General features: G+C 33.5%; 4 protein-coding genes across 5 annotated transcripts; 1 reads left to right on the top strand and 3 right to left on the bottom strand.

Annotated features, from left to right (window-relative positions):
• Positions 1 to 811: 811 nt before the first annotated feature.
• LOC114176459 lies at positions 812 to 4,826 on the bottom strand. 2 transcript variants are annotated; one of them, XM_028061505.1, is made up of 5 exons: positions 4,731 to 4,826; positions 3,409 to 3,549; positions 2,751 to 2,835; positions 2,510 to 2,590; positions 812 to 1,436 (listed from the first exon to the last, which is right to left on the bottom strand). In XM_028061505.1, exons 2-5 carry the CDS (start codon positions 3,532 to 3,534, stop codon positions 1,069 to 1,071), a joined length of 660 nt encoding a protein of 219 aa, XP_027917306.1. In that variant the 5' UTR covers positions 3,535 to 3,549; positions 4,731 to 4,826; the 3' UTR covers positions 812 to 1,068. The 2 variants fall into 2 exon arrangements, with proteins under 2 accessions (XP_027917306.1, XP_027917304.1); XM_028061503.1 differs by having other exon boundaries at positions 3,409 to 3,561.
• A 2,361-nt stretch (positions 4,827 to 7,187) lies between these two features.
• On the bottom strand, positions 7,188 to 9,853 carry LOC114178802 (polyubiquitin). The gene is made up of 2 exons (XM_028064901.1): positions 9,660 to 9,853; positions 7,188 to 9,039 (listed from the first exon to the last, which is right to left on the bottom strand). Exon 2 carries the CDS (start codon positions 9,037 to 9,039, stop codon positions 7,438 to 7,440), a length of 1,602 nt encoding a protein of 533 aa, XP_027920702.1. The 5' UTR covers positions 9,660 to 9,853; the 3' UTR covers positions 7,188 to 7,437.
• Positions 9,854 to 14,441: 4,588 nt separating this feature from the next.
• LOC114178573 (MACPF domain-containing protein NSL1) lies at positions 14,442 to 18,395 on the bottom strand. The gene is made up of 7 exons (XM_028064567.1): positions 17,875 to 18,395; positions 16,888 to 17,126; positions 16,573 to 16,777; positions 16,401 to 16,475; positions 16,119 to 16,302; positions 15,467 to 15,639; positions 14,442 to 15,333 (listed from the first exon to the last, which is right to left on the bottom strand). The coding sequence occupies exons 1-7, from the start codon at positions 18,139 to 18,141 to the stop codon at positions 14,647 to 14,649; spliced, it is 1,830 nt and encodes a 609-aa protein (XP_027920368.1). The 5' UTR covers positions 18,142 to 18,395; the 3' UTR covers positions 14,442 to 14,646.
• Positions 18,396 to 48,066: 29,671 nt separating this feature from the next.
• On the top strand, positions 48,067 to 52,384 carry LOC114179908 (protein yippee-like At5g53940). Its single transcript, XM_028066409.1, has 5 exons — positions 48,067 to 48,323; positions 50,777 to 50,820; positions 51,121 to 51,229; positions 51,884 to 51,939; positions 52,014 to 52,384. Exons 1-5 carry the CDS (start codon positions 48,228 to 48,230, stop codon positions 52,153 to 52,155), a joined length of 447 nt encoding a protein of 148 aa, XP_027922210.1. The 5' UTR covers positions 48,067 to 48,227; the 3' UTR covers positions 52,156 to 52,384.
• The last annotated feature ends 19,705 nt before the right edge of the window (positions 52,385 to 72,089 follow it).

Below are 72,089 nucleotides of genomic sequence, written 5' to 3' on the forward strand. Positions count from 1 at the left end.
AATATTTAATTAGTAACCCTTATATTTACATACCTAATTATTATAAATTATCCTTGTAGCATTAAAGAGTATTTATTTTTTCATTTAATATTAAAAACATAGAATTCTTTTTGTAATGTAAATTTATACTATACAAGAGTGACTCTACATCATTGATCCACACAAACTATAGGTTATATGAGACGAGCCAACATGCATCTTCTTTACTTTTTGTATGGGTTTGCAGACACACCTTCATTGCCTATCCATATTGTCATTCCTAATAATTAAAATCCATATGAATTGTACATATATATAACCATGATAATAACTACTATATATAAAAGATACAACAAATATTATAAATCATCTTGAACTTTTTCTTTCTATTAATAAGAATTCTAAAATTATTGATGAAAATTAATTTTAACTACTTTTAAGTTATATTTTTATGCTTCTTGTTAGAAGTCCTACGTAGAGTAAAACTAAGAATATTTTATAATATATACGTAAGTACAAATCTTATCTTCAAATCGATTTTGTAAGATTAAATTAAATTTAAAGTTCAATTCTTAATATAATAATCATATGTGAGATGTTTATCCTAACAATGTTGTTATAGGACGACTTATCATCTATTAATGTCTAGTACCCCACTTATGCTCCTTCATGGCTATTTTCTCTCCTATTTATTTCTTTTGTAAACATATAGAATTTCATCAAAAATTCATTCAGTCCAGTTTTGACAACTAAGGCCCTAACAATGTGGTGCCAGCAGGGTTTCAAAGACATTACTAGGATTAAAATAATCCAACCATAGAAAGAACACAACTAAATGAATATAGCTCTTTCAGTACACAAAAAGAGGCCAGAAAGATGAGAAAAGAAAGGGTCCTTAAATCAGTGAACATTGTGCAGCTGAAGCAAATGACAATTTGAAAAATACAAACAAAATGTTAGACACAGAGAATACAAAAATTTATCATTCTTTTGCAACATAAAAGTCTTGCCCTATTCTTTCCTACGTAGTTAGGCCAGGGAGAATGTTAATTTTAAAAATTACACTATTAAAGGCGGGTATAGGAAACATTATTCCGTATGTTTTCTTCTCTTTGGTTTTCCTTCATGAGAATTGTCTGCGGACATAGAGGAAATGCCAGTGCTGTGACCATGTGAGGCCTCAGACAAGTTGAATTTAGATTTCAATTTAGATTTAGACTCGTGTCCTTTTTTTGAAATACTTGATGGCTCAGAAAATTCAGACAAGGAGCTTTTCTGTCTGCTACCTTTTGATGAAGCTGCACGTCCACCACTTTGCATAGGAAAGTACCGTGATGAAGTTGTCCCTGTGATTCCAGAAGAATTTCGATGCGCATGTCTTACTTTGGTTGAATTGAGGGTCTCAAGTTCTTTAGGATCAGGGTAATGGACGGTTGAAACTCGCATTGAAATCTTTGCTGCAGTAAAGCAAAAGAAATAACTTCTCTCAATACTTGAATTCAAAGGATACAAATTAAAAACCTATAAAAAATTAAAAGTGCTATTAAACACTCGCAAGAACCAGATTCTAGCAAGACAAAGTGACAAGAAAAGTAGTCAAATACAGCAAGGGAAAATCCAATCCAATATAAAAAGGGTGTGGGAAAGGGGGATGGGAACAAAATCGGGAGTGAGATCCACGTTGATTCACAGTTTCTGAAAAACATAGCTGTTGAGAAAGCTGCTGGTCAAGTTCAAAATCGAAAGTAAATCATTCGGCACTGTACTTACAATAGAACTTCCTGTTACATGAACATTGGACTTATATTCACATGCTTTTTGTAAGAAAAACATCAATTGAACAAAACAATCAAACCTCATAGTAGAGGTTTCATGGTTTACAAAAGGATAGAAACCAGACTAGAAATTCATGAAAATTATTAGCAAATTGAGATCGAGAAACGAGCTGGTTGGCCAGTTTAGCAAAAGTGATAAGGGTTGAATCTAGAAGTTTTTCAAAAGTTATTCAATGCAGCTTGTAAAAAATAATGAGAATTTTCATACTGATTTTATTATTTTAGAAGGTTAAACAAACACACCAAAATTTTTTAAAAGTAATTTTTGAAAGAAAAAAATGTGAAGCAAATGAACTCTTACTATCATAACTCGTTATGAAAAAAAAAATATGAGGTACTAACTCATGGGCGTTGCACCAAGTACATTCAACACCATTGTAAAAGTTATTCACTCAAACAACTCTTGATGTAAAACCAGGTACTACCTTGTCTAACATTTTCTTATGACTTGAGATTTTACCTCAACTAACAATAAAGCTCTATTGGAAAGCTTGGATAGTTCTCAAATAATTCTTACATTGAAATGACCAAAGAACAGCTATGTTCCCATCTTACAGTTCTTATAACTTGAGATTCTACCTCAAATAATAATAACAATGAAGCTCTTGCTCTGTGTGAGCCAGAATAATTCTCAAAATTCTTGTTGATATCCTTCATATGACATTAAACAAAAAACAAAATCTATGGATGCTTACCAATTTTTGGTTCTGTAGAGGAAACAAAAACTGTTTCATCTGGCTCCTGAGCAAAATAGTTTACAAAATCATATACCTTACCTGCCAACATAACATGAAAATTAAGGCACTTGTAGAAAGCAATCGTATTCATTTCCCCACACACACAAAAAAAAAAAAAACACCATTTTAGATATGCAAAACTTGAAAGTTGGGAACACAGATTAATGGTGTCACAGCACAGATGATTAATTTTATTTACCTGATGAACCCTCAAAGCTGGCAAGCTTACCACCATTATTAAGTGTGAGAAACAATTTCTGTCCATGTATGTCAGATAAAAAATCCTGGACAAAAACATCATACACACATCAAGCAAGACAACAATGACAATAATTAACACAACACCAAGCAGGACTCTTCCACCATCTAACTCCTAGATGGAAGGAAACACCACCAATACAGACACCAGCTCATTTGAATAAAACGCAACCTTAAAAAAAAACTTGACCAGTCTCCTATGATAAAGTAAGGGGGAAAATGTCAGCAAATGAATAGAGGTAATACACAGAAATGTATTTTTCCACACTCTTGAATGAGATCTAGCACAACAAAAATTAACATGAAACATGTACAGCAATTTTTAATCTCTAAACAAAATATAACACAATAAAAACTACGTTTAGTAGAGAGGCTTGATAAAAAAAAAAAAAAAAAAAAGAAACCTAATCGTTTGGACACTAAAGTCAATGCACTAATTTATATTTTTAACTTTATTTGACACTACACTTGATTTTTCACTTTTGTAATAACAATGATATCAATGCTTAGTAATTTTTCTTTTTCATTTAGTTGGCATCAGCAGTTAAGATTCAGTTCAAAACAAATAAAGAAACCAAAGGCATAAAGGACAAACTTACATTGGAAGAAGGCAACTTAAGAAACAAAAGTTCAGTTGAGTCAGTCAAGTCAACAAGAGCTTCATTACTGTCTTCCACATATTCTGCAGAAGGCCTGTAACCTTCTGCGCCCTCCAAATCAGCCATTGACAATAGCAGAGCCTAAAATAAACCCTAACCATATTTAAAGGAAACACAGAAGAAAGGAAGATAGAAAATCAAACACCGGAAACAGTAAACACATCTTCAGTTCAAATGCAGATAAACATATTCTGATGCCAAAGTGGGTTGGATTGTGAACACTAGTTGAGTCCATCAATGGAAAATTTAGTTCCACTACTTCCCTAACACATGTAAAATGGTTAGCCCAGTCAATTCAAACCGTCCCAAAAAACAATAAAGTGGAATGGCTAGTAGTCCGAAAATTTATCTCCGGATTAAATAATTTATGCTATAAATGCATGAATGCTCAAAAAATTTAAAAACTAAAATAATGACATAATAATTAACAAAAGGAGGCCAAAAGAACACTGATCATGACATGACCATAAACAGAAATGCAGTGTGGTAGATGAGATGACAGAAGCTAAGATCTCAGTTGCCCACGAGGGTTGCAATAGCTGTGAAACTGCCAGAGAAGAGAAGGTTTCAGAGATGGAGGGTGGGTGGCCGTACTTCAAAGTACAGAGAGGGTGGCTGGGCTTCAAAACAGAGATTGCTCAATGCTGGAAAATTGAATAGCAGTAGAAGGGTGGCAAAAGAGAGTTTTTCGCCAAACCATTATAATGTTTTATTTGATATTAAAAGAAACACGGTGATAATTACTAATAACAAACCCACAATCTTATGAAGTTCGTTTCACCAAAATTAACACCATGTTTACCAGCATCGCCTAGCATTCAAATATAGCTGTCAAGAGCAACTACAATTTACCAATTGTCACCAGATCACACAATGTAAACTGTTTGATAAATAATTGATTTTTAGAAATAACCGCTTTTGTATCTCAAAAACTCTATCAGCAAAACAAGCCATATCTCTAAACTAAGCTGAATCAAAGACACAAATCACTCTGAACCCTAGAGAAGAGAGACAGCATCACTGAATGCAAAAACAATAAAATCCACATAAACACAGTTCAATTTGATTTAATTTGGCGAATCTGATGCAAAATTTTGTAATGAGTAACGTAGTATACGAGTACTTGGCTAAGCAGGTAGTTGTATTTACTTTTCAACAACATTGTCTTGAAAAATTGAACTCAAAATATGCAGCGGAAGGCAAAGGGAGAAAAAACACGTTGCGTGGACGAAATATGAAGAATACAGAGTAGAACGAGTTACCGGAACGGCGCAGTTGCAGGATTCGTCGTCAAACAAAGATGGATGAAGCACCAAACAATGAAAGAAGCTGCTTCCCTGATTTAAGGCACAAATTTAAAATAGATAAAAACATAATTAGGGTGTTTCCCTGCATTTTTTCATATATAAGAAAATCATTCTATAGAATATGATATTAAATCTGAATAAATAAAACCGGTTTTATTTTTAATTTATTTTAAGATTTGTTCAATATACATATAAACTAAAATTAAAATGTATTAAAACAAGTTAAAAGAAAATTTGATAATTTGTTTGATTATATTATGATTTACGATTTAATAACTAAATATTCTTCAATTAATATTAAAACACTTATTTGTATAAAGATATATTTGAATGAGTGTGTTTTTTCAATAATATTTGAAAAAAAAATGTATGGAAAAATTAAAATTAGACTATTTGTATAAGTTAGCCTATCAAAATCTTATTATATATACCTATCTATATTTTTATTGTGAAGAAATTTACTTTCGATTTTTTTACAGTAATTCATAAACAAGGTTCTCTAGCCCTAACCTCACCATCCATATTTGGTATGCAACTTTCTTTATCAAATTTCTTGAAGCTTAGGATTGTGTTGGGAAAATGTAACTAGATGAATGATATGGGGTTACTAAATGTTCTTAAACATATTACAAAGTATCAATTGTTAAACGTAAATAAAAAACAAAAAATTGTAAACATTTTAAGTCAAAAGTAATAATATTCAATTATTTTATTATTAACTAAGAAAATTATATACATTTCAAGTGGAAAATTGTATAATTATATCATTTGTAAAAACTTCGAAAATAATTAAGAAAAAAATAATAATATTCAATTATTTTATTATTAATTAAGAAAATTATATACATTGTATAATTATATTATTTGGAAAGACTTCGAAAATAATTAAGAAAATTGTAGTGATTTTAAAAAAGTAATACTCAATTATTTTATTATTAAAAATCAGTTTATAAATGAAAAAATTATTTAATAAAAATCATTTTAAGATTATTTAAAACTTTCATTTACTATCTTTATATATTTTTTACTTTATATTTTACTTTTTTAAGAGTGGAGTAGTCACAGAACTTCTTTATATATTTTTTACTTTATATTTTATTTTTTGAAGAGTGGTTTATATATTTTTTACTTTATATTCTCTTTTTTTTTAAGAATGGAGTAGTCACAGAACTCCTCGCAGGTGAGGGTATGGGAGTTTGCATTTAAAGTTAAAGGCTCAAGGTAAGGTAAATCTCGGTTCAATTAGATTGCAAATATGTGTTATGATGTATTATGATCGTTTATTAAATTTCTTTATCTGTAAGTAAAACATGTGAAAAATAAAGCTCTAAAAGATAATTGTGAGATAAGAAAATGGTTAATCAAGACTATGATCGTTTATTAAAATTCTCTGTTTATAAGTAAAATAACATGTGAAAAATAAAGCTCTAAAGGATAACTGTGAGATAAGAAAATGGTTAATTAAGACTATGATCGTTTATTAAAATTCTGTCTATAAGTAAAACAACATGTGAAAAATAAAACTCTAAAAGATAATTGTGAGATAGAAAAATTTATAACCAAGACGAGGAAAACTAATATTATTTTTATACAATTTAATTTAGGGTTAAATATGTTTTTAGTCCCTTAACTTTTAGTGAATTTTGGAATTAGTCCATTTTGAAACTTTTAACCAATTTAGTCTTTCATCTTTTGAAATACGTGGATTTAGTCCTTTTAATCAAATTTTGTTAAGTTTATTTGACATTTCAAAATACAATCTTAAAACAACTCAAATACAATCTTAAAATGTATACGAATGCGTACGAAACATCAAATAAACCTAATAAAATTTGATTAAAAAGACTAAATCCACGTATTCCGAAAGATGAAGGACTAAATTGGTCCAAAATTTCAAAATGGACTAATTCCAAAATTCACTGAAAGTTAAGGGACCAAAAACATATTTAACCCTTTAATTTATATGGTTGAAATTGAATGGCTAATAGTTAAATCATTATTATGTAATTTACTCTGTTACTTTAATAAATATATATATTCAAAATCTAAACAAATTCCAAAAAAAATAGTGCTAATAGTAGTAATATATCATTTTAATCTAATAATCTAATAATTAAACATATTTTAAAATATTAAATTACTAGGCCTTTTTTTTTAAATTCTGTTGTTTAAACCATATCGGTATGTTTGAAAAAGAGTTTTTCAATCCAACGAATAAAGAATTAAATTGCACTAGGCCTACTCAGATAGTCAAAAACATGATAAACCTCAGATATTTTTATTACATCCCAACATAAAATTCATTATTTGTTAGATTGAAGATTGAAGGATGAACTTATCTACATATAAAGTCAATTTTGTTTAGAAATAAAAAATAACACGTGAAATTTAATAGCAAGTAATAACAACGTATGCAGAGCTAAAACACAATCATTTAGCACAAGATAATGAAAGTACTACATTCATCAAACAGGATAGCAAATTGTCCAAATTCAAGGCAGCTATGACCCGAGTCGGCACAATTTCGGATAGTTCAGGAAATAAAAAAAGAAAAAAGAAAAAAGGGGATAGTTCAGGAACATAAAAAAAAAAAAAAAAAAGAGCGGCTACACGTCCACATAATTCACCAAATCAACAAGGGACCTTGATAACATAATCAAATTTAAAAGCCACCACGAAGACGCAATACGAGGTGAAGGGTGGACTCTTTCTGAATGTTGTAATCAGCAAGAGTCCTACCATCCTCCAATTGCTTCCCAGCAAAGATCAACCTCTGCTGATCTGGTGGGATTCCTTCCTTGTCCTGGATTTTTGCCTTGACGTTATCAATTGTATCTGAGCTTTCAACCTCCAAAGTTATAGTCTTTCCTGTTAAAGTCTTCACAAAGATCTGCATTCCTCCCCTCAGGCGAAGGACAAGATGAAGAGTGGACTCCTTCTGAATGTTGTAATCAGCCAGAGTACGTCCATCCTCAAGCTGCTTTCCAGCAAAAATCAACCTTTGCTGATCTGGAGGAATGCCCTCCTTGTCCTGTATCTTTGCCTTCACATTGTCAATCGTGTCTGAACTCTCGACCTCCAAAGTAATAGTTTTTCCAGTAAGAGTCTTGACAAAAATCTGCATTCCACCACGGAGTCGCAAGACAAGATGGAGAGTTGACTCTTTCTGAATGTTATAATCTGCCAAGGTTCGGCCATCTTCTAGTTGCTTTCCGGCAAATATGAGCCTCTGCTGGTCTGGTGGGATACCCTCCTTGTCTTGAATCTTGGCCTTCACATTGTCTATGGTGTCAGAGCTTTCCACCTCAAGGGTGATGGTCTTTCCAGTGAGGGTCTTGACAAAGATTTGCATACCACCACGAAGACGCAGCACCAAGTGTAGGGTAGACTCCTTTTGGATGTTGTAATCAGCCAAGGTTCGACCGTCTTCAAGTTGCTTTCCAGCAAAGATGAGCCTCTGTTGGTCTGGTGGAATTCCCTCCTTGTCTTGAATCTTAGCCTTGACATTGTCTATGGTGTCAGAGCTTTCCACCTCGAGGGTGATGGTCTTTCCGGTGAGGGTCTTGACAAAGATTTGCATACCACCACGCAGACGCAGCACCAAGTGTAGGGTAGACTCCTTTTGGATGTTGTAATCGGCCAAGGTTCGGCCATCTTCAAGTTGCTTTCCAGCAAAGATGAGCCTCTGTTGGTCTGGTGGAATACCCTCTTTGTCTTGAATCTTGGCCTTAACGTTGTCAATGGTGTCTGAGCTTTCTACCTCAAGTGTGATTGTCTTTCCAGTGAGGGTCTTCACAAAAATTTGCATACCACCACGGAGACGAAGCACCAAATGCAGGGTAGACTCTTTCTGAATGTTGTAATCGGCAAGGGTTCGGCCATCCTCAAGCTGTTTTCCAGCAAAAATGAGCCTTTGCTGGTCTGGTGGGATACCCTCTTTGTCCTGAATCTTAGCCTTGACATTGTCAATGGTGTCAGAGCTTTCCACTTCAAGAGTGATTGTCTTTCCCGTCAATGTCTTCACAAAGATTTGCATTCCACCACGGAGACGGAGCACAAGGTGGAGAGTGGACTCCTTTTGAATGTTGTAATCAGCAAGGGTTCGACCATCCTCAAGCTGTTTGCCAGCAAAAATGAGACGTTGCTGGTCCGGTGGGATTCCTTCCTTGTCTTGAATCTTAGCTTTTACGTTATCAATGGTATCTGAGCTCTCTACTTCGAGAGTGATGGTCTTACCGGTGAGAGTCTTAACGAAGATTTGCATCTAGACGATACAATAAGATCAAGATAACAAAATAATCAGCCACCAATTTCTTAACCACAACAATTACAATGAGTAAACACGAGAGAGTAAAAAGACAGCACAAAGCAAAAGATCGAAACGTGAAATTAGACACGTCTAACATATATGAAAACTGAAAAAGTAGTTCAAGAAACCCTCTTAAGGAATCAATAAACCCTAGTAAGAAAAAAAACACATGGACCGGTCTACAACATACACGAACTAAAACCAGCACAAAAAAGAAGGTAAAGCAATGAAAACACGAGACCCAGATAACTGTATTTCAATCAATAAATCAATCAAATAGATATCCCAAACGGAAGAGAAAACACCTCTGAACAAATCTAAATTACAAGAGACTTCTCAGGATTACACAGTACAGAATACTTATCGCAGATCTAATAAATTAAATATGTAATTTCATAAAATCACCTCACGATCGCTTCAACGAACCAATAATTTGAAACAAATCAAAGTAATAATAAAGAAAAGATTCAAAGAACAAAAAACCAGATCAAAATCAAAGGGCAATCGTTTATAAGAAAGAATAAAAACCCTACAATCCGAAATTTAATCGAAAATAGAAGAGTTGGAAAAGGTACCTTGAAACGGTGAGCTAGGGTTTTCTTCTTCTGCTACAATTCGAACGAGAGTTGTGTTGGGATGGGAATAGGATAATTCAAGCGTGGTGTGGGCTTGGCTTTTTATAACAAAATGAAGCATTCGTTTCGTCACGCAACGGTATCTTGTTCAATCACATTGTGACACGTGGAAGAATTGAGACCGCGAATTGAAGCAACCCGTGTTGACACGGCAACGTTTGGCATGAATCTATTTCGGCAACTAATGAGATTTCCAACAACTTCCAAAATCTGTTGGCTATCACCGCCTCCGATTTTAGAAAAGGTATATTGAATTTAATCTAAAAATAAATTAAAAATCAGTTAATATTTTTTGTCAAACATATCACGATTTGTTTTTATATATCTCATTTTCTCTCAATTACAGTTATCTAAATTGATATTTTATATATTACATCATAAATATTGACTAAATAATTCATTTATTTTCTCTCTGGGTTCACCATTTTGCAAGTTTAGAGATGGATCCCTTGCCTGAGCTCGGCTTTGGAAAAGTTATCTTGCAAGAAAAGAAATTAAATTACTTGTATTCCGTGCTATACTTTTTAAGGTAAATGCTGAATTGAATTAGAAAGGAGAGATTTTTTTTACTCCTTTTTTTTTTAATTCATAATAGACATAATTATCAATTTGACATTTTAGATAATTTTCAAAGGCCATCTATTATTTTTTATTGGTATGAACATTTTTTGTTTCACCCCTCTTTTCACTTTTTTTTCCTCTGTTTAAAGAAAAAGGCTCGTAAATATTATTATTATAACTGGATGTAGAGGACTTTGACATCAAGAATAAAATAAAGTAAACAATATCCATTCTAGAAAAACTTTCATACAAAAATTTGTTTCTAAAACAATACATATACCCTTACACTTTTCTTTCCTACGAGAACATCATACTTTGCAAAATAATTATTCAAATAATACAGTTTATTATAGAAATTCAGGATTTAGTTTCTCAATAATTAAGTTCTAAATGATTAATGTAATTTTTCAAAAAAAAAAAATAGGAAAATCTAATTATCAAAATAGATTTTAATTTTGCTTATTTAAAAATGAAAGGTAAAGAATTGTAAAATTAAAAAAAAAAGTTATTTGAAAAATAAAATTGTAAAAAAAAAATATATTTCAAGAAATAAAATTTCAGAAATATAAATGTACTGAGGAAATAATATTTAGAAAAATAAATATATTAAAAAAAAATAATTGATGAAACTAATTATTTAAAAAATAATTATCTAAAATATATTATAATTTAAAAAATAATTATTTAGAGAAGTAATTATTCTAAGAAGTAATTGATTGAAAAATACAAATGTGATAATTCAATTTGTTAGATAAATAAATATTTAAAGAGGTGATTATTTAATTTAATGTTGAATTAAAAAATGTAATATTAATAGATATTTATTCATAAATAAAATACAGATTAAGTAAATGTAAAAATAAAATTTTAAATAAAAATAATCTTCTAAGTTAATTTCCAAATTTTGTATTTATATAATTACAAAATTTATTTTTTATTATACACATATTTATTAAAACAATTATAATTATAATAATATTATTATTATTATAGAAAAATAATAAGTTAATTGTACTAGAATGTTGATTTCACACCTAGCTAAAAGATAGGTTAAGAGTTTTGTGCTGCTACTGCAACGATCAATCTACTTATGTCTTATTTTGAATTTTGAGAGAATTTCTTGTATAATTGGTCTGTGTTCTTTTTTGTATTCTTTATTATCAAAGGAGTCTTGTATTTATTGAAAATTGAAATTTTCTTTAGACTTTGATCAGAGGCTCGCTCTAGTATTCTTAGTAGTCTCAACTTCATATAAGGTATTGTCTTTTTTGAGGTGTGAAACTTTTGTGATAGCCTATGAGTAGGTATTTGAAAAAAATGGTATTTTGACACTTTTGATCGTGCCTATGTGTCACTTATGAACTTGATTTTCCATTTTTGTTTTGCATTGCTCACATGTATGATTGGGGCTAAAGGATTTCGTCTTTGGCAAAGAAAACACTTTTAAAAATGGTGAAAAGTTGGGCATTCCTTCATCTTCTCTAAGGCGTTCCTTCGTCTTCTCCAGCACAGTCCTTCGTTCACTTTTTGCACCCAGGTGGTTTGTGTATCGTCTTTGTCTTCCTTCATAAATGGGTAGGGCATTTGCGCATTTTTGACTGTGGCGCGTTACAGGGTATTAAGTTCCTCACGAAATTGGAAGCATTGCTTGTTGTTTAAGTGCGGGTTTCATCTCCTTCACATTTCTCGTTTGATTTTTTCGTGGATGTGTCATGTGTGCACTGTATCGTGGGTTCATATTTCTCGTCCGATTTTTTGTGCGTGTGTCTTGCCTTCTGTCCCAAAAAAAGTCACAACCCCAACTTAAATTACTTTGTTATTGACAATAATAATTAAATTGAAGTGTTTATGAATCCTAAGTATGAAGTGTCTTCACTGTTATGTCAAAAAGAAATTCCACTACAGCTACTGTCAAACATATGTGGAGAGTCCGATGCAAATAAGTGAAGAGTTGCGAATGACTTTTTGAATAAGATTTCAAAAACTTAGAAATGGGCCATAGTAATTAGTTTCAAGTGTTCATGAAGCCCGACTAATGAAGTGTCTTCACCATTGTCCAAAAAAAAAATTCCACTATAGCTTTCAAATATATGTGGGAAGCCTGATGCAAATAACTGGGAGCTACGAAGGACTTTTTGAACAAGATTTCAAAGATTTGGAAAATTACACATTAGTGAAGGCACTTCATTAGTCGGGACAAAAGTGAAGGCACATCATTACTTGATGTTCATAAACACTTGAAACTAATTATTATGGTCCATTTGAATTACATCTAATATGATTTGTGTAATTTTTCATGTTTTTGAAAACTTGTTCCAAAATGTCATTCACAGCTCCCCACATATTTGCACTGGACTTCCCACATATGTTTGACAACTACAATGAATTTTTTTTTGGGACAACAATGAAGGCACTTCATTGTTAGGGTTCATAAACACTTGAAACTAATTAATATAATTCATTTGAAGTACATCTAAGATGGTGTGTGTAATTTTTTAAATTTTTGAAATATTGTTCAAAAAGTCATTTGCGGCTCCCGCTTATTTGCACTAGGCTTCTTACATATGTTTGACAGCAAGTGCAGTAGAATTTTTTTTTGCATAGTAGTGCAGGCACTTCATACTTAAGGTTTATAAACACTTTAATTTAATTATTATTGTCAATAACAAAGTAATTTAAGTTGGTGTTGTGGTATTTTTTGGGATAGAAGGCAAGGCAGACCCATAAAAAAATCGAACGAGAAATATGAACCACCGATACAATGCACGCACAACACACCCATGGAAAATCAAATAAAAAATGTGAAGGAGATGAAACCTACACTTAAACAGCATATAATCCTTTTAATTTCGCAAGAAGGAACTCAATGCCCTATAATACCCTATACTAAAAAATGTGCAAATGTCCTACCAATTTACGAAGGAAAAGAAAGACGAAGACAACACAAACCACTAATAAAAGAAGCATCAATAAATGCACAGAGTAAACAAAGGAATGTCCTGAAAAAATAAGGAATACCCAGCTTTTCACCGTTTTTAAACATGTTTTCTTAGCCAAAGACAAAAACCTTTGGCCTCATCACATATGTGAGTATTGCAAAAAAATTGAAAAATCAAATTGATAAATAACACGTAGGTGCGATCAAAAGTGTGTGAAAAATATCATTTTCCATTCTTATATCACTCACCGGCTCACATCTCCCTCGTCATTAGTAATCACCGCCTCACCTTTACCCTACCTTACTTTTTCACCGCCGGCACCGAATGCCCACTCATATATTAACTCCGGAACTGAGGTCCAAGCCTTTCTCATTCCACACACAATCAATATTAAACTATTGATCATGGAAAGATTGAGGCTTATGAATTCGAACAATTTTCTCCAAGCGAATCTTTAATCCAGACAACAAAAAAGAAGAAAACTTAAGGCCATGGATTCAGATACACTCACCCAGCCAACAGAGAATAAAAAACCTCCAAATAATCTTCCAATTGTTCTTCTTGTGTTAATCTTGATAACTCCGTTATTGGATCATCATACACACTATCATCAAATCGGCATGCTACATCTTGTAAAATTTGTTGCGAAGACTTATTCTTGAGTTCAGGTTGGTGTATGTAACGTCGCTGCCAAGAGACTGCTTTTCCAACCATGGACAACAACAACAATTTTTCTCGTTGATCCACCAGAGTAGATTTCAATTCCTTAACCCTCCAGTCATGAAAGTTTGTTCCATCAAAAGATGGAAAATTGAAGGTGTACACGTTCAAGAATTGAAGAAAAAACGTCTGAAGATTCTTGGATATACAATGACGAGACGACCCAAATTCAATACAACTAAAGAAGGTACTAAACCTTCAACTGATTGCTGAAACATTATTAATTTTTGTTGAGTAACATCTTGAGATGCCAACATATCTGACGATGTCTGTTGCGAACATCGGAGGAACTCGACAGTGAACACGTTTCCCCATGGAAATCGTCCAGTAACAGTGCTCCCTTTCTCATGTTAACATGAATATAACAAAGTTATCTTTGACTAGAAAAAACAGAACCTTTTCATTTTCAAAAACTTTCTCAAAAGAAACTGAGTCAAACACGCAGATTCCTTGTCTAGAATTCACTAGCCTGCTACGGTAAGCAAGAGTTGACAGCATAAAATGATTCCCCATTCCAAATACTATTATTTATTATTGAAGGCATTTTGCACCAAAACAAAGTCAGAAAACCATAATCCACCAACAAACAATCAACTAACATTGCCATACTCAGGCCACTTAGCACGAGATGACACTCCCCCCATATATATCTATTTTTTTCTTCAAATAAATGGTATAAGATATTTACAAGAAAACAATAACTTGTGCTAGAGAAGAGATTCTTCCGACAATATAGTCAACAACGAATACTTTGCCTTGATTGAGATTCTACCACCCTCTACACACAACTTTGCCCCAGTGACCACCCAGTACCCTGGTTGATCCTCAGGGCCCCTAACCATTTCCTTTGTGTCCACTAAACTCAGCATTTTTGGAGCTCTTGCTGGCACAGGTGGTCCAGCATGATATATTGCTGAGTTTATTTCAACTTTAGTAGGCTTCTCTGCTGACTGCAATTCCTTGCTAAGCCTAGTACTCATCAATGCTGAGAAGAATCCTGACTTTCTAGACGATGTTGAAGGTCCATCCCATTCTGATCTGCGAATTGTCGCAGATGCTACTGTGGAGAATCCAAGTCTCAAGAAAAGAACTTTCTTCATTCCCATAACCTTAACTTCAAACCACGCTTTTGTCACAATGGCTGTGGACTCGTCCATCCGGGAGCTACTGTACTTCACAGGTGCTGTGTGGACATGGGAAAACATGCTCCATTTCACAGGCTCATAGTACCCTCGGTCATCTGCTTCATCAACGGGATCATAACCATGATCATCTGAAATTTCAAGGGCTCCTGGAACCTCTGAAAGATGCTGCAGATGGATTGCCAGATGGTCATTTTTCTTGCCTTCCAAGTATAAACGGATACCTGTCACAGGCCGGTTTCCAGAATCAACCTGCTTAATCAAAATGCGTTAGTTACTTTTGTTTTTCGCTAATTTACAACTTATTTGGACACATAAGCACAGATCTTTAGATTAATTTATAGAAACAACTTGCTCTTGTTATACTTATGAACAAATTAATTACCTTCATGATGTTAACGTAAAGCTTTGGTCCCATGAGAGTGAACTGAAGTGATGGAGACATGCTCTTCTTATACTTATGGCCGAATCCAAGAGGTAGATCACCATACATTGGTGCCCATTGCCGAGGCAACTGAAATTCTAGAAATTGATGAAGCTCTTCTATTTCAGGTTTATCTGTTCGAAACAGGAAACTGTTAAAACACGTGTACCAGATAAGGCATAAAATTAGGTACTTGCGGTTTATGGAACAAAGACACAAAGCATAGGTTAGTTCTTCTCGTGAGAGAAAACTTTCTTTTGATACACTCCATGCATACATTTGAGTATATGAATGCATCTCAAAATTAGGTAAGCTTGATCTGGTTTTATGTGTATTTATGTCATGAATCCAACAGTCATTTAAATAACCCTGAAACCACTGTTTTGTGTCTTCTTATTCTCATGCCATAGGCCACATCTTCTTCGGATTTACATGATAATGATAGAGTTTTACTTCCATGAGATATCTTGATGAAGAAATTTAGAAATCAAGTGAAATGTTGATTTAAACAAAAGTTTCCTCAAAAGTGGCAAGTAACAACCGAAATTTCTAAGGAAAAACGTCCAAGATAATAACAGGTTGCAAAGAAACCAAAGTTGCTGGTGTCACTCACATCTAAGATACAAATTCACAGCGTGACTTAAAAATCCATTGCCTGGAACAGAATTGAGAAGGGAAGTGATAGGCACCAAAGACATTGATATGACATTAGGACACTTTGATATGGTTGAAAGCCACTTGTTGTAAGATTGACCATTATCAATACCCCCTCTTCGAACAGAAATGCTCACAACATCCTGCAAAGTCATTTATATGACAAGTTCAACTTTGTCAGATACAGCTGAAATGATGAAAATTTCAACGTTCTCGTAACACAGAACAGAAATATACTAACATCATTCTTGGAGTGACTTCTCACGACTGGCCTGCCAGCAGTAGGGTTAGGTTTGTTCTTGTGCCCTTGATTACCCTGTAGACATGATTACAGATATATTTAGACAACTTTTAGATTTCCATTTCCATTCACATTTTCCAAGGACAAGCATATTTATTGTTTTCATCTTTACCTTTGATTTTCTTGATTTGTCAACAGGATTGACATTAGAACTTTGATTTGAAACCTCAGAAAACCTCTCGTCAGCTAATTGCTTTAGCAACTTCTGCACTTCAGTCGACGTTAAATCTGAGTTTTTTGTCTGTTTGATATGTACCACATCCTTGCCTCCCATCTGCACCCCAACTATTACATGGGTACCATATTTTTCGATGAACCTGAAGAATCACAAATTATATGTTCATGGCCGTCAAAAAAACAAAGCTCTTTAATATTGAATACTGTTAACGAGAAGAAAATGAAGAACAACAATAATGATAACACTTACTCGGCAAGTGCTGCGGGGTTCCATGAACAAGGCACTTCTTTTTTCACATTTTCAGAAAGGGTTATGTTGGTTCTATCTAATTCGACATTATATAATGTTATGAACCATCCATCGTAGGCAAGGTTTTCAGTAGAAGCTGCGTCTGTAGCCCAGCATTTTTTCATGTTGAACATAGCATTGAATTGGCCACTTGGAATCTTACCGGACAAGGATAACTGTTTGTTGAAATGCTCAGACATCTGCATCGAAGCAAATTAATGGAAATTCAGACTTTCTCGTTTTACAACATCTAGTCATAGGAATGAACCCAAGATTCCACAAACACAAAAGTCAACTTTGCTCTTAGAAGTACAACTGAGTAGAAGTAAAAAAATAGCTTTTCGTTAGGTAAAGAAGTCCATACAAACTTGCTTCTGAGATAATTTGTAAATGCTAAGTCAGCTCTCTTCAACTCCAATTTTAACCCAAATCAAATTTTTAAATCAAAAGACTGATCTAATTCATGTTTGTAAAAGTCCAAACACGGCACCAAAAAATGTTTAGTTCTCAAAAGTCAAAAGAATACCGATGAATCAAGTTTTCGATTAAAAAACAAAATTTCAGTAACCCAATTTCAAAATGCACACATCCATCCACCCCTTATGAAGCAAGAATCCCAAACAATTATCAGTAGCAGCTACTAATGAACATCAAGATTTCGAGTTATTTCATGGTCATTATGCCAGGCAAATGTGTGGCGATATTGCAAGACAGTCAAAATAGTGGCTGTGGACCGTGTCTTTCAAAACCTTGATCAAAATTCAGTTCTGGCAACAGCATAATTAAAAACATGGAAGAGAGCTTCTTCATGAAAAACAAAAACTCAACCAGAGATGGAGAACAACGACCAAATTACAACTGGTCAAACATTAAATACAGTATCATAGTTACTCTTGACACTGCAGAATATATCGATGGATGTTGTCGGTGATGTTATGATGTAAATACCTGATTGAATGGGAGCACATCAGAGTGAAACCTGGTGCGTTCACCCTTGTCACACTTGATGGAGTTGGGAACATCGTCCACAACAACCCCACCGGGAAAAACAAGGTCTCTAGTGTGTGATGAATCAATCTCGATCAATCTAGATTTACAAACGGAGAATCTTATATCTCTGCAAAGATCGTACCCTTGACCAATCACCTTCACTGCTTTCTCTGCGGCCATCTGGGGATCCAAGACCGCAATGCTCACGTTGATCATGCCCATCATTCCTCACCAGGTGTAGAGTGATGATTCAACTGTGTGGTTGTTTGTCTTGCCTCACTCTTTGGTCATGGATCACAATAAGAAGAGTTAAGGAGAAGAAGAACGAGTCTTTTAAGTGATTGTTGACTTGACTACGCTGTTCTTGTTCCTGCAATACGCAACGTTTCAAAGGGTGTTGTTGTTCTACGCGGGGCATTTTTTTTTTTTCTCTTTGGGTGGTTCTGGGAGCGTAAAAGGGACAGGTTGGTTCGTGTTCAAAGATTGGACCATCGAGGAAGGTGACAAGCGAGTGGGAACGAGGAATGAGAGAAAGCATAAAATGGCGGCTCCGTGTCTCTCCGTCCTCCACGTGGCACCTTTTTTCATGGTAAATAACGATGCAAACCACGTTGTGTTTTGTTAAGTGGAACTGGTCGTTGCATATGGGTTTGTTGACTTGACTTGACAACTAAATATGTTTTAACAAATGAAAAAGAATTAATTACACTCATTTGGCAATTCCTAGAAATTCAATCATTTTGTCGTAACCTGAGATAAAGGTGTCTTCGTTTTTTCACTTATTGAATAAATTGTAGTTTTTTTGCACGTTTGTTTACATTTTAAAAAATAAAGTAGAAAGTCGTAAACAAGCTAAAAATTGCCTATTTTTAATAGGTATCTAAGCTGTTTATCGATGAGAAAGTGACAATTGAAGAAAAATGCAAAGATGGTTTTTGACGAAAAACACTTTTTCATAATTGGATCCAAATACAAAATAGTTTCTGCTTTATATATATGATTTTATAAATAAATCACTTTTTTCTAAGACACTTATTTCAGCTTAAACAAAGTCGCACTAAATTAATTTTGAATTGTTATGCTCTTACTTAACAAATAAGTAGATCAATTTGTTGTTGCATTTTATAGCTTTCACTATACATTTCTATTTTTTGTTTAAATTGTTCATATTTAATCTTCTTAATATTCTAAATATTAAATTCATTTTAAATTCTATCTAACAAAGAAGGGGAGTGTGACATTTTAAAAACAACGTGTATGCTTCAGTGGTGTTTATTGTTGGATGTGAATAAAATTAGTGTTTATACTGTTAGAATTTTCTTATTTTCAAATTGTCTCCTATATGAACTATGATATCGTGTTTTCCACTTTTGGTTAAATTGACTATATAGGAATGAAGTGAAAGTGGCTTGCATAAATGGTTACAGACGCAGGACAAAGTTTCTGGGAAGCTTTGCCAACAACAAAATTGTCTTAGGTTGGATAAAGGTAGATTCCATTTTTATCCATCATGACCAAGATGTGAAGACTTGGGACTAGACTTTGATATACGCGTCTCCACAATCTTTTCATGCTATCATTCTCAAATCTCAATTCCTCCTTTATGACATTTTACATCAGTCTTTCTCTGTGGCTCCTTTTCATTTGCTTTAAATTTAATGAGGTACACAAAATTCATTTGCTTTTATGACACTATTTTGGAGATATTCAAATCTGTTCGGTCATGATGTTATTTTTTAACCAAATTAAAATTATTACTTAAATGTTTATTTATAAATTTTCAATTTTCTTCTAAGAATAAACATGGATAACAATTTTAATTGTGCTTATATGTTTTTATTCATATCACAAAAAAGACACGTATTCCATTAAAAAAAATGAATCAAAAGGCAATCTCTATTCTTGTATTAATATAACCTTTTTTTTAATTATTATATAGGTTAATTAGCATGCATGCAATTCTCATGTATGAGAAACACAATGTAGCCTCTCTTTTGACCTAGTCCATATAGATTTTTAGGTAGTCCAAACACAATGTAAACACCCACTTCTCCCAATAATTACATCACCTCTTCTTTAATATTGTCCCTTAGTACTACCCTACCCTACCCTACCCATTTATTTTACGACAAACCCAACTTATATTATGTCCTACCCCCTTCATGATCACTCCAACAACCATTTTGTTATCACCACAACCATTTTGTTGAACTTGAAGATGAGTATTAAAGACTTAATTGAAGATGAAGATGTTTTTGATGAAGAGGATATTGATGTTGAAGATGTGTCTTATAGTTTAATTTTCTTTGAATTTGGTTTTTGTCATTCATAAAAGCTATGTTGAGCATATACCTTAATATTGTGTTTGGATAAGAAACTTTTTTCACTTTCAAGAAATCAAAATGCATTATATTTGAATTATTTATAATTAAATTATCTTCTTTTTTTTACATATTTTGTTTGGATAGAGTAATTAAAATATTGTATATTTCAAATGTTTTTTGTTGGATAAAGTAATTGAACTTATCTTCCTTTTAAAAGAAATTAAATTATTTAAAATTAAACTTTGCAAAAAAAAAATATATGTGTGTATGAAGAAAAAAAAATTAGTCATAAAATTTAATTTATTTTTATTTTTTTGAGTAAATTTCAAATTCAATAACTTTATATATTTGAAATATCCTCTAAAAATTTATAAATTTCAACGTTATTCATCCAAACCACTCATTTTATTCGAAAAAATTTTGAATTTACTAAATGAATTATTCTCTTAAATCATTTTATCTAAACAAATTATAAAAGAAATGAAAAGAAGATAGTTTTAAAACATAAAAAGTTTTTCAACTTTTTTGACTAAATCTATCTGTAATCAATTAAATTATTCTGGAGAGTATCTTGTACAAGATAATTGATTATATAGATTAATAATTGATTAAACCAAAGAGCATTTTAAGTGTTTTCAAACTCTTATAATTATAATTGATTATAGTCTTTTTATAATTGATTCAACTTGTGAGCAATTAATGTGGAGCGTGTTCATCAATTAGGACATACAAATGTAGTAATTATTTTTTAAAGTTTTGTTAGGATAATTTGTTGCCAGTTTGATTTAACCGATTAAAAGCGACAAAAATGGTTTTAAATAAGTGTTTTACTTTTGATGATCCAATAGAAAAAAATCACTTTAAAAAGTAGTCAGATAATTGAGTATTTTTCATTAAGAACATTGGTACAATAAGGATTTTTCTTTTCTAACATACTAATGGCTCACAAAAGAGATATTCACTACCAAACCTTAATGATGTCTAATATGTATCAAATATTTTCAAGTTTGGTCTATGAATATCCTAGTTCAAGGTATTATTCTCAAGTATCCCCACATTCTCTTGGTAAATATTTCCTTAGACTTAGGGATGACAATGTGGGATGGACTATAAGCCAGCTTGCAGGCCAACAAGAAAATTGTGAGATGGACTGAGTATTTTATCTTGTTGGCTTGCTTAGGCCTACCATGCATAATCCGGAGTCTGCACAGACCAACCATGGGCTGACCCACATTTAGCTCGCATAACTAGCATTAACTTAAATTCCTAACATGCGTCAACACCAACACAACATGTTGTGTGTGTTTCTTCTGAGCAAAATGTTCATTCATGTTTCTTCTCTAGTTCATCCATCCAAAAATAGTTCACTCATTCGTGTCCGGTCCATTCAAAAGTAGTTTCATCATTCACTTTTCTCCTTATTTCAATCCAGTTCAAAGTCATTTCTATTTTTAATAGACGTTTATTTAAAAGTTATAAATTATATTTAATCATTTTTACTTCTTTTTAGAATACTATTTTGATATTTTCAATATAATTATTTTTATTTTCTAACTCATTATCATACGTTTAATTTTATCACTGTAATTGTATAAAAAAATTCATCTATTATAATATAATAATTTAATGTCATTGTCATGAATCTTATTTATAGCATTCAACATATATTGAAGTTTAAAAGATTAAATATTTATTCTAAATTTCAATTATTATTTGTTTAATCTTTATTATATGTGAAAATTTGTTCAAGTAGTGTATTATAATTTTTATTAGTATTTTAAAAAAAATCATTAGAGTTGAAGAATGGAAGTAAAGATACATTTCAAATACTTTTAAATTTGAATATCTCTTTTTTTATAATTTTTTAAAAATATTTTAAAATTTTATCAATGTTATTTCATTAAAGTTTTTGAATTTAATAAATGTTTTGGTTCTTATGAAGATTTATTTGATAGTCTAATTTAAAATGTATATGATTATAATTTTTTTTCAAATATTTAAGAATAGAGACACAATAATATGTCCTTTTAATATTAAATCTTTTATAATATTATCTTTCGTTTATCGTATTTTTTTATTTTATAAAAAATAATTATTTAATATTAAAATGGTAAATATATATATATATATATATATATATATATATATATATATATATATATATATATAAGTATACTCATTTACTCGATCAAAATTAAATTGTGACAAAAATTCTACGTTCATTAAATTTGGATATGAATGTGAATTTTTTTTTTAAGATGAATATGAGACGGTGAAATCCATCTCCAAGCCGTTGTTATCTTTTTCTCAGTCGACTCCATTACCAATCTTCAACCACTCGTCCAACTTTAAAGAGAAAAGTTGCCCACAAAACAGAGTATTTGTTAGTGAGCCTGTAAATTCAAGACTCATTTGAGTACCTCGATAAAAGAATTTATTATTTGTTAATTCTGTGGTTTTATTTTAGACATTTTAAGATGTAATCCCTTTCTATGAACTACACTTCGTTACTCCATCAATATTATCTTCTTATTAGTTGCTTTCTTAATTTTTTTACGATATATTTTCTTTCTAGAGTTTATAGTCGCAGCGGCCTATTAGATAATAACAAAAGGAAAAGAACAAGAAATAAACTCGCAGACAAAGTGTTAATCGTTTCTTAATGAGGGGAACGAAAAACGAAAAACAAATGACGACCAAGACTTAAAACAATACACCTTAATGGAGATTATCGTCTTCATCTTATTGTTAAATATTCATTCGTTATGATGATGGAGTGAAAGCAAAAGCAACTAAAGGCCAAACAGTTGAAGAGTTTATGATCGAACTATGAGTTCATTTTATCTTTCATATTAATGTGTTTTTATCAATAAAGAAGTACCAAATTCATATACATACCAAAAAACAGAAAACAACATAAAAGTGTTTCTTTCTAATGATATTTTCATGTTAATCGTATGTTATTTTAAGCGTGATGAACTGTACCATAATATTATTTATGATTACAGTTATATAACTTATTACATATTTTTTTAAGAGTACATGCTAACTAATCCCACAAAAAGAGAAAAAGAGACAAATAAACTTTTCCAAAGGTTGAAGACAAAATCCTAAAAATAAATAGCACACAAATTATGTACAGTGTATTTTATTGAAAATAGCATTTAAAGTGCAATGTTTTTATAAATTTGAGTGAATTTTAAAATGACCGATAATATTTTATATTAACTAATTTATAAACATGGATAAAAATTAAGAAAGTTCTTTTAATAGTTATTAATTTGTATGCTTTCAATATTTAATTTTAAAAGGCAACTACCTTGACATCACCTTATGGTCTTTTTTATAAACTTTATTAGTGTAGTAAAAGTATTTGACAGCGGTTATTTTTGTTATTCTGTTTCGGTTTCAAAACTGAAGCATATAAGGCCGAGTTGAAAAAGGGTCAGCTTTTGACCTCGGGTGTTAATCGAGGCAGAAACTCACTTTTTTGTCTTAGTTCCAATGAGAGACGAGGCCATATACTCTTCCTTTCTGTCTCAGTTCTAATGAGAACCGAGATCGTATGTCCTGTTAACTTTTTAAATAAAATCTTTGTTTTTGGTTATTCCCACATCTTTTAACTTGCATATTTTTTTAGAAAACCAGACCAGTCAAACCAGAAACAAAACTATACATTTTATGAAACATGACATCATCCACAATCTAAATATATAAAAGTTATTGTTAATTTCTATAATTTATGACCAATTTTATATATATATATATATATATTATGTCTTAGGTCCCTTCATTTTTAGTAAAAATTAGAATTAATTTCTCTTTGAAACTTTGGCCTAATTTAGTCCTCTAACTTTTGAAAATATATGAATGTAGTCCTTTTAACCACATTTTGTTAAGTTTTTTTTTTACGTTTTAAATTCTTTTCAGAATAACATTTGAGTTGTTTACATTGTTATAGAAGCTACTTAGGAGCTCTTATGGACGTATAAATTCCTACAAGAATTGAGATTATCACGAAAAATATGTTTTGCATTATGATATTCAAAGTGCAATTCATCTCAGTAAAAATTCAACTTTTCATTCAAGGTCAAAGCATATTAAAGTTCGATATCATTGAATACAAGATGCATTAGAGATGAAGCAAATTATCATTAGAGGAGATTCATACTGATGAGAATGGCTCAAATATGTTGACAAAGACCTTATTCATAGGGAAGTTTGCTATTTGCAAGGAGAAAGTCATTGGGCCCAATTAATTATGAGGGAGAGATTGTCACGTGGGTCACCAATTTATTAGATCCACACATTAGTTTAATTAAGAAAAAGAAAAAAATGTATTTTTCTTTATGGACTCCCAATTTATTATACAATTTAAAATTATGCAACCATTTACATAAGGTTTTTAGGAGGGAACAATTTATATTGTGCATAGAAACTAACTTGGAGAAAATGTTTTATTTTACATCTCATATATTGGGGTTCTCTTTATTATTTGTGAAGTACCAATTGGAGTTTTCTTGTAATTGTTATCCACATGTTGGTGAAGAGATATATAATTTCTTGTTGATTCTGGTCTCGTGAATTTTTCCTCCATTTTAAGGTTTCTTCACACTAACAAATTTGGTTACCTATTGATTTATCCCTCCTCTATTTTGAACATCTCATTATTTTGCATATTATTTAATATAGAAAAGAATTGATATGAGTTTTTGTTTTGCTTGTCATATGTTACTTTTTTTTAACTTCCCAACACATTTTAAATTATAGGACTCTTAAATAATTCAAACAATCAATCCTAATCATAATTCTCTTAAACATCATTCTTTACTAATCTTAAATCAATCTTGGTCCTTAACATGTTTATAATCATATCAATTTCATAAGCTATCTTAAAGAAAGATATAGAAATCATATTTAAATCATAAACTTACCTATTTAAATTATATTCAAAACTCAAGTCAAGACTCTATACTTAACATCCATAATTTAATCACTATATCAACATATCAAATCCAATCTAACATGTTAAATAATAATTTATCAAACAAAAATTCAACAATAACATTCAAATTCAAACATTCAAACAAATCCTCAACCAACCACATAACCACATGAACCGGATAGAAACATTCATATTCAAGACCAGTGGCGGAGCTACTTGGGGGCAGGGAGGGGCCCTGGCCCCCCCAAGATTTTCATTTATATATATATATATATATATATATATATATATATATATATATATATATATATATATATATATATAATATAAAAATATATTTAAAATTTATTAATTTTTTTAAATTATAGATAATATATATTAGAAATTAATAAAAATTAAATTTTTTATTTTTTATTTTTTTATTTAAACATAACATGTAAATACATAATAAAACATAAAATTAAATATAATAAAAAATAAAAATATTTAGGTTTAATTTTTCTTTAGAACCCTGATTTTATTTAAAAATTGACAATAGGATTAGGTTAATTATACCAACAAAGCAAATCATCCATATTAAGAGTTTCAATTTTAATGAAAAGATCATTGGTATGTTTTGAAGAATTTAACGAAATTTATCATACAAGATGATCAATTTTACAAAAATTGGGACTAAATTGAAACTTAGAAAAAATTGGAGGACCAACATAACATTTTTAAACGAAAGCATGAATTAAAAAAGTAATTAAACCAAATATTTATTGACCTAATTTTTATTTTCCTTTTCATTGTCTTTTTAGTTTTTCACAAATTGTAATAATCTCTCACTCTCATATGTCTTCTTTTTGTTTTTAAAGAAAAAAAAAGTTAAATATAAACTCATTATATTTCTCATTTATCGTCTTCCTTTCGTGTCTTTTGTCTTATTTTATAATGAAAACATTTTTTTTATCTAATGAGCTTTTTGTATTTTTTTTTTATGAATATAGAAAAAAAATAATAGTGTATTATGTATTAAGAATAATGAATATATTTTTCTTTTAATAATTACATATCTCAATTTTTTATTAGATTATATCAATTATTTTTTTATTATTTTAAAAAAAGTATGTTGATAAAGAATGATAGAATAAATTAATCTTTGAGAGTGATGAAAAGAAAATTATTGACCAAAACAAGATTAATTCTACCTCTTCACATATTTTAAAGCATTATACCAATGATAAAAAATGTTCAGTTAAAGAAGTCATTTTTTGAAACATTATACTAATGATCAAATCTAATGATCTCAAAATTATATTACTTTAGCCCCTCCGACACTTTTAGTCAAGATCCGCCACTGTTCAAGACATCTATCCTACAATTCTATTAAAATCATAAATAATTTTCCTTATATGAAATCATTTTCTTCATACCAATTTCCAAATTTAAGCAATAAAACTATTTCAAAATTTAGAGACATAGAAAAAGTATCCAAACATACAAAAATCTTAGTATATGTAAGACCGATACGAGAAAAATCTCAACTTTACCAAAATTCATTAAACTTCATGACAAAATCATAAGAAGGATAGAAAAAAAATCTTTATATTATAAATATAAACAACTATTTGAAAATTTAATCCATTAGGATTTGTCTATAGAAGAAGAAAATTAGAGAGAAAGGAGAAGAGAGATTGTAGAGAGAAAAGGGTAGGTAGAGTATATAATTAGAACCTACTTACTGGGTGCAACATATATTCATTGAAAATTTATATCCAAACGTCTAATTACTTCATTTACTTGACACTCTAATAACATCTCAATTTCTTTTCAATAAACAAATAAGCATCACTACTGTTTCATTGTGTAAAATTTTATTTAAAATTTCAAATAAATAATAAATCTTATTTATTGGTACGCTTGCACATGGGCTCTTAAATAGAAACTTTATGCTTAAAAATGGAAACCGTTATTGTTTTACGTTACTAAAAAAATAATAACTCATGAATAATAAGAAAAGTATATATTTTTACATGTATGTTCACTTATATTAATAATACCTTTTACCTATACATATAGGTACCATTCACAGTTAATCAAATATGACTGTTATAAAATTATATATAAAAAACTATTAACATGTCAACAAGGTTTTTATTCATTTTTCCTTCTTTCACACTTTATTATTTACTGTATAGTATAATTAGACTCAATTAAATTTTGATATGATGAAAATTTCCGAATGATAGAAAGGATTATTAGGTCAATTGCTCAACCAAGAAAGTGTCGTTCATTATAGTAATTATTTAACTGACGTAGAATTTTATATTGTTTGAATATATATTCACGGTAGCATGGATATAGAAAGCGAAAGAAAAAAATTATCATAAAAATGAAAAAAAAAATGTAAATATGTTAAAAATTGTAACTATGTGTATGTTAAAAAATGTAAATACGTGTGTGTACGTTTCTAACAAATTTATGCTTAAAATATTTTTAATTTTTAATTTTTTTCAAATAAATTATAAATTCTTTGTAGAACATATTTTCAAATAAAGAGAGAAGGAAGAATAAAATGTACCAAGTATTTTATATTACTTTTGTTAACTACTATTTAAGTTTTGTGCACATTTCTAATTATCGGTTTTTAGAGCAGTCTTTCCAAAGTTTTTATTCACTTTCAAGTATTCTTTTGAGAGTATTTCTTCACAATTTGCACCTACTCTATTAAAGGTATAAGAGATTGATTAAAATAATTTTGAATTAAATAATTTTTTAGTATTTAAATTTTAACATAAAATTAAAATTCACTTCTATCCAAAATCTTAATATATTCTAATATTTAAAATTTAAAAATAAACAAATATAACTATTTTAACTCAATTATATTAAATTTTATTATTTTAACTCAATTATATTAAATTTTATTATTTTAACTCAATTATATTACATTTTATTAACATATTGATACATGTTTGACATTAATATTTTAGCTTAGTCTTTAGACTAGGTTTTTTTTAATGTACTTTTAGAATTTGTACCTACTCTATTAAAGGTATAAGAGATTGATTAAAATAATTTTGAATTAAATATTTATCTTTAGAATTTGTACCTAGTCTATTAAAGGTATAAGAGATCGATTAAAATAATTTTGAATTAAATATTTTTTTAATATTTAAATTTTGACATGAAATTAAAATTTATTTCTATTCAAAATCTTAATACATTTTAATATATAATTTAAAAAATAAACAAATATAACTATTTTAACTTAATTATATTAAATTTTATTAACATGTTGATACATGTTTGATATTAATATTTTAGCTTAGTCTTTAGACTAGTTTTTTATAATGTACTTTTAGAATCTTACAAGAAAACAAAAAACCTTTGGAAAATTTTGAATTTATTGAGAGTTCGTTCTTCTTGTGAAATGCTAGTGTGCTTGCTAAAGTTTATATATATATATATATATATATATATATATATATATATATATATATATATATATATATATATATAGTTTAAAAAATAGTGTTCCGAAGATATTAAGACTTTCTTAGATTAATATTTTATCTCGAAACTTGTTTGAGGCAAGAAAAATCATCATTAAACAATATATGTCATTTAATGCTTTTTACCAATTTGATATTTTTTTATAAGAAAAGCTTATTTTGCTGGTAAGATATTTGACTAGGAATGAGAATATAGAGTATACCAATGTGAGCAGGAAAGTAAAAAATATCCGTACTCGTAGATATTCGCGGATAAGACCCATAATAGGTAGGAAATGTATATTGTAAATGGATACTCACAGGTAACGAGTACGAGTATTTTTAATACCTACATGTTAACGGGACGAGTACGAGTATGTATCCGTATCAATGGATATTCGTACCCGTTATACTCTAATTTAAGTTAAAAAAACATGATTAAAATATTAACATATTGATTTTGAATGAGTTATCTTTTTATCAATTAGTTTGAAAAAAAAAAATTTCTTTGTAAACTGTCATTCAACACTAATTAAATGTGTTATTTGAACTTTCTTTAAAATTTATGAATGTTATATGTATTGTATTTTATTTGAATTTATGATTAAAATATGTTGTTAAATATTTATTTTTATTTTTATTGTAAATATCCGCGAATACCCATAGATATATGTGGATATTAAAAATTTATGTGAGTACAGGTACAAGACATATATTTATCAAGTGGGTAGGGTATCAGAGAGCTAGTATTTTACCCACCATTTTGACATCCATAAGTGTGAGTGTATGTTTGACCATATCCATTTTTGTTTTTAATGTAAAAATTCATATTCATTATTGTCATTACTCTTTTAGGTATAAAATTTGTGTCATAATTGTTCTAGGTAGTTGGTATTCTCGTATCCATATCTATATTGTCTCAAATATTAACTAAATAATTTTATTATAAAAAGTAATGGTAATTATATATATATATATATATATATATATATATATATATATATATATATATATATATATATATATATATATATAACTCAACATCAAAATGACACATTTTCTTTTCTCCAATATTAAATTTCAATAAAGAAATTATAATTAATTAAATCTTAAAATAAAAAATATTTTCACAATTATTGAAAAGAGCAAACAATTACAACATGTATTATTTTTGCAAATGTTGACACAAAAAGTATTATAGATATTTTAATGAGCATGAAGAAAATCATACAAGATGAATCATTGAGAGAGATAATAAAAAAGATGAATCATTGAGAGAGATAATAAAATTATGTAGTGAAAGAAGAGTTCTTGAAATAAAACAAAACTTATAACCAGAGGGAAAAGGAAAAAATAAATAAATCTTTTAAGTTGCCTATTAAACTAAGGGTTGACGAAGCAGATTTTTCATGCTAGTCTATCATAGTCGCTTTAGGAGTCACAAAATAATAGTGTGGAACGAACATGGTGGAAGTTGCAGAATGACAATGTGATGTTTATGAGAAACAAATGAGTAATATCACAGTGTGTGAAATGAAGGAGAAGAAGATATGAATCCGATATGTAACAATAAAAATCCTAACCTTCTTTCTTTTTTTCTTATTTGGAGTCAATCCAAAAATAAGTTGGGTCAAACAAGTCGGTCAAAACCAAACATTAGAACATAATATTGACTTATCTTATCCTATCCACATTAAACCAACAATTTTCTTTATTATTATGTTCTCCTGTCATCATTGATGTTGTCACTATTGTCATCATTGTCGTTGTTATTATTGTCAAGAAGGGGATCATCATGGAAGTCAAGGTCTTCCAAAATTTTCAAAATCTTTATATTATAATGAAAATCTGTGGATTTTTATTTCTTTTTTAGAACATATTATTTAATATTAATAAAATATAAAATATAAAATTAAACCTAATAAAAAATAAAATTATTAAAATAACTTTTTTTTCTCTCCTTACTTTTGAGAGTTAGTATTTATATGCATTCAAATAATATGTTAGCCAATATTTATCAATCGTTTATTTTAATGGAATGATTGTAATGAAAAACCTATTTTTTCAATAAGTTAAAAAATAATAATTTTAAAATAATTTTACTTTTAGAATAACATGAATCCTATTGTTTACACTTTATTTTATGGATGGTGACATAAACATTATCTCACTTATTAACTGTCAATACAATTGAAAGATATAATTTTTTATTTTTTCATAGTAACCAAGATTTTTCACAAAAGTTGACACATATAATGTTGTGCAATAGAAAGTCAAGTAGGAGATCACATTTAATAGCTTTTTCTTTTTTTACTTCTATAGTAATTTAACTACCAATAATATATAAAAGATCTATAATTAATAATATAGTTTTTTTTATCTCTCTACTAATGTGTCCTATGGTAATAATAAAATAAAAACCAACTTTTATTATTAATTTTTATAAAAATATATTTATAGAAAGTTATTATAAAATAAATAATTTTTTCATAAATAGTTGTTTTATTAAAGGTGATCAATTAAATTAAAAACAAGTAAAACATAAAAGATAAAATAATTTATATTAATAAAAATAAAAATAATAGTAAAATATGTATAAAAAAATATGATTATAAAACATAATTCTCATATATATATATATATATATATATATATATATATATATATATATATATATATATACACACACACACGGATAAAAATACTCCATTTATTAATTGTTCCAAACTGTTTTAGCGTCTTTTTTAAATTATTTGGATTATGATACATAGTTAAAAAAAATCAGTTTTTGATTATATTCAATATAATGTAATTTATAATTATGCTTATAAATGTTTAAAAACTGATGATAAAAATATTTGAAAATTTTAATTAATTAAAAATATTGATTTTTTAAGTTCCTAAACTTTGATTTCCATTTAATAGCTTTATGTTTTTTTATTTATTTTCCTAACTAGTATGCTATACAATACTAGTTATTCTGAAATTCTGTATTGTTTGGAATAATGTTCAGAAACAAGACTGAATAATTCCAAATTCTCTTAATGCCATTTTTCTAATTATGTTTATCAATAAATTGTAATCAAATATTTTTATTTAATATGTACATTGAATTTATTTCCTCATTTAATACTTTTTATTAAATAGAATATAAAATACATTAGCATTTATTACACAGACCGACTACTTAAAAAATGCAATAAATACTTGAAAGTTTTAAAATTATTATACTATAATATTTATTTACTATATTAAAATCCTTTACGTTATAACTAATTAGGTAATAAAAACAATTTTTTTTTTATTTCCCTAACGACTCTAAAGTCAAATTTGACAGAGAAAATAAACTCATTTATTATTCTAACTATTCATTAAAATGCATGTTAGTGAATAAAAATATATTAATTACAACATCTTAAACCAATGGAAAACCAGCTACTAGTTGATTTGTTCATAGAACCCTTTTGCATGTATAAATCACAGTGACAGAGAGAGGGTTTCTGAGGTTGAGAAAAGAGAAAGTATACAAATTCTTGATTTCTCAAATTCTTGATTTCTTAAATTCTTGATTTCTTTCTTGCAACATCTTAAATTCTTGATTTCTTCGCAATCAAGAATATTTGTTCTTCTTTGATGAAAAGAGAGATTGAGGCAATGCAGGCAAAAGGGTCACTTGGAAGCGATCACGTTGAGAAAGAGAAAGTATACAAAAAATCCAAAAACTCTGCAATCAATAGCATAACTAAGATCGTTCATCAACCTGAACCAGCATGTGCTTTGAAGAAAAAAGGAAAAGCTGCGTACGAGGATGCTGAAATGGACCCAGAAATTCAACATTGGATAAAAACATTGTTCTGGGAGATTGATAATTGTCCTCAAAGCCTAACAGAAGAAATGGCGATCAAGGTAAGCAAAACGAAAAAAAAAGCATGATTGAATCATAGGATACATGTTCCAATAGGGCATTCATAAAACTCACTGGTGTATGCATGTTTTATCTTCTGTTTCTCTGATGTAAATAAAACTTCAATTTCCTTTCTCTGTAATTGGGATTGAATACCCTTGTAATCCCTTTTCGATTAATGTTACATTTTTTGCTTATCAATTTAAACACTGTGAGTTAGTTCACTAATAGTGTATTCTATAGTGATTAATAATTAGTATGCAAATGATTAATTGTTTACCCTCATATATATGAAAAAGGACATTTCAATTTGAAGGATTCAATACAATATTTCTCTTCTTTTAAGTTCTCCTTAATTGACTTGCAGTTAAGTGACAGTTTGTTGTTTATCATCTTCCATGGTGATGGATTATAATGATAAAGACTGTGACTTTTCTTTGGTATGTTAGAGGTTTTCTGTCAGATGATTTTCAGTTATTGTATCATTCTTGTGGAACATGATGTTATAGTTTATGATAAATAATGTAATTGAACTTATCCTCGATACTTGTTATGTTTAATTTTGTAAACTTTTTAAAAACTGTTTTGACTATAAAATGATTTCCTTCTTTCTGTGGAATTTCTGTAAGGTGGTGTAATTCATAGTTAGGTTTTTTAAAAACCTAAAAAAGTTTACCATTCTTTAACGTCTCGGAATTTGTAGTGTAGAATTTCATTATTTTGAAATAAAAAAGAAGTGAAAAATTGACAGAAAAAAAAGAATATGGACATTTTCTTAAAACAAAAGTTTGCTGTACTCATTCGAGTTCCGAACCACAGTTAACTAATGAAATTTCAAAATTAGGTAAGGTTTAAACTTTTTTATATTGATATATACTACCATATGTAAAATGCAAAATTTATTATATTTGGTATGTTTGCAATCAAATTTTAATCAATATAGCTAATTATAGCTAATGCTCTTTATTTTTTTCCATCTATAAGTGTTTGTTTTAGATGATTGACATGTACACCACGAATCATTATTGTCACCACTTCAACCTACATATGCTCACATATAACGTATAATTATAATTGATGGACAAACTACAAAACAACATAAACTACAAAATAACATAAATAAGGTAAATTAGAGTAATTATAATAAACCAATACATATATACATCATCTCACGACAAAAAGCAATCTTCATAATTACAACCATTCAATCACATTTAAAAAGCAAATGTCTACACACATATATGCCCTTATTTGACTCTATTTTCGAAAGACGCATATATTGTGTTAGAAATCCAAATATGAGTTTAAGTCTGTATTGAGTAAAAATGAGACAGATAAGCAACTTATTAGGTAGAAGACTTATAAACTATTTGTCTTAATGTTTTGGGTTTAGAGTGATGTCAATCCCTTATATGATTGGGCTTAAAAAACACACACACTTTTTCAGATTAAATTTTCTACTTTTTACTTTAAAAACAACCACAACTACTAAATTATAAACCAAACCAAGAGACACAAAATAATGCTTTAACTATACAAGATTTAAACACTATTATAATGTACTAGCTTCACTTACTTAAAAGCATAAATCGCACACCATCAATGCTCTACACAACTTAAATCTCTCATGTATCTCTAACTATACAAGAAAAACTCATATCAATGATCTAACCCATATTAAGCTACCTAAGATCACATGCGTCCCTTAAAAATCATATGCAACCAAGATTATACTAACTCAATCAAAAGAGATAAGAAATAACTTACTCTTATCACAAATCTAATTGGTTGGTTGTGATACCCTTTACGCCAGGAGTCTTAAGGTGGACTCGAATATTTAAAGAGACGAATGATATAGAATTAAAATCTTAAAGGTTTAGAGAAAAAATTATAGAGTTACGTTTTTTATAAAATAAAACTTGACTAATAAAGATTTTTATGTACAATTTAGTATCGTTTATAAAACTATTTATATCCTTAAATGATTTTCTAGATCCTTACATGACATCACTCCATAATTTTCTTACAAAAAAATTATATAAAAAGTTTATTTTTAGGTATATAGCCATATGTATATGTTACAAAGTGTTTATATTGATAATATGAAGTTAGACAGAATAACAAACCATAAAGTCATTAAATATTATTGACTTAAATAAATACTAAGTCTTAAAGGTTTAGAGAATAACATTTTTTGTTGTTGTTGATTGGCAGTGTAAAATGGTTAACTTCTTAACATTTATATAAACTTACCTTGTATTTGTACGGTGAATTTCAACAATTCCAAGAAATAGAAATATTTAGTAATTGAATTTTTTTTTGGATAAAAATATTTAATTTTTATTTTAAGGTGAACTCAACTCTATCTTTGAGTCTAACTTAACTTAGCTCGACCTTCAATTTGGGACTACTCGTCTTGACTTTTGGTTCAAGTCAACTCAAGCCGATTCAACCTAAGCTTGTTCAACCTAGGGCGATTCGAACTGATTTGACCTCGATCAATTTGATTCGATTTGACCCGAGTTGATTCGACTCAACATTCAACTAGGGTAGATTTGTTTAAACCTTTAGTTTATGCTAACTCGGCTCGACCTTCGACTCGGGCCAACGTAGGTCAACCTTCAGCCCGGACTGACTCGGGTCGACCTTCGACTTAGGTTGACTTGGCTTGACCTTAGGCCTAGGTCAACTCAGATCGACCTTCGGCCAAGACCGACTTTGCCTAACCTTTGATCAAGGTTGACCTGGCTCAACATGGGGCTTGGGCTGACTCGACTTGACTTGACTTAAGGCACGAGCTGATCCGACTCGACCTTTAGCCTAGGCCGACTTGGCTCGACCTTTAACCTAGGCTAACTAGTCCATATCTTTGACTCGAACCCACTCGTCTCGACCTTCTACCCGACCTGACTCGACTTGGCCTTGGACTCAAATTGAAGGCCTATATGAGTCAACGTTTTGGACATGTAAATTATTTTTTTCGAATCATTGAACAATTTCACAACTTAGAAATTTTCAATTTCTTTATTTTCTGAAAGAATTTTAAATTCTTCTATTGTTATTATTTAAAATACTTTTTTAAAATTTCTCAATTTCAATTTTCTCAACCAAACATGTCATTTTCTTCAAAGAATTTCAAACTCTCTAAATAAATAAATTATCCACGTAAATTGTTTCATCCAAACACGTCATTTAAACTTTATTGATCTAAACAATTTTATTACTTATATATTCTTTTAAATATTGTATAAGTTTATAAAATTTAAGAACAATACATTTTAATTGTATATGAATAAATAACCCACAACGGTGACATCGGTGCTCGGAGTTGACTAACTTATGAAAGTTCTTAAGTTTAAATATTTTAAATGTTGTTGACAATATTTTATAGAATAAAATAAAGATACAATATTAATGAATTATTAAAAAAATTAGATATATTAATGACATAATAAATACTTTAAGAGTGTGTTTGGATAGAGTATTTTAATGAAGCAATTCATTTTTTTAAAGAATTTAGATTTTTTTGTAATGAAATGCTTTGTTTGGATAGAGAAATTAAAAAGCATTTCAAATGCAAGCATTTTTTTGAAGAATTTCAATTAGCTAAATTAGTAGAAATTCAAATACCCTCAAAATAGGTGGAATTTGAAATTCTTCTCATTCAACCTCACATTCTAGACGATCCGGACGGGCAAGACGACCCGGACGTGCCCGACGACCCGGACGGGCCCGACGACCCAAACGGGCCCGATGACCCAAACATGTCTAACGACCCAAATGGGCCCAACGATCCAAATGGGCCCGATGACCCGGATGAGCCTGACGACCTAAACGGGCCAGACACCCCGAACGAGCCTAACGACCTGGACGGGCCCGACGACCCAAACGAGCCCGACGACCCGAACGAGCCCTTCCAAATCATTGGGCCCGATGACCCGGACGAGCCCAACGACTCAGAGGTGCCTGACGACCCGGAAGTGCGGGACGATGCAAATAGGCCCAACAACCCAGACAAGCCCGACGACCCGGACGGGCCCAACGACCCAGATGAGCCCGACGACCCGGACGGGCGTGACGACCCAGACAGGCCCTACGACCCGGACGAGCCCGACGACCCGGGCAGGAATGATGACACGGACGGTCCCGATGATCCATAGGGGTTTGACGACTCGTACGAGCTAGACTATCCGGATGGGCCCGATGGTTTGAAAGGGCTCGTACGAGTTGTCGGGACCGTTCAAGTCTTGGGCTCGTTTAGGTCATCGGGCTTGTCCAGGTCGTCGGACGTGTCCAATTCGTCGGGCCCATCCGAGTCTTCGGGCTCGTTCGGGTCCTCGGGCCCATCCTAGCCTTTGGACCTGTCCGGATATTTGGACCTGTCTGGGTATTCGGACCCATCCGAGTATTCGGCCATGTCCGGGTATTCGGCCCCGTCCGGATTGTCGAGCTCATCCAGGTCGTTGGGCCCGTCCAGGTCGTTGGGCCTGTCTTGATCGTCGGGCCCGTTCGGGTCGTCGGACCCGTCTAGAGCATTAGGCCAATGACCTAGACAGGTTGGACCGAGCCATATTGACGAACTTGATGACACAATCGTGCAGTATGGGCCGTCAGGCCTCTAGATCATCGGGCCACCCAGCCTGTCTGGGCTTCCCAGTCAGTCTAGCTCGAGTGGGTCATCGGTTCTAACCAATCTGGTTGCGTAGATGGGTCTGCCCGACCCATTTGGGTTGTCGAGTATGTTTCCAAATTTATCATGAACTCAAAACATAATTAAGCATAAAATAAATATTGTTAAAATTAAATTTTATCTCACAATAAATTCAATTTTTTTTCCAAACAAGAAATTGAAATGTAAGGTATTTTAATTTCCTTATCCAAACAAGTTATTTAAAAAATGAATGAAATTTAATTACAAGTAATTCAAATACAAAGTATTTCAATTTCTAAACATTGTTGAAATGCTCCATCCAAACACAAAGTAAACTTGTAATAACATTTTTAAATACGAGCTTTTAATACGGTTATTTTTCTGTTAATTAAATATCCAGAATAAAAAAATTAAATGATGAGATAGTAAGCTTGACTATATTGCGGTAAAAAACTGTGTGAATATAATTTATAACACCATGTTCGTAAAATTAGTTAAATCTCTCGTTCCCTACTTTTATATATCTTAATTAATCAAAAAAGCGATACACAGGAAGTCTCTATGTATGATATCGTCGTCACTATTTAATTGTTTGAAAAACATTATCATATCACTATTCACTATCGAAAAAACTCAAACTTTTTATCAATTTTACTTTAAAAAAAAATTCGTAAATAAAATTTATAAATTTTATTATAAAAAAATTTTGCAGGAAATTACTGTCTGATATTTTTACAAAATATTTTATATAAAATACTTTTCATAATAAATTTTGTAAAAAATATTTACAAATTTTATAATTTTAGGGAAAATAATTACCTACAAAAAATTACTTGCAAATTAAGATTCTTAGAAAAAATAACAGAAAAATGTATTTTCTTATAAATTTTTTTAATAAATTTAAAAAAAAAATATGACGAAATATAAAATTTTTAGTACTTTAATAAAAACGTTATTATGAGTGTTATAAAAGGATATCTCAATAATATTCGGAGCCTAGTTAGAGTAATTTAATCCAAATTATAATATTCAATTTTGTTTAGGGTTTATTTGTTCCAAAGTCAAAGTTTATAAAAAAAAGTGTTACTTTTTTCTTAAGATTTTTTTTATTTAATTCTTCGGATAAATGTTAATAAATGAAAGATATAATCTGTTAAAAGAAACCAACATTTATAACTTTATGTTGTTTATAGAGGTAGTTTAGAAATGTAATTTATTAATTTGAAGAATTAAAAAAATTTATACTAAAATAATTTATTAAAATAAAGCAATTAGAAAAAAAATCAAATTTAAGAAATTTTGTATGATATTTCAAATGAATAAAATAGAAAAATTTTAAATTTCCTCAAAAGTACAAGACAATTTAAATTCTACTTCTTTTCATTTCACTTGCGAAGGTAAAGTCAAGTCGATCCGGAAAAAAGGTAGAGTTCAGTAAGTCCGGGAAAAAGGTCGAGCTCAGTCGATCCAATGCGACAATTAATCTGAGTCAACCTGGAATGATGGTTGATCCAAGTTGCCACAATCTTATTGTCAAGCCAAGTTGATCCAGACCGAAGAACGAGCCGAGTCAACCCGAACTGAAGGATGACCCGAGTCAAACCAGGCCGAAAGATGACCCAAGTCAACTAGAACCGAAGTCGAGGTGAATCATTAAGCATTTTAAATCATGTAACTTTTTAATGATAAATTTGGATTTATCATTAATGATAACTTTTAAAAACTTGGATTTATGCAACAAAGTCGATTACCCATGTTAGATCAGTTCAATCCAATTTGTCACTCTTACACTCTCGATGGTGTTGATGTTGTTGTTGATGACCATTGTGGTTACAAATGCATTGTTGCATTAATGGGGAAGGTGAAGGGTCACGACCCCTTATCCGACATGATCTGTTTAAAGAACTTAGTTAATAGCGTGATGAATATGCAATATTAGTAGGTACCTATGATCAAGTCGAAGAACTAAGGAAGTCTTTGCTAGTCGACTTATAATCAAGGGTATGTGTTGCTATACCTTATATTTTACTTATTACGTCCTACCATTTTCTTGCATGTATCCCTAAACCACTATAGGCATCCTTAGACGCATGCAGATGAAGAGAACATTGAAGTGGCATTCATTAACACATGCTCGCGAGGCGTAACCGCTGAGCATAAATGATGGACAAGTCAGCCTCTGGAACAACCAATGGAAAGCGCATGATTGGCTACTCAAACCCAAATTGCCTTAAGACACATTCCGACAAATGACGATGAACAATTCCACCGACCTAGATGAAGCCAGAGAAGAGAGATATTGCAACAAGCGGACGAGTAACTCGATATGATCCATACGGGGCCCAACCCACATTATCACATGTCAATGCATTCAATTGTGCACTGACCTCATGTAGGATAGAAACCTGCCGCCCTGTCAAAAAGTGTGATGGTCGAGGTCTTTGCTCATCATACATATCCACCAATTGCTTCCTTCCCATCGAAGGGAAGTGCTCATATATCTAACTCTACAAAGAAGTGCTAATATATTTCAACAATGAAACAATAAAGGAAATAAAAGTTAAAGATATATGTGTACCTGTAAAAGTGTCAAATATTCAGCTAATTGTTTTGTCTTTGCAAAGCTATCATTTTCAAGTTGCTCATAAAGATGTGCAAGTGCAACAACTCCCCATGCATACTTCCCATGTGACTATAAATATGTAAAAAGATGCAAGTACGAGGCACAAATGTAGGCGATGCTCTTATCCTTAAAAATGGTGCATCCAATATGATGCAACAAATATGCCCATGTAACATACTCCCACTGTTGCTTCTCACAACAGTCATTGTAGAGGTCTCACAACCAACTCAGTCTTACATGGGGACCACGACATTACTTGAGCTAAGACGTAGCCCTCGTCCGGTCAACGCCCAAAAGATCCATGACAATTTCCAGAGTAGCATCGAAGTCTAATGGATCATTTGGACAAAATTGTCCCACTATAGGCAAATGTAGCAACACAAACACATCATCTAGTGTGACAGTCATCTCCCCAACAAGGATATGAAAAGTATTTGTCTCTATATGTCATCTCTCAACAAATGCCAATATGAGCCCCTTATAGACGTAATCATACGAAATATTGCATAAAGGCATCAAACCAAAATTTATCACAAAAGACTGATCAACCACATGACACGCTCCAAATTTATTTAATTTTTTTACCATAGGAGACCAACTTTATGTCCCCTTAGTCCTAGACAAAACAGATGCATATAATATTGAAACAAGTTATCAACCATAAAAAAGGAAACTTTTTTATTCAAGTACTTTACTAACATGATCCTCCGAAAGTGCAAATGCAACATGATCCACATAGCTCGTCAACTTGTGGACCTCTAGGAAATCCACCGACTCCATGATCATGTTACTCAAGAACATCCCCTCGTGCTCCTCAATGACATCCTTATACTGCTCAATAGCATGCTGCTGCTGAGCATCCTCATGTTGCTCATGTTGATCCAGAAAGGAATGACTGGACCTCTAGGAAATCCATCGATTCCATGATCATGTTGCTCAAGAACATCCACATGCTCCTCAATGACATCCTTATACTACTCAATAACATGCTGTTGTTGGTCATCAATATCAGCATGAGCTAATGGTGCAACTTCTCTAGCTTTATCATGACGACCCCTTCTACAAGTAGGTGTCATAGGTCTCCTCTAGCCTCACCCTGTGGAGAACTCTTTACATGGTATGTAGAGGCACCTCTTGTTCTAGCCATGTTTGTTACACACAAATTCAAACAAACATTAAAAATAATACACCTAACAAATAACTAAATTTAAAAAGAATAAATGTACAATACAAGAATAAACAAAATAAATAAAATTAAAAAACAAACAAAACCATACATACTCCTTTTTAAAAATAAATTTAAAAACTAAAAAAATATATAAATATATACCGAATTTTGAAAGTCGATAAAAAGAAAGTCATAGATTTGGTGGTAACTAACTGAATTTTGAAATCCGAGAGAAACCTAAATCGGATTTTTAAATATGGTACACTTTTAAGAAATCCATTTTAAAAGTTTATCGGATTTTGAATTCCAGTTAAGGTTTCTTCCGGATATCGAAATTCGGTTAATTACCACCAAACTCATGCGCATCTTCACTGATTTTTGACACCAGATTTCCAAATCTTATAGCTTTTTAAATCCTTTCAATTCTTATATCCATCATCTCATACATCAAACATCTACCTACTAAACCTCCTAAAATCTAACCCTCTAATACATATCTATGACTTTCATCAACAAAAAACCAAAACCAACCATTCATATAAATTAGTAAATAATTAAAAAAATTTGAACTCATCTACTCGGTCACAAGTAGGGATGGCAACGGGTCGGGTCGGGTATGGATAGTGCTTACCCGCAACCCGACCCACAAAAAAAATCTGCCTGTTACCCGCTCGTTTACCCGTTGGGTATCTGCTTAAAAAATACCCACAGATATTTTTAAAACCCGCGGATACCTGTGGATACCCGATACCCACAAATATTTAAAAAATATATATTTTATAAAATTTTTAATATAAAATATAAATTAAATTAAATTTTAATTTTAATTAAATTTGATATAATAAAATATATTGTTAATTTTAATTTTAATTAAATTTAACTTAATAAAATATAAATTAAATTTTAATTTTAACTTTTTGCGGGTAATGGGTACCTGCGGGTACGGATAGTATGATACCCGCACTCGATCCGTTTATAAGCAGGTATTAAAATACCCGCTACCCGCGGGTACTAACTATCCGCCGTAGATTTTATTCATGGATATCCGCGGGCACATATATTTTTGTCATCCCTAGTCACAAGGCGTAATCATGGTGGAGAAGTTTGGAGTGCTAGTGGATAGTGAGAGTTGTTGAGAGAACGAAATAGGGCTAAGGGTTGAAGAGAGAGAACGAACATTTAAAGGTTATTGTGGGACCCTAGGTAAATTAAATGTGAATGTGTGACAGTTTAAATAAGGTTAAATTATTGTTTTGGTCATTATTTTTTGTCAAAAATTGTCAAATTGATCATTTAGTTTTTTTTTTTTGTCTCAATTTGGGCCTGATTTTTTTAAATGATTCAATTTGGTCATTTCTATTAGTTTGACTAAACGGTGTTAAAGTCAATTTCATGTGTCAATCTGTGATTTTTTGGATTTTTTTATTTTTTAACATGTCACTTCATAATTGTGTCACGTGTCAAGAAGTCTCAATTTGGTCCCTATATTTGTTTTTTGTTTCAATTTAGTTCCAATTTTTCTAAAAATGGAGTAATATAGTCCTTCTTTAAATTGAAACTCAATTTACTTTTGTATAAATCTTATGCTATTCTTACAAAAAATGATATTTTTATTAAATATTTGTAGAAATACTTTTAAACAAACTTTTAAATCTATGTGATATATTTAGGACAACTCATATAGGTGAATTTATATGGAGTTAATATTTGGATCTTGAGAATTCTAATATTCAACTTATTAATTTTAATTTTCCATGTATTTTTTGGTTGCATGATTTGTGTTCCATTTCACGTTAGATTTAATAATCACATTCAAACTCTAACTAACATGATTTCAAACATGTATTTCGTATATATTTTATAGTTAATTTAATTTTTTTTTTCAGAAATATTTAATAAAAATGTTAATTTTAGTAGGAATATCACCATAATATTTATACAAAAAGTAAATTGAGTCTCAATTTAAGGAGGGATAATATTGCTACATTTTTATAAAAATTGAAATTAAAAACAAATATAAGAACCAAATTGAGACTTTTTGACACGTGGCACAACGTGAGCTGACATGTCTAAAAATTTGAAATAAAATAAAATAAATTCAAAAATTTACAAATTGGCACATGACATTAACTTTAACATTGTTTGGTCAAACTAACAGAAATAACTAAATTGAATCATCTTTAAAAAACCAGAGCCAAATTAAGACAAAAAAAACTAAAGGACCAATTTGATACTTTTTGATAAAAACAAGGACAAAAAAATTAACCTTTAAATAATATGAGAACGGGTAATTTTTCAAATTTTTTACGTGCATAGAAGGGGCAATTGTGGGGATTTAGAGAAGTTTGGAGGTGCAGAAAGAAAACCTTGGAGGTATAGAAAGAAAGACCGGAAATATAAACAAGCTAATAATCTAGCCCATGTGCTACGGAAAACTCCCACACCCCCATAATTGCTACCTGACATCCATAACTCTTAAAATGTTCATTCTACTTTTCTTGTTTTATCTCAATATTCCCTCCTCCTTCATTTAGTTTATAATGTCGTTAAATTTAGTTCCTTCATTCAGTTTATAATGTTGTTAAATTTAGTTTTTTACATTTTTATAAATACCCACCCATGTATAGTTTTGTCAAAATATATTTAATTTGATTAAAATCACTTCAAAAAGACAGAAAAAAAATTATAATCTAAATTGATCTGAATTATTGATTTATTTGACTGACTTGGTTGCATCTTAAATCGATTTATTAAAATAATTTTTATACTTAAAAGCAATATTTTATTAAAAAATAAATTTATATTGTAATATATATATATATATATATATATATATATATGTAAGTATTATATTTAAAATTAAAATTATTTTTATTAATATATTTTAAATTCTAATATATATATTTTTATTCAAATTTTCATTATTTAAAAATATGTTATAATAACTTATTTGTCTCACATAAGATTAAAAATAGCTTATAATTTAATAAAAGGTTCGCTCTAACATTCATTTTCACATATAATGAAATTACATATATTTTTTAAAAATAATTATGAAATGAGTTAAATATGTCTTTTACCCTTACCTCTTAGTGAGAATTTGAACTAGTCCCTTTTTAAAATATTAAATCAATTTAGTCCTCAACTGTAGAATTATGTAAATTTAGCCCTTTAAACAAAATTATATATATATGTTTTTTTAAATAATTAAAAAAAGAGTTAAAAACGTTTTTGATTTCTTAACATTTAGTTAAAATTGGAATTTGTCCCCATTTGAAACTTTAGATCAATTTAGTCTTCCAACTAGAGATGACAAATAAACCTGTCTTAGTGTGTGTATTGCTCAAACCCGTCCCCGTTTTGACGGGGAATCTCGGCATTGACTAGGCATGGGTATGGGTATGGAGAATCCCGACTTTTTTAATTGGGTATGGGATGAGTATGTGGATGTATATATCCCCGTCATATCTCTGTCTATTTAAATTATTAAAATATTCACAATTAGTTAAGTAACGATATATATATATATATATATATATATATATATATATATATATATATATATATATATATATATATATATACTTTCTATTTTTTATTTCTTCTAATAATTTGGTTTGTCATAAAACTCATTTGCATCTCTAATATATTTTTCATCTTATCATAACCTTTATGTAATTATGTTAAAATGATGTATGTCAATTAAAAATTTTGTACGTCTCACATTTGAATATTTATATTATTTTTTATTATTTTTATTTATTGTATATTTTCCTTTCACATGAGAATTTTTAATACTCTCAATCTATGTGTTTAATAGCATAAACCTTTCATTTACTAGGTAATATAAAAAATATTATTTACTTGTTATTATTAATTTTTGTTTCATTTGAAGAACTTTTTTGTTTCACTAAAACAATTTTTGTTATTTCTCAACCATTGAGTATATATGTTGATATTTGAAAAATTTTCTTAGATCTCTTAGGTATTTTTCATCTTATCGTACTCCTAATTACACATTTATTTTCTTTTGTACGATTTCTTTCAATAGTATCTCAAATTGTTTATAAGACACACATTTGTTACATTTTTAATATTTGTATTGGTTGTTTATTTTCATCATGTAGAATACTATTTTGATATATTTTATCTAATTATTTTTTATTTTCTAACTCATTTTAAATATATTTTTAATTTGAATATTTATTTTCCTTTTATATTTTTTTAAAAATATTTTTAAATTTTATCAACTAGGTTTCATTAATGTTTGCAAATTTAATAAATGTTTTGGTTCTCGTAAAATTTTATTTGGTATTCTAATCTAAAATGTAAACAATTACAATTTATTTCAAAGTATTTGATATTGAAGAAAGAACCATCCTCCTAGTATTGAATATTTGATAATTTTATGTTTTCTTTACTGTAATTTTTTTTTATTTTATAAAATTTAATTAAAATTAAGGGTTAAATATGTTTTTGGCCTCTCAGGTTTTAATGAATTTTGGAATTAGTTCCTCTTCGAAACTTTATACCAATTTAGTCATTCATCTTTAGAAATACGTGGATTTAGTCCTTTTTATCCAATTTTGTTAAGTTTATTTGATATTTTAAACGCATTTTATGATAATATTTGAGTTATCATTGAAGTGAAGATGTGTCAAACAGTGTAAACAATTCAAATACTATTATGAAATACACTTGAAACGTCAGCTAAACTTAACCAAATTTTGTTTAAAAGACTAAATTCATGCATTTTTAAAGATGAAGGACTAAATTGTCAAAATTTTAAAGAGTGACTAATTCCAAATTTCACTGAAACTTAAGGGACTAAAAACATATTTAACCCTACAATTAATATTGAAGTAGTAAGAAAACATGTACGAGTATGGGTATAAGATTATACTCGTTACCCGGTGAGGCATGGGGATGAAACAAAAGTTTGATATCCGTTGGGTTTGGGTATGACAATATGGATAAATGTTTTCTACGAGGATGAACATGAGATAGCGAAACTCATTCTCGTCCCGCCCGTTGCCATCCCTACTTCCAACCTTAAAAATGTGTAAATTTAGTCCTTTACATATAATTTTGTTATATTTATTTAAATGAATAAATTTACAAATTTTTAAAATTGGAGGACTAAATTGGTTTAAAGTTTCAAAGATTGACTAATTTCAATTTTCATCAAAAGATAAAGGATAAAAAATATATTTAATCTCTATGAACATTAAAAAAAATAAATTTCAAATAAAGTATACTTATTATAGAAAATTTAACTTTTTAAAATAATTTAAGTTAAATTTAAGATGTTATGGATGTTTTCTACTACCACTCTTATTTTGACTTAAAAAGAAATCTATAATTTAATCATTTATTTTAATAAATTTGAATAAGCATGTAATTAAGTAATTTGGTCAAACCCATCTCCAAATATTAAATATGTGCTTCAATGATCGTTATCTTTCTCTAAAAATAAAATACTTGTAATAATTTTTTCTTTAAGATACAATACTTGTAATAATTTTTTCTTTAAGATACAATACATATGAGTTTTATTTTTATTTTAGGAGAACGTTAGGACACCGGTTAAAATATAAATAATGATTATTAATTTTATTATTTTTATAATAAAAATTGGAATAGTTGATTATATTAATTGAAGTAATATAAATTTATATGACATATTTTATAAAAATAAAATTATTTTTTGAAATTTTTAAATAACATTCTTTTAATACAAAATAAATATTTTAAATGTTTTAAGATTTTTACTAAAAGATAAAAAAAATATTTCTTTAAAATTTGAAAATGCAAATTAAAGTTCAGTATTTAACTTAAAAGTTTAGATAATTAAATTTTTTATATTAATAATTTTATATATTTATAATTAATAATTTCAAATATTAAAATATTATATATTTTTTAAGACATGGAACTTTGTTAAATCATTAGAAATATTGTAAAAGGTTATTGAAAAGGGAGAAAGAATTTCAAATTCATATTTTAATTATTTTTTAAAGTCTTTTATCTATTTAACACTATTTGTTGTTAGTTTTTATGTTAATTTAAATTTTTTATTTTTAATTATATTTAATTTTTAACATTAAAATAGAATATTTTATTATTAAATTATTTTTAAATTTTTTATTAAGGAGTATTATATAAAATTGTATAACACTTAAGTATATTTTTATCATTTAAATAAAATAAAATAACATTAGATATTAAGTCAGAATTCATTTAATATCATATTATAAATTTTTATAAAATTCAATATATATTATTTATTCTTAATCGGTGTTAAAAAGATCCTTACTTTTATTTTTTAATTAATAAATATTACTGTAATTGGTTGTTATTATTGTTATTACATATTCAATTACTTATTACTTCAGTAAATCCGGTCAATTAATTAATTGACACAAATTCATTCCGGTTTAACTATCACAATATCCAATTGGACAAAAATTACTGTACTAAATATTTAAAGAGAAAAAAAAACATTTTTATTTTCATAATAGCCGTAATAAGGTCGACGCTTATATTCAAACACGAGATACTACTTTTGGGGATTGGAACAAGCAATCATTTAAGAAACTTTAACCGTAAACATAAACTAACTTCATAAATGTTAACAAATTTAATTAATTTAATAAATATATTAATTTTTTCGTAAAATGTTATTCTATAAAACAAATATATAATATAATAATTTAATCAAATGTCAAATATTAATTAAATTGATTACATTTTAAAAATATTATTAAATAAAAAAGTAGTTACAATTTATTTATGTTTAAGAGAAGGAATGAATACTTCAATAGATTATTTCCCTTATTAATTTTTAAGGATATTGTTTCCTTAAATATTTTTTGTTTAAATTAATTGCTATTTGAAGTTTATAAGAATATTAATTACATCATTTATATTTTTTCCCTATTTAATTTTCAGTTAGTTAATTTGCATGTATATAGATATATTGTAAAAGTAATAAGATAGAAAATTTTATGAATATTCCCGTTAAGAAAAGTCCCTTTTAAGAATTATTTTAAGAAAAAGAGGAGTGAGGAAGGATAGATTATATGTATATATACAGAGCTAACGACAGTTACAGTGGGATTGCGCGTTTGGGGTGTCTGGGGTTGTTGTGTTCTGCATAGGCTATTGTTGTTGTCGTTGGTGGTTTGTGTTGTGTGGGTTTATGAGAGAGTGGGGTTGACATGGGGAGGGTTTTTCTTGTTGATTTGGATGGCAGATCCTACGGATGCAGATACTGCAATACCCCTCTTGCCCTCGCTCATAACATTCTTTCTCGGGTACGTATTCTCCCTCTTCTCTTCAAATTCAATTTCTATTCGATCCTTTTTTTCTTTCTCTTTCTTTATTTCACAATATTTATACTTGTAAAAGAATCTTGCTTTCTTTTTCTTCTTTTGGTGGTTGTTTCGGAGATGAACTTTGTGTGGGTGATATCGGTGAAAGATTGGATTTTGGTCTCTTCTTTTAAAAAATCAATCGGAATTATGTGGGACCCATTAATTGATCGTGCAGAAAGACTGTGTTTTTTGGTTCATTATTGATCGGAGGTTATTGGGTTGCAATCTTTTTATGGAAACATCGATTGTACAGTGTTGCTGGCAATGTCCTATGGCGCTTTCAGTAATTAGCATAGTCTTTCTGTTTTCGTTATGAAAGATTATGTGTTCAATTTGATATTTGGAGTCTGATGGTTTGGCCTCTCAATTGTGGCAAGCGTGTAATGGTGCTGCTGTTTGATGTTTGGAAATGCCTAATTGGGTTAACGAAGATGGTGCTTTTTTGAAAAAAGGAATTACCTCTGGGTAAAATTTTAAAAATGGAGGTAGATCAATTTTATTTCGCGGCTACACGGAAAAGTTTTCTACTGAGATCGAATCCATGGATTTGGAAAATGATTGAATGAAAAAGTGTATCGTGTATACTTTTCTATATGATAAGTCCCTTTGCGTAGTGCCTGTCTGTGCCCCGTTGAAAGATGTACATTGAGACAGGGAGTTTTTTTTCCCCAATTGTCTCAATGCATGACACCAAAGAAGCGAGACTTGGAATACAAGTTATTTTCATATTTTTTCAACACTCAATTCACTATAACAGTTGCTAATTAGATATATAAGACTACTTTTGATGGCTTGCCTTTCTGTTTTGCTCTCTTCTAATGGGCATAGATTCAAATCTTTAAAGATCCATTCATATCTGAACCAAATCCAATTAAATGGATTAGATTTGAAATCCATATCTCTTTAATTGGATAAAATTTGTTTGGAATTTTTTAATTTGGCTTTAAATTTGCTTTTATATTGCAAAGCAATTTTGGAATTGGTTTGAAACTGAAAGCTGATTTGATGAAATCAAGCTGAAGATGGCCTAGACGAGGTTGAACCTGAGACGGATTGTTCGAGACAAAAGTAAATATGCTCTAGCGGAAGCCAAAGTAGTGATACTTTAACTGAAGTTAAGTTAAAGATGTCCTAGCTGAAGTTTACTGAAAGATGATTTTATCGAGATTGGCTGAAAGCTATCTTGATCAATACTACTAACTGAGACATGATTGAGGGAAAGATGCTTGGGTTGAAGTCATCCAAAGATTCTTCAGCTAGGGTTAAACTAAAACTTCTTCAGTTGAGTCAACAATATTGTGATTGAGGTTGTGGCAACAATACCCTGGCTTTGGTGTCAAACGATTCCCAGGTTGTGATCGTGGTCTAGCTGAGATGAATAGACCATACAGCTGAGGTTGAGCCGGAGATGAGCAATTGAAATTAGTTGGGATGTCCCGGTCGAGGATGGATGAACCAGTGATATCTCAACCGAGGCTGAGTTGATGATGAACCAATCAAGGATGATCGAGGATCTAATGGTTTGACCTAGACCAACAAAAACATATCCGATCAAAATCAGGTAAAAAGTTGAGACCAACCAAAGCTTCCCTTACAAAGATGAAGTAAAAAATTTCCCAGCCGAGACCAACTGAAAGATGCCTACACCAAACAACGTTTTAGGATGGCCATTGGTTTTTGGAATTATTAAAATCCCAAACAACTATCTAATTAATTGGATTGGATTTAATATCCAAAAGAATGGATTTGGATATATGAAACGAATACAATAAAATGAACTTAAAGTGATTTGGATATGCATAAATATGGATTGATTTTAATTGTTTGAATTTTTTGGACACCCCTACTACTACAATTCCATTGTGGGTGAGATAGGGAGCTCTCCTAATATTGGCTTGACTTTTACAAGTGAGATAACATAGGGTAGAATTAGTTTATTTTGTGAAGTTTTTCTTTTCTTTTTTTATCTGCGGCTCCAAAGATCGCTTGATTAGAATTTTGCTGTGGTTTGGCAATCATTGGTGCACATCATTGTAAACTTGCCTCTTACCCTGAGCTTATATGTAAAGAGTAGACAATGAGCCAATATCTATGATTGTTGTTCTTCTTCTTGAAAGGAAAGTGAATTATTTCATTTGTGGATACTTTTGTTACATTTGGTCTTCTTCCACATAGATTCCTGTAGTATAATTTGTCTGCTAAATGAAGATGTCAGCTAACTCTATCTTGGTACATTTTGATTCATTTTTGTGATAGTAGTATAGCCCTGTCCAGATAACTATCACTAATTGCTGCTACTTATTCTACTGTGCAAATGTACCTAGTTCCTTGTGCACTACTAGTCTTTCCATCTACCCTAGCAATTTGACTGTTTGTTTCTCTGTGATGATCAGAACTTCAACTGCAGCCAAGGGAGAGCATACCTTTTCAGCAAAGTGTAAGTTGTCTGAAATCGTTGCCCCCTCTTCTGTCCCTTTTCAATCTTCAGTTTTCAGTAATTTGTTACGGATTATTTTAGTGGTCCCATAATTCCTTTCCCCACCAAAAAACATCTATTCCTCTGATGGTTTCGGGAATTCAATTGAAGCTTTATGGTTTTATCAATGATATTAAAAGAATTATGATTTTCTTCTGACTCATAATTAGCACTTTTTTTTTACATATCAACGCCTTATCTCAAACCTTCGTTACTACCCTTTAACAACATCCTTATTTGTTAACTTTTGGCCTCAAATAGAGTGAACATAACTCTTGGGCCTCCGGTGGAGAGAATGATGATATCTGGACTGCATACAGTTGAAGACATATTTTGTTGCAGCTGTGGACAACTTCTTGGATGGAAATATGTAAGTTATAACTTTGCACCTTGATTGCTTGAGGATTTTCCTTACCTCATTAATTTGTGGTTGGGTGAGTCTTGAAAGTTTAAACTATCAATGAAGTTGATTAGATGTGTGAGCACCATCAGAAATTTATGTTCTTGAGACTTTTGTATGTCTGAGTTTGATGAATATTATCATAAAACCATTTTAAACTCTTAAATGTACCGTCGTTCAAATTTCCAACATTTTATTGCCAATAAAAGAACAACCAGATGATAAATTTCTATTTTCCAAATCTATTGTGCATCTAATCCATTTGTGATCTACCAAAATAAGGGTAATCTTCATTTACGAGCTCATTATCTTTTAACTGGAAATCAGCAAGATTTGTTTTCTATCCCTCGAGGAGGTGATTGAAATTGATGATTTCCCTTTAAGTCATGTATCTGTTTTTTGTAATCCTGTTTGGAATGAAATTAAATTAGAAATCATGGAAAGAGAATCCCAAAGTACTTAAACATTAGATTCCATGAATGAAAATATGTGACTTCTGGATTTATTTAGAAGGATGGATTAAGCACCCATGGTATCATCATGCACATGCAAGTCAAGTCTTTCCATAGATTTCTGTATCAATTTAATTTGAAGAGGTCATAATGAATCTTTGAATTGGTTTAGGTTCTGGCATATGAAAAGAACGAAACATACAAAGAAGGGAAGTTTGTGCTTGAGAGGTATGGTGTTAAGATATTGAATTTGATCATTTCAAGCTAAACTAAAGCTTAATTACGATTGATGCATCTAATAGGTGGACGATTGTTGACAATGTTGAAGAGGAGTTGGAATTAAATTTGGATGCACAAGCTGGTTCACAAGGATCTCAAGCTGGTTCTCAAGCTGGTTCTCAGGCTGATTCTCAAGCTGGCTCTAGTGACACAGAAAACGCCTAGCTTGTTGTTTCTTTTTCATGAATTTGAAGTATTTTAGCTAGCAGAATTATATATACTTTTAGTGTTGTAGGTAGAAAAATATATTATACTTTTAGTTTTCATCAAGATACAATTTCACATAGAAACTCCTAGAGAAACTCAACCTTAGGCTTATTTCTAGCGTCTAGAAATCTTGTAATAGCATACCGAATCTTGCTAAATATTTATGGAGAGCATGTGATTAATCTTAGTTCATGTGTCGAAGATATTTACTTTAGTTAATGGAAGAGTTAGATTGTTGTTTTAGCAGCAAGTTTGGAATTGCAGCTTTACTATAGTCCCAAACAAGTAGTCTTCAACTATCATGTTTTAAGACCAAATTTCATTTAAGGTTGACTTGGCTGAATACTACCAAATTTGGGTGACGACCAACTCGGCCAAATTTTTGACGGGGAAGACTCGACTAAATTCAATTGAATTTTGGTCGGAGTCGACTAAGTTGAATACAGGCAAATTTTAGTGCAAAGCCTGCTTGGTCAAATTTACCCGAATTTGGGGTGGGGTCAATTCGGCAAAATTTGAATAAATTTCGGTCGGGATCAACTCGGCCAGACATGTCCAAATTTCGGCTAGGTCTGACTCGGATTGTGCTGCATACAACTAATTTTCGGTTTGGGACTACGTGACTGAGTAAGACCAACTTTGGGTCAGGATAGACTCGGTAAATTTTGGTCAGGATCGACTTGATTGGATTTGGACAAATTTCGGGCATGACTAACTTAGCTTAATATGGCCAAATTCGTCCAAGGCTAACGCGAGAATATACGACTTAATTTGGGTCAGAGTTGACTCAGCCAAATTTCAGTAGGGTCAACTCGACTGATTTCGGCCAAATTTCGAGCGGGTTGGACTCGGCTAATACTGTTAAATTTTGGTGGTGATCGACGCGACCAAAATAGAGAAATTTCATCAGAGGTTGACTAGGTTGAATACGGCCAAATTTGGGCCAGGGCTGACTAGTCCAAATCTTGGTCGGGGCCAACTTGATTTAATTTGGCCGTATTTAAGTCAAAATAGACTCAATTCAATACATCCAATTATTAGTCGTGGAAAACTTTGTCAAAATCGTCAAAATTTTTTCGGGGTTGCCTTGGCCGAATACAACAAATTTGGGCTAAGACCGACTCAGCCAAATTTCGCCCGAGACCGGCTCGACTGAATTCCACTAAATTTTGACTCGGGCCAACTCAGCTGAATAGTGCCAAATTTTGGTCACGACCAACTTGTTTGAAATGACCGAATTTAGTCCAGGGCCGGCTAGGCTGTATAATGCCAAATTTGGGTAAGGATCGTATCGGCCAAATTTTTGACAAGGACGAATCGACTAAATTCAACTGAATTTCGAGTTGAGTAGACTAATTTGAATACGCCCAAATTTTGGTACGGAGCTTGCCTGGTTAAATTTGGTCGAATCTTGGATGGAGTCGACTTGGCCAAATTCGAATGATTTTCGGTTGGGGCGGACTCGGCCAAACATGTCCAAATTTCGGCCAGGTCCGATTTGGTAAAATGTAACCACATACGACCAATTTTCAGTTTGGGATTACGTGGCCGAGTACGACCAACTTTAGGTTAGGATCGACTCGACAAATTTTGGTTAGGATTGACTTGAATGGATTTGGCCAAATTTCGGCTAAGGCTGACTTAGCTTAATATGGCCAAATTTCGTCCAAGGATGACTCGGTAAAGTACAACTAAATTTGGGCCACATCTGACTCAGCCAAATTTCAATCAGGGCGGACTCGGCTAAATACGGTTAGATTTTGGTCGCGATCAACTCTGCCGAAATAGAGAAATTTTGTCCAAACTTGACATGGTCGAAGACAACCAAATTTGGTTCAGATCCGACTAGGCCGAATCTTGGCATGGGGCAACTTGATTGAATTTGGCCGTATTTCGATAAAAATCTGACTTGGTTAAATTTGGCCGCATACGACCAATTTTCGGTCAGCGATTATGTAGTCGAGTACGACCAACTTTGGATCAGGATCAACTTGGTAAATTTTGGTCGGGATTGACTTGACTAGATTCGGCCATCGACTAGGGTTGACTTTGCCTAATACGGTCAAATTTCGTCCAAGGTTGACTAGAAAAAATACAACTAAATTTGAGTCAGAGTCGACTCGGTCAAATTTCGGTGCGACCAATCTGACTGAATTCGGAAAAATTTCTTTCGGGACGGGCTCGACCAATGGCGGTCAAATTTTGATCGCGACCGACTCGGTTGAAACAGAGAAATTTTGTTCAAGGTTGACTTGGCCAAACACGACCAAATTTGGGCCAGGACCGACTAGGCCAAATCTTCGCCGAGGCCAACTTGACCAAATTTGGCGATTTTTTCGCTAAAAGTCGACTCAATTGAATACTGCCAAAACTAGTAGCAGTAAACTTTGCCAAAACCGCCAAATTTTGGCTAAGCCTGACTCGGCCGAATACGGCAAATTTTGGCTAAAGCCAATTCAGTTCAATTTCGGCCGAGGGCGGCTCGACTGAATTCGACTATATTTCGTTCAGGCCAACTTAGCTGAATACTTCTAAATTTTGTTCTCAACCAGCTTGGTCGAAACGACCAAATTTCGTCTAAGGCTGACTTGGCTGAATACTACCAAATTTGGGTGACGACCAACTCAGCCAAATTTTTGACGGGGAAGACTCGACTAAATTGAATTGAATTTTGGTCAGAGCCGACTAAGCCGAATAAAGAAAAATTTTGGTGCTGGGCCTTCTTGGTCAAATTTAGCCAAATTTGGGGTGGGGTTCAACTCGAAAAAATTTTAATAAATTTTGGTCGGAATCGACTCGGCTGGACATGTCCAAATTTCGGCTAGGTCCGACTCGAATTGTGCCACATACAACTAATTTTCGGTCTGGGATTACGTGGCTGAGTACGACCAACTTTGGGTCAGGATAGACTTGACAAATTTTGGTCAGGATCAACTTGATTGGATTTGGACAAATTTCGGGCATTACTAACTTACCATAGTACAACCAAATTTCGTTCAAGGCTGACTCGGGAATATACGACTTAATTTAGGCCAGAGTTGACTCAGCCAAATTTCAGTAGGGCCAACTCGACTTATTTCGACCAAATTTCGAGCGGGTTGGACTCAGCTAAATACTGCTAAATTTTGGTGGTGACCAACGCGACCGAAATAGAGAGATATGAGGCTCTCGACCGATAGGGAGAGGAGGAAGGATTTGCTTTTGAATCTAGTTTAGTTGCAAGCGTAAGCGAAACTCAGAACTCCATTTCTAGGAAATAAAATAAGGCATTTCAACTGTTCCCCGGTCACCTATGCAATTTCCTCATCTGTGACTCTCCTACGGGAAAGATTAAGAAAAGCATATGGAGGAAAATTTCATCCGAGGTTGACTGGGTTGAATACGACCAAAGTTGGGCCAGGCTGACTAGTCAAAACCTTGGTCGGGGCCAACTTGATTTAATTTGGCCGTATTTAAGTCAAAACAGACTCAATTCAATACTTCCAATTATTAGTCGCGGAAAACCTTGTCAAAATCGTCAAAATTTTTTCGGGGCTGCCTTGGCCGAATACGACAAATTTGGGCTAAGGCCGACTCAGCCAAATTTCGCTCGAGACCAGCTCGACTTAATTCCACTAAATTTTGACTCGGGCCAACTCAACTGAATAATGCAAAATCTTGGTCACGAGCAGCTTGGTCGCAACGACCAAATTTCATCTAAGGTCGATTAGGCTACATACTGCAAAATTTGGGTAAGGACTGACTCAACCAAATTTTTAACAGGGACAACTCGACTAAATTCAACCGCGTTTCGGGTTGAGCCGAGTAAATTGAATACGACCAAATTTTGGTGTGTGGCCTGCCTGGTCAAATTCGGCCAATTCGTTGTGGGGTAGACTCGACCAAATTCGAATAAATTTCAGTCGGGGCAGACTCGACCGAACATGTCCAAATTTTGGCCAAGTTCAACTCGGTAAAATTTTGCTGCATACGACTAATTTTCGATTGCGGATTACTTGGCCGAGTACGACCAACTCTAGGTCAGGATCGACTAGGCAAATTTTGGTCGAGATCAACTCGATTGGATTTGGCCAAATTTCAACCAACGTTGACTCGGGAATATACGACTTAATTTGGGCCAAATCTGACTTGGCCATGTTTCAGTAGGGTCAACTCGACTGATTTCGGTCAAATTTCGAGCGGGTTGGACTAAGCTAAATACGATCAAATTTTGGTGGTGACTTACTTGATCGAAATAGAGAAATTTCATCCGAGGTTGACTTGGTCGAAGACGACCAAATTTGGGTCAGGACTGACTAGGCCAAATCTTGGCTGTGTCCAACTTGATTTAATTTGGTCGTATTTCAGTCAAAACAGACTTAATTGAATACTTCCAAATATTAGTCGAGACAAACTCTGTCAAAATTGTCAAATTTTTTTCGTAGCTGCCTCGGCCAAATACGACAAATTTTGGCTAAGGCTGACTCAGCTAAATTTCCCTCGAGGTTGGCTCGACTGAATTCCACTAAATTTTGACTCGGGCCAACTCAATTGAATACTGCCAAATTTTGGTCATGACCAGCTTGGTCTAAACGGCCAAATTTAGTATACGGGGCCTGCCAGGTCAGATTCGGACGAATCTTGGGTGGAGTCGACTCGACCACATTCAAATGGATTTCGGACAGGGCGAACTCGGCTGAACATGTCCGAATTTCGGCAAGGTCCGACTCCGTAAAATGCGACCGCATACGACCAATTTTCAGTATGGGATTACGTGGCCAAGTACGACCAACTTCGGGTCAGCATCGACTCGAGAAATTTTGGTTAGGATCGACTTGAATGAATTTAGCCAACTTTCGGCCATGCCTGAGGTAGCTTAATATGGCCAAATTTCATCCAAGGCTGATTTGGGAGAATACAACTAAATTTAGGCCACATCTGACTCAACCAAATTTAGGTATAGGCGAACTCGGCTAAATACGATTATATTTTGATCGCGATCAAATATGTCGAAATAGAGAAATTTTGTCAAGGCTTGACATTGCCGAACACGATCAAATTTGGTTCAGGATCGACTAGGGCAAATCATGGTTAGTGCCAACTTGTTTTAATTTGGTCGTATTTCATTCAAAATTGACTCAATTGAATAATTACTAAAAATTAGTTGAGGCAAAATCTGCCAAATCGATAAATTTTGTCCGGGGCTCACTCGGTAGAATACGGAAAATTTGGGCTAAGGACTACTCAACTAAATTTCGCCCGATGTCGGCTGGACTACATTCCATTAAATTTTGACTCGGGCAAACGCAGCTGAACACTGCCAAATTTTGGACACGACCAGCTTGATCGAATTGACCAAATTTCGTTTAGGGCGACTAGGCTGGATATTGCAAAATTTGGGTAAGGATCGACTCGGCCAAATTTATAACGGGGACAACTCGACTAAATTCAATTGCGTTTCGGTCGGATTCGATTAAATTGAATGCGACCAAATTTTTGTGCGTGGCCTGACTGGTCAAATTCGGCCAAATTGGGGTGGGGTAGACTCGACCAAATTCGAATAAATTTCAGTCGGAGCGGACTCGGTCGAACATATCCAAATTTTGGCCAGGTTCGACACGGTAAAATTTTTCTGCATACGACTAATTTTCGGTTGGGGATTACTTGGCCGAGTAGGACCAACTTTGGGTCCGAATCGACTAGCAAATTTTGGTCGAGATCGACTCGATTGGATTTGGCCAAATTTCGACCAACGTTGACTCGGGAATATACGACTTTATTTTGGCCAAATCTGACCTGGCCAAATTTCATTTGGGTCAACTCAACTGATTTCGACCAAATTTCGAGCTTGTTGGATTCAGCTAAATACGATCAAATTTTGGTGGTGACTTACTCGACCGAAATAGAGAAATTTCATTCGAGGTTGACTTGTCCGGCGATGGCCAAATTTAGGTCAGGACTGACTAGGCCAAATCTTGGTCGGGTCCAACTTGATTTAATTTGGTCGTATTTCAGTCAAAACAGACTCAATTTAATACTTCCAAATATTAGTCGCGACAAACTCTTTCAAAATTGTCAATTTTTTTTTTGTGGCTGCCTCGGCCAAATACGACAAATTTGGGCTAAGGCCGACTCAGGTAAATTTCGCTCGAGGCCGACTCGACTGAATTCAAATAAATTTTGACTGGGACCAACTAAGCTGAATACTACCAAATTTCTGTCACGACCAGCTTGGTCGAAACGACCAAATTTAGTCTACGTTCGACAAGGCTAAATAATGGAAAATTTGGGTTAGAACGGTCTCGACCAAATTTTTGACGGGGATGACTCGACTATATTGCACCGAATTTCGGTCGGATTCGACTAAGCTGAACACGCCCAAATTTTGGTGCGGGGCCTGCTGGGTCAGATTCAAACGAATCTTGGGTGGAGTCGACTCGACCACATTCGAATGGATTTCGGACGGGGAGGACTCGGCTGAACTTGTCCAAATTTTGGCAATGTTCGACTCCGTAAAATGCAGCCGCATACCACCAATTTTCAGTGTGGGATTACGTGGCCAAGTACGACCAACTTTGAGTCAGAATCGACTCGAGAAATTTTGGTTCGGATTGACTTGAATGAATTTGGCCAACTTTCGGCCAAGCCTGAGTTAGCTTAATATGGCCAAATTTCATCCAAGGTTGATTTTGGAAAATACAACTAAATTTAGGCCACATCTGACTCAGCTAAATTTAGGTATGGGTCAACTCGGCTAAATACGGTTGGTTATATTTTGATCGCGATCATCTCTGCCGAAATAGAGAAATTTTGTCAAGGCTTGATATTGCCGAACACGACCAAATTTGGTTCAGGGTCGACTAGGGCAAATCATGGTTGGTGCCAACTTGTTTTAATTTGGCCGTATTTCGTTCAAAATTGACTCAATTGAATAATTGCTAAATATTAGTTGAGGCAAAATCTGCCAAAATAGATAAATTTATCCGGGACTGACTCGGTCGAATACGACAAATTTTGGATAAGGACGACTCAGCTAAATTTCACCCGAAGTCGGCTCGACTGAACTCCACCAAATTTTTACTCGGGCCAACGCAGCTGAACGCTTCCAAATTTTGGACCCCACCAGCTTGATCGAATTGACCAAATTTCGTCTAGGGATGACTAGGCAAATTTTTGTCGAGATCGACTCAATTGGATTTGGCCAAATTTCGACCAACGTTGACTCGGGAACATACGACTTAATTTGGGTCAAATCTGACTCGGCCAAATTTGAGTAGGGTTAACTCGACTGATTTCGGCCAAATTTCGAGCGGGTTGGATTCAGCTAAATACGGTCAAATTTTGGTGGTGACTTACTCGACCGAAATAGAGAAATTTCATCCGAGGTTGACTTGGTTGGCGACGACCAAATTTGGGTCAGGACTAACTAGGCCAAATCTTAGCCATGTCCAACTTTATTTATTTGGTCGTATTTCAGTCAAAACAAACTCAATTGAATACTTCCAAATATTAGTCGCGACAAACTCTGTCAAAATCGTCAAATTATTTTCATGGCTGCTCAACCAAATACGGCAAATTTGGGCTAAGGCCGACTCGACTAAATTTTGCTCGAGGCCGAGTCGACTGAATTCCACTAAATTTTGACTCGGTCCAACTCAGTTAAATACTGCCAAATTTTGGTCACGACCAGCTTGGTCGAAATGGCCAAATTTAGTCTACTGTCGACTAGGCTAAATAATGCCAATTTTAGGTTAGAACGGTCTCGACCAAATTTTTGACGGGGACTACTCGACTATATTGAACCGAATTTCGGTCGGAGTGGACTAAGCTGAATACGCCCAAATTTTTGTGCGGGGCCTGCCAGGTCAAATTCGGACGAATCTTGGGTGGAGTCGACTCGGACAAATTCGAATGGATTTCAGTCGGGGCGGACAAGGTTGAACGTGTCTAAATTTTGGCAAGGTTCGACTCCGTAAAATGAGACTGCATACGACCAATTTTCAATATGGGATTATGTGGCCAAGTAAAGTACGACCACTTTGGGTCAGGATCGACTCGAGAAATTTTGGTTAGGATCGACTTGAATGAATTTGGCCACTTCGGCAGGCCTAGAATAGCAATTATGGCCAACATTTCGGATCCAATGAATGGCCATTGATCACTTTAGATGCCAATGGCTAAATAGTTACATTTTGATCGCGATCACTCTGCCGAAATAGAGAAATTTGTCAAGGCTTGACATTGCGAACACGATGAAATTTGGTTCAGGGTCGACTGGGGCAAATCATGGTTGGTGCCAACTTGTTTTAATTTGGCCGTATTTTGTTCAAAATTGACTCAATTGAATAATTGCTAAATATTAGTTGAGGCAAAATCTGCCAAAATCGATAAATTTTGTCTGGGGCTGACTTGGTCGAATACGATAATTATGGGCTAAGGACGACTCAGCTAAATTTCGCCCAAAGTTGGCTCGACTGAACTCCACCAAATTTTTACTCGGCCAACGCAGTTGAACATTGCCAAATTTTGTACACGACCAGCTTGATCGAATTGACCAAATTTCGTCCAGGGTCGACTAGGCTGCATACTGCAGAATTTGGGTAAGGATCGACTCGGCCAAATTTTTAACGGGGATAACTCGACTAAATTAAATCGAGTTTCGGTCGGAGCCGACTGAATTGAATACGACCAAATTTTTGTGCGAGGCCTGCCTTGTCAAATTTGGCTGAATCTGGGTGGGGTAGACTCGACCAATTTCGAATAAATTTCAGTCTGGGCAGACTCGACCGAACATGTCCAAATTTTGGCCAGGTTCGACTCGGTAATATTTTGCTGCATACGACTAATTTTCGGTCGGGGATTACTTGGCCGAGTACGACCAACTTTGGGTCAGGATCGACTAGGCAAATTTTGGTCGAGATCGACTAGATTGGATTTGGTCAAATTTCGACCAAGGTTGACTAGGGAATATACGACTTAATTTGGGCCAAAGCCGACTCTGTCAAGATTCAGTAGGGTCAACTTGACTGATTTCGGCCAAATTTCGAGCTGGTTGGACTCATCTAAATATGATCAAATTTTGGTGGTGACTGACTTGACTGAAATAGAGAAATTTCATCCGAGGTTGACTTGTCCGAAGACGACCAAATTTGGCTCAAGGCTGACTAGGCCAAATCTTGGCCGGGTCCAACTTGATTTGATTGTGTCGTATTTCGGTCAAAACACTCAATTGAATACTTCCAAATATTAGTTGCGACAAACTCTGTCAAAATCGTCAAATTTTTTTCGTGGCTGCCTCAGCCAAATACGGCAAATTTGGGCTAATGCCGACTCAGCTAAATTTCGCTCGAGGCCTGCTCGACTGAATTCCACTAAATTTTGACTCGTGCCAACTCAACTTAATACTGCCAAATTTTGGTCACGACCAGCTTGGTCGAAACGGCCAAATTTATTTTAGGGTCGACTAGGCTAAATAATGCCACATTTCAGTTATTCGATTTGGGTCCGGATCAACTAGGCAAATTTTGGTCGAGATCGACTCGATTGGATTTGGCCAAATTTTGACGCCTGTTGACTCGGGAATATACGACTTTATTTTGGCCAAATCTGACCCGGCCAAATTTCATTTGGGTCAACTCGACTGATTTCGGCCAAATTTCGAGCGAATTGGACTCAGCTAAATACGATCAAATTTTGGTTGTGACTCACTCGACAAAAATAGAGAAATTTCATCCGAGGTTGACTTGGTCGAAGACGACTAAATTTGGGTCAGGACTAACTAGGCCAAATCTTAGCCATGTCCAACTTTATTTATTTGGTCGTATTTCAGTCAAAACAAACTCAATTGAATACTTCCAAATATTAGTCGCGACAAACTCTGTCAAAATCGTCAAATTATTTTCATGGCTGCTCAACCAAATACGGCAAATTTGGGCTAAGGCCGACTCGACTAAATTTTGCTCGAGGCCGAGTCGACTGAATTCCACTAAATTTTGACTCGGTCCAACTCAGTTAAATACTGCCAAATTTTGGTCACGACCAGCTTGGTCGAAATGGCCAAATTTAGTCTACTGTCGACTAGGCTAAATAATGCCAATTTTAGGTTAGAACGGTCTCGACCAAATTTTTGACGGGGACTACTCGACTATATTGAACCGAATTTCGGTCGGAGTGGACTAAGCTGAATACGCCCAAATTTTTGTGCGGGGCCTGCCAGGTCAAATTCGGACGAATCTTGGGTGGAGTCGACTCGGACAAATTCGAATGGATTTCAGTCGGGGCGGACAAGGTTGAACGTGTCTAAATTTTGGCAAGGTTCGACTCCGTAAAATGAGACTGCATACGACCAATTTTCAATATGGGATTATGTGGCCAAGTACGACCACTTTGGGTCAGGATCGACTCGAGAAATTTTGGTTAGGATCGACTTGAATGAATTTGGCCAACTTTCGGCCAGGCCTGAGTTAGCTTAATATGGCCAAATTTCATCCAAGGCTGATTTGGGAAAATACAACTAAATTTAGGCCACATCTGACTCAGCCAAATTTAGGTATGGGCGAACTCGGCTAAAAAATAGTTACATTTTGATCGCGATCAACTCTGCCGAAATAGAGAAATTTTGTCAAGGCTTGACATTGCCGAACACGATGAAATTTGGTTCAGGGTCGACTGGGGCAAATCATGGTTGGTGCCAACTTGTTTTAATTTGGCCGTATTTTGTTCAAAATTGACTCAATTGAATAATTGCTAAATATTAGTTGAGGCAAAATCTGCCAAAATCGATAAATTTTGTCTGGGGCTGACTTGGTCGAATACGATAATTATGGGCTAAGGACGACTCAGCTAAATTTCGCCCAAAGTTGGCTCGACTGAACTCCACCAAATTTTTACTCGGCCAACGCAGTTGAACATTGCCAAATTTTGTACACGACCAGCTTGATCGAATTGACCAAATTTCGTCCAGGGTCGACTAGGCTGCATACTGCAGAATTTGGGTAAGGATCGACTCGGCCAAATTTTTAACGGGGATAACTCGACTAAATTAAATCGAGTTTCGGTCGGAGCCGACTGAATTGAATACGACCAAATTTTTGTGCGAGGCCTGCCTTGTCAAATTTGGCTGAATCTGGGTGGGGTAGACTCGACCAATTTCGAATAAATTTCAGTCTGGGCAGACTCGACCGAACATGTCCAAACTTTGGCCAGGTTCGACTCGGTAATATTTTGCTGCATACGACTAATTTTCGGTCGGGGATTACTTGGCCGAGTACGACCAACTTTGGGTCAGGATCGACTAGGCAAATTTTGGTCGAGATCGACTAGATTGGATTTGGTCAAATTTCGACCAAGGTTGACTAGGGAATATACGACTTAATTTGGGCCAAAGCCGACTCTGTCAAGATTCAGTAGGGTCAACTTGACTGATTTCGGCCAAATTTCGAGCTGGTTGGACTCATCTAAATATGATCAAATTTTGGTGGTGACTGACTTGACTGAAATAGAGAAATTTCATCCGAGGTTGACTTGTCCGAAGACGACCAAATTTGGCTCAAGGCTGACTAGGCCAAATCTTGGCCGGGTCCAACTTGATTTGATTGTGTCGTATTTCGGTCAAAACACTCAATTGAATACTTCCAAATATTAGTTGCGACAAACTCTGTCAAAATCGTCAAATTTTTTTCGTGGCTGCCTCAGCCAAATACGGCAAATTTGGGCTAATGCCGACTCAGCTAAATTTCGCTCGAGGCCTGCTCGACTGAATTCCACTAAATTTTGACTCGTGCCAACTCAACTTAATACTGCCAAATTTTGGTCACGACCAGCTTGGTCGAAACGGCCAAATTTATTTTAGGGTCGACTAGGCTAAATAATGCCACATTTCAGTTATTCGATTTGGGTCCGGATCAACTAGGCAAATTTTGGTCGAGATCGACTCGATTGGATTTGGCCAAATTTTGACGCCTGTTGACTCGGGAATATACGACTTTATTTTGGCCAAATCTGACCCGGCCAAATTTCATTTGGGTCAACTCGACTGATTTCGGCCAAATTTCGAGCGAATTGGACTCAGCTAAATACGATCAAATTTTGGTTGTGACTCACTCGACAAAAATAGAGAAATTTCATCCGAGGTTGACTTGGTCGAAGACGACTAAATTTGGGTCAGGACTAACTAGGCCAAATCTTAGCCATGTCCAACTTTATTTATTTGGTCGTATTTCAGTCAAAACAAACTCAATTGAATACTTCCAAATATTAGTCGCGACAAACTCTGTCAAAATCGTCAAATTATTTTCATGGCTGCTCAACCAAATACGGCAAATTTGGGCTAAGGCCGACTCGACTAAATTTTGCTCGAGGCCGAGTCGACTGAATTCCACTAAATTTTGACTCGGTCCAACTCAGTTAAATACTGCCAAATTTTGGTCACGACCAGCTTGGTCGAAATGGCCAAATTTAGTCTACTGTCGACTAGGCTAAATAATGCCAATTTTAGGTTAGAACGGTCTCGACCAAATTTTTGACGGGGACTACTCGACTATATTGAACCGAATTTCGGTCGGAGTGGACTAAGCTGAATACGCCCAAATTTTTGTGCGGGGCCTGCCAGGTCAAATTCGGACGAATCTTGGGTGGAGTCGACTCGGACAAATTCGAATGGATTTCAGTCGGGGCGGACAAGGTTGAACGTGTCTAAATTTTGGCAAGGTTCGACTCCGTAAAATGAGACTGCATACGACCAATTTTCAATATGGGATTATGTGGCCAAGTACGACCACTTTGGGTCAGGATCGACTCGAGAAATTTTGGTTAGGATCGACTTGAATGAATTTGGCCAACTTTCGGCCAGGCCTGAGTTAGCTTAATATGGCCAAATTTCATCCAAGGCTGATTTGGGAAAATACAACTAAATTTAGGCCACATCTGACTCAGCCAAATTTAGGTATGGGCGAACTCGGCTAAAAAATAGTTACATTTTGATCGCGATCAACTCTGCCGAAATAGAGAAATTTTGTCAAGGCTTGACATTGCCGAACACGATGAAATTTGGTTCAGGGTCGACTGGGGCAAATCATGGTTGGTGCCAACTTGTTTTAATTTGGCCGTATTTTGTTCAAAATTGACTCAATTGAATAATTGCTAAATATTAGTTGAGGCAAAATCTGCCAAAATCGATAAATTTTGTCTGGGGCTGACTTGGTCGAATACGATAATTATGGGCTAAGGACGACTCAGCTAAATTTCGCCCAAAGTTGGCTCGACTGAACTCCACCAAATTTTTACTCGGCCAACGCAGTTGAACATTGCCAAATTTTGTACACGACCAGCTTGATCGAATTGACCAAATTTCGTCCAGGGTCGACTAGGCTGCATACTGCAGAATTTGGGTAAGGATCGACTCGGCCAAATTTTTAACGGGGATAACTCGACTAAATTAAATCGAGTTTCGGTCGGAGCCGACTGAATTGAATACGACCAAATTTTTGTGCGAGGCCTGCCTTGTCAAATTTGGCTGAATCTGGGTGGGGTAGACTCGACCAATTTCGAATAAATTTCAGTCTGGGCAGACTCGACCGAACATGTCCAAATTTTGGCCAGGTTCGACTCGGTAATATTTTGCTGCATACGACTAATTTTCGGTCGGGGATTACTTGGCCGAGTACGACCAACTTTGGGTCAGGATCGACTAGGCAAATTTTGGTCGAGATCGACTAGATTGGATTTGGTCAAATTTCGACCAAGGTTGACTAGGGAATATACGACTTAATTTGGGCCAAAGCCGACTCTGTCAAGATTCAGTAGGGTCAACTTGACTGATTTCGGCCAAATTTCGAGCTGGTTGGACTCATCTAAATATGATCAAATTTTGGTGGTGACTGACTTGACTGAAATAGAGAAATTTCATCCGAGGTTGACTTGTCCGAAGACGACCAAATTTGGCTCAAGGCTGACTAGGCCAAATCTTGGCCGGGTCCAACTTGATTTGATTGTGTCGTATTTCGGTCAAAACACTCAATTGAATACTTCCAAATATTAGTTGCGACAAACTCTGTCAAAATCGTCAAATTTTTTTCGTGGCTGCCTCAGCCAAATACGGCAAATTTGGGCTAATGCCGACTCAGCTAAATTTCGCTCGAGGCCTGCTCGACTGAATTCCACTAAATTTTGACTCGTGCCAACTCAACTTAATACTGCCAAATTTTGGTCACGACCAGCTTGGTCGAAACGGCCAAATTTATTTTAGGGTCGACTAGGCTAAATAATGCCACATTTCAGTTATTCGATTTGGGTCCGGATCAACTAGGCAAATTTTGGTCGAGATCGACTCGATTGGATTTGGCCAAATTTTGACGCCTGTTGACTCGGGAATATACGACTTTATTTTGGCCAAATCTGACCCGGCCAAATTTCATTTGGGTCAACTCGACTGATTTCGGCCAAATTTCGAGCGAATTGGACTCAGCTAAATACGATCAAATTTTGGTTGTGACTCACTCGACAAAAATAGAGAAATTTCATCCGAGGTTGACTTGGTCGAAGACGACTAAATTTGGGTCAGGACTAACTAGGCCAAATCTTAGCCATGTCCAACTTTATTTATTTGGTCGTATTTCAGTCAAAACAAACTCAATTGAATACTTCCAAATATTAGTCGCGACAAACTCTGTCAAAATCGTCAAATTATTTTCATGGCTGCTCAACCAAATACGGCAAATTTGGGCTAAGGCCGACTCGACTAAATTTTGCTCGAGGCCGAGTCGACTGAATTCCACTAAATTTTGACTCGGTCCAACTCAGTTAAATACTGCCAAATTTTGGTCACGACCAGCTTGGTCGAAATGGCCAAATTTAGTCTACTGTCGACTAGGCTAAATAATGCCAATTTTAGGTTAGAACGGTCTCGACCAAATTTTTGACGGGGACTACTCGACTATATTGAACCGAATTCGGTCGGAGTGGACTAAGCTGAATACGCCCAAATTTTTGTGCGGGGCCTGCCAGGTCAAATTCGGACGAATCTTGGGTGGAGTCGACTCGGACAAATTCGAATGGATTTCAGTCGGGGCGGACAAGGTTGAACGTGTCTAAATTTTGGCAAGGTTCGACTCCGTAAAATGAGACTGCATACGACCAATTTTCAATATGGGATTATGTGGCCAAGTACGACCACTTTGGGTCAGGATCGACTCGAGAAATTTTGGTTAGGATCGACTTGAATGAATTTGGCCAACTTTCGGCCAGGCCTGAGTTAGCTTAATATGGCCAAATTTCATCCAAGGCTGATTTGGGAAAATACAACTAAATTTAGGCCACATCTGACTCAGCCAAATTTAGGTATGGGCGAACTCGGCTAAAAAATAGTTACATTTTGATCGCGATCAACTCTGCCGAAATAGAGAAATTTTGTCAAGGCTTGACATTGCCGAACACGATGAAATTTGGTTCAGGGTCGACTGGGGCAAATCATGGTTGGTGCCAACTTGTTTTAATTTGGCCGTATTTTGTTCAAAATTGACTCAATTGAATAATTGCTAAATATTAGTTGAGGCAAAATCTGCCAAAATCGATAAATTTTGTCTGGGGCTGACTTGGTCGAATACGATAATTATGGGCTAAGGACGACTCAGCTAAATTTCGCCCAAAGTTGGCTCGACTGAACTCCACCAAATTTTTACTCGGCCAACGCAGTTGAACATTGCCAAATTTTGTACACGACCAGCTTGATCGAATTGACCAAATTTCGTCCAGGGTCGACTAGGCTGCATACTGCAGAATTTGGGTAAGGATCGACTCGGCCAAATTTTTAACGGGGATAACTCGACTAAATTAAATCGAGTTTCGGTCGGAGCCGACTGAATTGAATACGACCAAATTTTTGTGCGAGGCCTGCCTTGTCAAATTTGGCTGAATCTGGGTGGGGTAGACTCGACCAATTTCGAATAAATTTCAGTCTGGGCAGACTCGACCGAACATGTCCAAATTTTGGCCAGGTTCGACTCGGTAATATTTTGCTGCATACGACTAATTTTCGGTCGGGGATTACTTGGCCGAGTACGACCAACTTTGGGTCAGGATCGACTAGGCAAATTTTGGTCGAGATCGACTAGATTGGATTTGGTCAAATTTCGACCAAGGTTGACTAGGGAATATACGACTTAATTTGGGCCAAAGCCGACTCTGTCAAGATTCAGTAGGGTCAACTTGACTGATTTCGGCCAAATTTCGAGCTGGTTGGACTCATCTAAATATGATCAAATTTTGGTGGTGACTGACTTGACTGAAATAGAGAAATTTCATCCGAGGTTGACTTGTCCGAAGACGACCAAATTTGGCTCAAGGCTGACTAGGCCAAATCTTGGCCGGGTCCAACTTGATTTGATTGTGTCGTATTTCGGTCAAAACACTCAATTGAATACTTCCAAATATTAGTTGCGACAAACTCTGTCAAAATCGTCAAATTTTTTTCGTGGCTGCCTCAGCCAAATACGGCAAATTTGGGCTAATGCCGACTCAGCTAAATTTCGCTCGAGGCCTGCTCGACTGAATTCCACTAAATTTTGACTCGTGCCAACTCAACTTAATACTGCCAAATTTTGGTCACGACCAGCTTGGTCGAAACGGCCAAATTTATTTTAGGGTCGACTAGGCTAAATAATGCCACATTTCAGTTATTCGATTTGGGTCCGGATCAACTAGGCAAATTTTGGTCGAGATCGACTCGATTGGATTTGGCCAAATTTTGACGCCTGTTGACTCGGGAATATACGACTTTATTTTGGCCAAATCTGACCCGGCCAAATTTCATTTGGGTCAACTCGACTGATTTCGGCCAAATTTCGAGCGAATTGGACTCAGCTAAATACGATCAAATTTTGGTTGTGACTCACTCGACAAAAATAGAGAAATTTCATCCGAGGTTGACTTGGTCGAAGACGACTAAATTTGGGTCAGGACTAACTAGGCCAAATCTTAGCCATGTCCAACTTTATTTATTTGGTCGTATTTCAGTCAAAACAAACTCAATTGAATACTTCCAAATATTAGTCGCGACAAACTCTGTCAAAATCGTCAAATTATTTTCATGGCTGCTCAACCAAATACGGCAAATTTGGGCTAAGGCCGACTCGACTAAATTTTGCTCGAGGCCGAGTCGACTGAATTCCACTAAATTTTGACTCGGTCCAACTCAGTTAAATACTGCCAAATTTTGGTCACGACCAGCTTGGTCGAAATGGCCAAATTTAGTCTACTGTCGACTAGGCTAAATAATGCCAATTTTAGGTTAGAACGGTCTCGACCAAATTTTGACGGGGACTACTCGACTATATTGAACCGAATTTCGGTCGGAGTGGACTAAGCTGAATACGCCCAAATTTTTGTGCGGGGCCTGCCAGGTCAAATTCGGACGAATCTTGGGTGGAGTCGACTCGGACAAATTCGAATGGATTTCAGTCGGGGCGGACAAGGTTGAACGTGTCTAAATTTTGGCAAGGTTCGACTCCGTAAAATGAGACTGCATACGACCAATTTTCAATATGGGATTATGTGGCCAAGTACGACCACTTTGGGTCAGGATCGACTCGAGAAATTTTGGTTAGGATCGACTTGAATGAATTTGGCCAACTTTCGGCCAGGCCTGAGTTAGCTTAATATGGCCAAATTTCATCCAAGGCTGATTTGGGAAAATACAACTAAATTTAGGCCACATCTGACTCAGCCAAATTTAGGTATGGGCGAACTCGGCTAAAAAATAGTTACATTTTGATCGCGATCAACTCTGCCGAAATAGAGAAATTTTGTCAAGGCTTGACATTGCCGAACACGATGAAATTTGGTTCAGGGTCGACTGGGGCAAATCATGGTTGGTGCCAACTTGTTTTAATTTGGCCGTATTTTGTTCAAAATTGACTCAATTGAATAATTGCTAAATATTAGTTGAGGCAAAATCTGCCAAAATCGATAAATTTTGTCTGGGGCTGACTTGGTCGAATACGATAATTATGGGCTAAGGACGACTCAGCTAAATTTCGCCCAAAGTTGGCTCGACTGAACTCCACCAAATTTTTACTCGGCCAACGCAGTTGAACATTGCCAAATTTTGTACACGACCAGCTTGATCGAATTGACCAAATTTCGTCCAGGGTCGACTAGGCTGCATACTGCAGAATTTGGGTAAGGATCGACTCGGCCAAATTTTAACGGGGATAACTCGACTAAATTAAATCGAGTTTCGGTCGGAGCCGACTGAATTGAATACGACCAAATTTTTGTGCGAGGCCTGCCTTGTCAAATTTGGCTGAATCTGGGTGGGGTAGACTCGACCAATTTCGAATAAATTTCAGTCTGGGCAGACTCGACCGAACATGTCCAAACTTTGGCCAGGTTCGACTCGGTAATATTTTGCTGCATACGACTAATTTTCGGTCGGGGATTACTTGGCGAGTACGACCAACTTTGGGTCAGGATCGACTAGGCAAATTTTGGTCGAGATCGACTAGATTGGATTTGGTCAAATTTCGACCAAGGTTGACTAGGGAATATACGACTTAATTTGGGCCAAAGCCGACTCTGTCAAGATTCAGTAGGGTCAACTTGACTGATTTCGGCCAAATTTCGAGCTGGTTGGACTCATCTAAATATGATCAAATTTTGGTGGTGACTGACTTGACTGAAATAGAGAAATTTCATCCGAGGTTGACTTGTCCGAAGACGACCAAATTTGGCTCAAGGCTGACTAGGCCAAATCTTGGCCGGGTCCAACTTGATTTGATTGTGTCGTATTTCGGTCAAAACACTCAATTGAATACTTCCAAATATTAGTTGCGACAAACTCTGTCAAAATCGTCAAATTTTTTTCGTGGCTGCCTCAGCCAATACGGCAAATTTGGGCTAATGCCGACTCAGCTAAATTTCGCTCGAGGCCTGCTCGACTGAATTCCACTAAATTTTGACTCGTGCCAACTCAACTTAATACTGCCAAATTTTGGTCACGACCAGCTTGGTCGAAACGGCCAAATTTATTTTAGGGTCGACTAGGCTAAATAATGCCACATTTCAGTTATTCGATTTGGGTCCGGATCAACTAGGCAAATTTTGGTCGAGATCGACTCGATTGGATTTGGCCAAATTTTGACGCCTGTTGACTCGGGAATATACGACTTTATTTTGGCCAAATCTGACCCGGCCAAATTCATTTGGGTCAACTCGACTGATTTCGGCCAAATTTCGAGCGAATTGGACTCAGCTAAATACGATCAAATTTTGGTTGTGACTCACTCGACAAAAATAGGAGAAATTTCATCCGAGGTTGACTGGTCGAAGACGACTAAATTTGGGTCAGGACTAACTAGGCCAAATCTTAGCCATGTCCAACTTTATTTATTTGGTCGTATTTCAGTCAAAACAAACTCAATTGAATACTTCCAAATATTAGTCGCGACAAACTCTGTCAAAATCGTCAAATTATTTCATGGCTGCTCAACCAAATACGGCAAATTTGGGCTAAGGCCGACTCGACTAAATTTTGCTCGAGGCCGAGTCGACTGAAATTCCACTAAATTTTGACTCGGTCCAACTCAGTTAAATACTGCCAAATTTTGGTCACGACCAGCTTGGTCGAAATGGCCAAATTTAGTCTACTGTCGATTTGGGTGGAGTCGACTAAGCTGAATGCACCCAAATCGACGAATCTTGGGTGGAGTCGACTCGACCAAATTTGAATGAATTTTGGTCGAGGTGGACTCGGTCGAACATGTCCAAATTTCGACAAGGTGTGACTTCGTATAATTCGACCGCATACGACCAATTTTCAGTATGGGATTACGTGGCCAAGTACGACCAATTTTGAGTCAGGATCGACTCGAGAAATTTTGGTAGGATCGACTTGAATGAAATTGGCCAAATTTCAGCCA

This window comes from Vigna unguiculata, chromosome 3, assembly GCF_004118075.2.
Source record: "Vigna unguiculata cultivar IT97K-499-35 chromosome 3, ASM411807v1, whole genome shotgun sequence".
Taxonomy (NCBI): Eukaryota; Viridiplantae; Streptophyta; class Magnoliopsida; order Fabales; family Fabaceae; genus Vigna; species Vigna unguiculata.

Bases quoted from the DNA above. Each gene is read 5' to 3' on its own strand.
- LOC114176459 (XM_028061505.1), bottom strand. From the start codon at position 3,534: ATGGCTGATTTGGAGGGCGCAGAAGGTTACAGGCCTTCTGCAGAATAT. The intron at 2,591-2,750 runs GTAAATAAAATT...TTATGTTGGCAG, and splicing joins CAGCTTTGAGGGTTCATCAG to GTAAGGTATATGATTTTGTA. The intron at 1,437-2,509 runs GTAAGCATCCAT...GCTTTACTGCAG, and splicing joins CTCTACAGAACCAAAAATTG to CAAAGATTTCAATGCGAGTT.
- LOC114178802 (XM_028064901.1), bottom strand. From the start codon at position 9,039: ATGCAAATCTTCGTTAAGACTCTCACCGGTAAGACCATCACTCTCGAA.
- LOC114178573 (XM_028064567.1), bottom strand. From the start codon at position 18,141: ATGATGGGCATGATCAACGTGAGCATTGCGGTCTTGGATCCCCAGATG. The intron at 17,127-17,874 runs GTATTTACATCA...GCTTCGATGCAG, and splicing joins ATGTGCTCCCATTCAATCAG to ATGTCTGAGCATTTCAACAA. The intron at 15,334-15,466 runs GTAATTAATTTG...TTGATTAAGCAG, and splicing joins TTTACGTTAACATCATGAAG to GTTGATTCTGGAAACCGGCC.
- LOC114179908 (XM_028066409.1), top strand. From the start codon at position 48,228: ATGGGGAGGGTTTTTCTTGTTGATTTGGATGGCAGATCCTACGGATGC. The intron at 51,230-51,883 runs GTAAGTTATAAC...GAATTGGTTTAG, and splicing joins AACTTCTTGGATGGAAATAT to GTTCTGGCATATGAAAAGAA. The intron at 51,940-52,013 runs GTATGGTGTTAA...TGCATCTAATAG, and splicing joins GGGAAGTTTGTGCTTGAGAG to GTGGACGATTGTTGACAATG.